The sequence below is a fragment of the Tamandua tetradactyla genome, chromosome 8, assembly GCF_023851605.1.
Source record: "Tamandua tetradactyla isolate mTamTet1 chromosome 8, mTamTet1.pri, whole genome shotgun sequence".
NCBI classification, from domain to species: domain Eukaryota; kingdom Metazoa; phylum Chordata; class Mammalia; order Pilosa; family Myrmecophagidae; genus Tamandua; species Tamandua tetradactyla.
The window spans coordinates 80,727,455-80,793,255 of NC_135334.1; the positions used below are offsets into that span (position 1 = coordinate 80,727,455).

A 65,801-nucleotide genomic window follows, 5' to 3' on the forward strand; every position below is an offset into this window, starting at 1 on the left:
TTAGGGGAATCCATGGTAGCCATTGTACAATCACCATGAATATGGGGGTACAGGAGCCACAAACCTCAAGTCGACTCTGCAGCAGACAGCCTCCTCAGCAAACAGATATTTAGTAGATGACCTAGTTTCTTATTGCTTTCATTTATGCATTCATGCATCCATGCATCCATTTAAAACCATTCATTGACTTTTTATTTCATCTTATCCAACTCTGGGTGTACTGTATATACCCAGAGCAATGAGTGACATATAATGTGTTTTAATATACATGTTTGAATTTGTTACTATCCTTTCAAAGTTACTGGAACTGCACCACAACAGACAAACTCTAATGTGGTATATGATGATCATTCAAGCAATATGTGCTAATTGAGGTGAGTTAAGGTAAGGACAGAAAATTATTAGCTGAATTTGGTGACATGGATGCCAGTGATGGCCTAGATGTGATATATTTCAGTGGACTGAGATTAAAGAAAGGGTAGAAAATTTAGCGGTTTGGGGGTATTGGCAAAGGAATTATTAAAATGATGAATCATGAAATATAAGATTGGTAGGGGAAGATGCTTCATTGGATTGTATGGAGGTAAGGAAACTAAGATAATGTAAATAGCAAATGTGAACACTAAGTTGGAGAAATTTCACTATGAGGGAGAAGGAAGAAATAGGGTATAGTCAGGAAAATGGGGTTGTGAGTTTTTAAATTTTTATTTTATTTTAGATTCCTAGGTTACTCACCCCTTTTTCTTGAAACCTTTACTTCCTGGTTCATTGTCACTCTCCAATACACCACTCCTGTTATAATTATTGGTGATTTCAGTTTTCACATAGAATCAAATATTCAGATATTTTGGATTCTCAGAATTCCTTATTCTCATTCATCTAACGATCTCAGCCATTCACTTGCATGGTTATATCCTAAATATTTCCATTACCAATAATGGCCATCTCTACTGTGTCCTATCCAAATTCCTAATCAAAGGATGGCGAGCAAAATAAAATGACTGCTGTTTTAAGCCACGAAGTTTTGGGTGGTTTGTTAGGCAGTAATGGATAAATGAAACACTGAGACAATCAATCAAAATTTTCTTCTCACAACACAGTGTACATGCCTCTATTCAAACACGAATCATATAACTATGTATCAATACAACTGAGACTCTATCCTTTGTGACTGGCACTTCTCTTCCCTCTGTGCTTTCACACTGCCAGATCTCTTCTAACCTCTCAGGCTGATCCTTCTGTCTCTTCTGTAGTCCCATCTTCTTCAGCCTAACCAATACAATAATGTTGGTGGCCCCGGGGCTTCAATCGCAGCCTTTTTTCCTTTTACTCTTTTCTCTATTTTTTTTCTCTTTTCTAGCCATCCCATCTACACTCATTAGTTACTACCTATCCAAAACTGACATAAATTTCATATCACTAGCTCTAGACATCTCTAAGCTCCAGAGACCTACTTCCAATGACCTCTTGACTATGCCTCTTGCATTTCACAGGCAAAACTCTGAACAGGTTAAAACTGATCTCTTGATCTGCATGACCCTTTACTTCGATGCAAAAATGAATGAATGAATCACTAAATCAACAAAAACCATGTACTATACCAGACCATATTTGGTCAAAATTAGTCATTGTTTTTTTATTCCAGGCAAATGGGAAGCAAGGAGGGTTTGGGCCACTTTCCACCGACCGGATGAGACGGAGGAAGTGAGGGAAGTTTGACCCGCACCTCTCCTAACCCACCAGAAGCGCAGAGTGAAACCATTGGTGGCTTCAGAGATCGCGTCAAAGTCTAGGGAGTGGGCGGGGTCTGGGGAAGGGGGCGGGATTGGTCTCGGCGAGGACTGGGAAAGGTCCCTCAACCACCTTACCGGGGCCGCGGGGTCTACTGGGTGCTCCTGCCCGCTGGTGCGCGTTCACGAGAGCTGGTCAAGGGCGCGATTTACGCCGGAGGCTTTTGTGAGAACCTCAACCTGCTGCGACATTTGAGAGCCGGTTGTGGCCAGGGGTTCTTAATCCCTGCACCCTTTACCCGCCACGCCTGCTCCCTTTATCCGCCAGGACGGCGACTTTTGCAAGTTCTCTTCGAGCGTGCGCTCGGATGTGACTGAAAGGAGCCTTGGATGGGAACTGTGCTCGCAGGTATCACCCGGGTCAACGCGCGGTGAGGCAGGAGATGGCGTGAGATTGGGAACCACGCTTGCTTGCAGGCGTTTACGCGGAAGTTGTCCTCGGCTGTTCACAGTTTTCCCGGATTCCAGCACCAGGGTCCGCAGCTCTCTGTCGGAGAACCTGGAGGAGGGCGCGAGCTGGTGGAGAGGGAAGAAGGCAAGGACTGCAGGAAGGAGAGTTTGAGGCGCGGAAGTTAGAAGTGGGTGCTAGAGCAGAGAAAAAGAGGGTTAGGAGTGAGAAAATCAGGAAGGTTATGTCCGAGATCGAGTTCTGCTCAACTAGGAATTTAACTTCACTGCGGTTCCTTCTTCCATTCTGTCAAGGGGCGAGCTCCAGACGCTTAGTTTTGTAAATATATCTTCGTCAGCCGGTTTCGGAATGACTTACACTGATGCCTCTTGGAAGTACAGGTGTGACTGGTTCAATCAAGCGGAAAAGAAAATGGAGAAAAATTCATTCCGCTTTACTTTTTTATAGTATTGCCTGTCCATCCATTGAAACATAAAAACTTCCAGGCTTCTTTCTTATTTCAGACACCTATTTGTAAACTGCGTTCTGCTCCTTTTTCTGAGCTAATCTCTCAAGGCTCTCCTCTACTTCATGTTACTGCCCTACCTATATGACCTGTTAGTTGAAAAAAAAAAAGAAAAAAACCTTCCTCACAGACAGCCACTAATAATTAGCAACGATTCAAATTACTTGAGACTTTAGAGTGCTTCGAACGGTGTAACCTAGTTACATTAATCTAACTTTTCGAATTGTGTCACCTAGTCACATTAATCTAACCTTCCTGATTCCTGCCACCTGCTGCACCTGTCTCTCCCTTATAGTAGCACTGACTCACTACTGTATGTTAACTCTTCATCCTGAGTCCCACCGTCATCCTCAGAGGTATCCATTTAGTACTTTAGAGTTTACATTTCTAGCCTTTGGCTTTGTTTATTCTAGTGTTTTTGGTTTACAGACCACGTAAGCTACAAGTAGTCAGAGTCATAGTTTGGACAGTCTGTCATCAAAACTCTTCCACTTCTGAAACCATAAATGCAATCATTCCATTCTTACCTCTTCTCTCTATAATTATTTACACAGAATAATTCATTGATTTATGTTTTTAACGTACATATTCCTACATACACTCACCAGGCATATTTTGTTGCTTTTTCTCACTTCCTGAGCTGAATGCTCAATTAATTTCATTTTTGTCTAATTATATGTGTAAGGGTTTTCTATTGCCTAACAGTAGCGCCTGAGCTGTACTCTATAGATTTTGATGTATGATATTTTTATTGTTTTTAATTTTGAGGTGTTTTGCAATTATACTTTTGACTTTTTTTTTTTAATTTAAGAGTTTGGAAGCAAAATGTAAATTCTAAGGTAGTTGAGATTGTTTTTTTTCTGTGTTTGGTGTTAATTTCTAGTTTTGCATTCTGTCAATAAATGTGGTCTCTTGCTCATATTTACTTTTTATGTATTGAAAATTTTTGGTAGCTTGATAAATAGCAGTTTTTGTGAGCATTCCCATAGATACTTAAATAAAAAGTACATTCTATATGGTTGTATATATCTTACGCTAACCATACTAACATCCACCATGCTATTATTTAAGTTTAATTTTTATCTGTTAAGGACTGAAAATGTCTCCTTAGTCTCCCATTTCTATTGTATTATTATTAATTTCATTTCGCTGAAGTTTCTGCCGTAAATGTGTTTCAGTTATGTTATTCGGTACGTTTAATGATAATGTTAATTATTTAATTATGAGTTGTATCTTTAATCACTTAAAGTTTGCCTCTTTTTTCTCATTTAATGCATTTTGTGCTTTTAATTCATATATATATATATATATATATATATATATATAAAACTTTCCATACTTTATTATTGTTTACATCTGCCTGTAATATTTTTTTTTTTACTGGCCTGTTACTTTTAATTTTGGAGTTCCTTAAGTTTTGATTTCTCTTGAGATTTCATATAGTTGAGTTTAAATTTGTTTATGCAGTACCCTTACTGTTACAATGGATATCCTTGTTCTACCTTTTCTTTTTCATTTTTATATTTCCTTGTTTTTTGTTTTCTTTTTGACATGTGGTTTATCCCCCGCCCCTTCTCCCTATATGTTAATTTTAAAAGTATCTGGGACCATAGTTTGTTTTATTGCTAAACTCAGTGATACTTCTTCAGGATTTGGGGAGCTTTTTTTTTTTTTTTAAATGAACCTGTACTTTTCTTAAGTTTTAGAGATGATTTATCTTGAATTTCAGCATCTTTCCTCATTTGGTTCACTTGCCTCGTTTCTGGCTAATGAGAAGATGAAGTAAAATCTGAATAAAAATTCTAAAAGTTGAATTTTTAAAAGATGGAAAGTGGAGAGAAGCATGGTTTCTAAAAAGCATAGAAAAAGCCATAACTTAAAATATGCTATGAGGTGACCACAGTGCAGGTAGAAAGAAATAAAGAAATCCATCTGTGTATGTGAATTTTAAGAGTAGCAGTTCCATAAGAGAATGTGGAAGTGAGAGTCAAAATAGCAAATAGGAATTAAATGAAGGTCCACATGTGCAACATCTGTTCTAGTCATCTTCCTACTCTTCCTTTTCCCACTTAGAGAAGCCATTTAGCTCTAACGCCTCTTATGACCAAAAAAAAGAAGAGAGAGAGAAAAAGAAAAAAGAAAGAAAGAAAGTTCTTCCTTCTAACAAATTGAATAAAAACCATGAGGAGAACTAAGGCTTGTAGTGGAGGTGTTGACGTTCCAAAGAAACCTTTGCCCTCTGCAATAGGAGCAGGGGGAGGGGCAGGTCAGCCTAAACACAATTTCCCCTCTCAACCTAAATCAAAGCCATCTAGGCTGTGCGTCTCACGTGCATATGGATTTTACTCAGATCTCCATTCAGAGGAGATACCATCAGGAAACTAAACTACTGGTAAAGGAGTAGAAACTCCTATGGTTTCCATCCCTGTTGGCTTCTTTGCCTGATGCACACAGAAGCCAGCGCAGTGACAACATAATCTTCAGAAGAGAAAGGTTAGCATAGTCAACCAGCAAGGAGACAGAGGCAAGCCTCAGACCATTCTCCGGAGCAGAATGGGAGCTGGGGTTTTATACCGTCTGGGGAAGGCGGGCTTAAAGGAATTGCTAAGGATGTGGTGAAATGACTGGGTTAGGCTGGAGGCTAAAGTGGAGCATGCTCAGTTCCAAATCGTGCTACTTCATGCGTCCCATGTTCAAAACTGGCAGCTTGGCATGGTTGGTGGGAGTGATTTTTACTATTATAATTAGGTAAAGGTAACTTTTGGTCTGGGATTCTCCTAACTGTACAAGCTATGGTGGCCTGAACTGGCCTTAGCAGGTGCTGCAAAGGAAAAGGAAATAGTAACTTTTCTGTCAGGGAAGGAAACTTCTTCTGAATAAACAGGAGGGGGTGGGAGCTCAAAGAAAAGCAATGAAAAGTTTTTTAAAACCAGTAAGGTAGGGGCTACCTCAGTGGAAAGGGGGTTGGTAAATGATGATTTCATTATGAATATCTATAACATCAGCCTAACACTTGAAAATGAGCAGAGAACAAAGGAATACCAGATATTCAGAAGCCAAGATACACAGAAACCCTGATCACAGGTAAAAAGGAATTTAAGAAACAGAAAACTCTAATTAAAATCCTCTGAGAAATTTGAAATCATACTACAACAAGCGAACAAGCCTAATGCTAAGAATCTATGAAAGAGTAAAAACTCTAACATTTAAAATATGGTGGAAATTTAAAGTTCTGGGCTGGGCAGAGGTCAGAGATGTGAAGCACGCGGATACCGGCAGCAGGGGAGGAAAGGTTTATTAGCAGAGGGATAGCATGGAGCATTGATTCAAGAAGTCAACTCCCGCCACCTTGATTTGGGTTGGAGTTTTAAAGGGAGTTGGAGGTAGGGATTAGGTGGGTTTTCATTGGTGAATTCTTGGAAGCTGGCAGCTTAAATGCTGCCTTTGTTATGCAAGGTTGTAATGAGTTTATCCCAATATTGTAGTTGTGAAGGTTGAATAGGGGAGTTTTACCACAAGGAGGCAGCTGCTGGAGGGTGAGAAATGTTAGTGTGGAAAGTTCCCAGAAGAGTGCGGAAAAGTCCGTCCTTGCTTGATCTGTCTCAGCTCTCACAGAAATGCCTTTACACATATATATATCAAAGAAAAGCTAGAAGTACAGATGAAGGAAATCTGTCATAAGTGAAAGAAAAAAAGAACTAAAACATTAAAAAAAAATTCTCGTGGAGTAAATTTGAACATAGAAAATGGGGAAGGTTAGGAGACTTGATTTGCTTCATAAAAGTTATGTGCCATTCCTTTTTTGTTTTGTTTTGTTTTGCTTTTTGCCTTTATCTTTTGCCATAAGCATGTTCCACTTTGGGAAAAAAATTCCATGGCTTTAATTTGTTTTTCATTGTAAAGTTTTATTTCCTTTTACTTCTGTATTTTGAGGAAGATTTTTAGGTTTTTCCACCCATCAGTGATTCAATGAAGTGTCCCTTATTTATGCTTTTTACTTTGTCTAGTGAAGATTTATCCCATTTTTTGGTTTCCTTGCATTCATTTCTTAACTTAGCCAACTCTTAATATTTACCTTCATCTGATCCTGTTTTACCAAATGGCAACCTTATTCTGTTTCATAAAATTACCATGTATCCTTTTTTAAAATATAAAGACATCAAGCATGTGTCTTCTTTTAATAATAATTTTATTTCTGAACAAATAAAATTATTTTAGATATGCAGAAATTTTCAAAGATGGTACAGAGAGTTCTCATATTCCCCATACTTAGTATCATCTATTATTTTTTTTAACATTTTTCATTGTGAAATATAGTATACTTGCAGAACAGTGATAAATTTCAAAGTATATATGGGTTACAGGTGTACTATTTCAGGTATTTCCTTCTATCTGTCTTAATACACTAGAAACTAAGAAGAAGTACCTATATAATGATTCAGTAGTCATAATTATTTGTTAAATCCTTTCTTATTTGTTACAACTCTCACTCATTTGATCATTCTCTCAGTCTTCAGGAATATTTGAGCAATGACCATTCTAACTTCTTTATGTAGAAATGGGGTGTCAACATTATGGGGTAAGGAGATGCAACTGGTTGGTGTTCTTGGCTAGCCTGGTACCTCTGGGCTTCAGAACTTATATGACATAGGAATAGCCTGGAGGATTTAAGTTTCTGAAAAATAAACTTAGTCAGTGAAATTTTATAGGGTCTCAGATGGAGTCTTGGGTATTCTTTAGGGTTTTCTGGAGTACTGTTGGTTGGGACTTGGCATACCGTGGCAATTTGCAATAGCTAGCTGATGCTTTCATAAGAGTAACCTCCAAAATAGCCTCTCAATTCTATTTAAAACCTCTTAGCCACTGATACCTTATTTTGTTACGTTTCTTTTCCCCCTTTTGGCTAAGAAGGCGTTGTCAGTCCCACAATGTGTTTATGTATAGTTTCTTTTGCCGTTAGTCTTACAGATTCCCCTCGTTTATAACTATCTTTTAAGAAAGTCATATTCTAAAATGTTCTTGTGCCCTGACTTTGAGCATTGTGCTTTTTTCCTTCTACTATGCTGTCTTTTCATAGGTTCCCATGTAGGATTCCCCTATTCTGTTTACTAATCCTTACTTGGATGTTGAATAACCTATCCATAGAGATATTACTGATAGATGGAGTTGTGAAATACTTTTGTGCCCAAACTTTTGGCCAATCTGTGAGATTTACTGGCATGCAGACACTCATGTATGTATATTATAATTTATTAAGTGCTTACTTTGTGCCAAGAAGTGAAATGAGGGCTTTTTTAGTCCATATAATTCTATCAGATAGATATTGTTACTCAGTTTTACCATTGAGACAACTGAAACTTGGGTTAATTAAGTTGGTCAAAACCATACATGTAGTAACTAGTACATCAAGTATTTAAACACATGTTAATATAGTTCCAAATCATTGTTCTTAGCTACTACATTGCCTAGAAGAAGTTTCTAAACCACTGCAATACTGACATTTTTGGCCCAATAATTATTTGTTGTAAGGGACTATTCTTTGTATTGCTGAATATGTAGCAACATTTCTGGCCAGTTGTGACAACCAAAACTGTCTCCAAACTTTGCTAAATGTTCCCTCTGGGCAAAGTCACCTGCTGCTGAGAACTACTGGCCTAGAGGAGTCTGAGATATTATTTTGTATTATTGAAAAATGTTTCTCTCTCTCTTGCTTTTTTTAACTAATAGGCTCCTTAGTTGACTTTTTTTTTAAAAAAAGATCTCATTAAGCTACAAAATCAAATGCTGTTGGTGGTTTTGAAATACTGTATTGTTCAACAGAAGTTGATGGTGCAATTCTTCCCAATTCCTCCTGCTTTTATCATCAGTCTTTTTATATGCAAGTAAATATCATAGGATGCTACTACATGCCTGTAGCTATCCTCTTACTACCTGCCAGATTGAGTGAAATACCTCACATGGTCAAATTAGCTCTGGGGACATTGTGTATGTTCGTGTAAGTGAAATTCTAGTTAAGAAAACTCGTAATTTTTAGTTCAGCTGGTGTCTTGTTACAACCTAAGTAGGCTCATCTGCCCGTTGTGCACAGAAGTCAATGCCATGACAACAGGATTTCAAGAAAAGAAAGATTTTATTGCATATTCAAATAGCAAGAAGACTGAAAGAAAAGCCTCAGATCAATCTCTCTGAAGAAAATGGAGTCTGGGGTTTTATACCATATGAGGAAGGTGGGCTCAAAGGAGTGGCTAAGAATGGGGTGAAATGAAGTAGGCTAATCCATTTGGGGAAGATAGGCTAAGGAGTTGAGTTTAGTGGGGCATGCTTTGTTGCAAATCATGCTTGGTCATAAGGTGGAGGCTCGGCATGCTCAGTGGACAGAACTGGTCAGAGCTGGCCTTAGCAGGTACAACAAAGGGAAAAGAAACTGTAATTTTCCCTACAGTGAAGCATGCTTCTTCTGAATAAACATGAGAAGGTAGGAGCTCAAACTAAAGAAATGGGAACTTTTTTTAAACCAGTAGGTGAGGGGCTGCTTCAGTAGAAAAGGGGATTGGTAAGTGGGAGTTTCAGTATTGCTACATGTTTATGTGTAAAGGTAATCCCTGGGGTCCTAAATTAGGTATAGAAAATGAAAGATGATTCAAAATGTCTGTCTTGTTTAATGCTCTGTTTCCTGGCTGTAGTTCTGAGATTGGAGCTTTTGTATTTGGGGGTTTAAGGTATTGTAATGTAGTGGTTAAAAGGAAGTTGTTTGAGCCAAATATGGGTTCAAATAACAACTCTGTTACTTAAAAACTTTTTGACCTTGGGTAAAGTTACCTTGCCTCTCTAAGCATCATTTATCTCATATAAAATGGAGATATTAATACTCATTAATACTTCATAAAGTTGTAAAGATTAAATATAATATATGTAAAGCACTTAGCACAGTTTGTGGGTAAAGTACTAACAAAACCTTTTTCTTTTTTGCATGAAAATTTGATCTTCCCTCAACTCTAGTTCTTTTCTTATTCCTGAAAACTGGTAAAGTGTAGAAAAGTCAACTAAGTTACTAGGCAATAGTGCTGATAATAAAAATGACCCCTGAATGGCAAGTTACAACTGGACTGAGAGAACAAGAAATCAAATAGGATGCTGTATCTAGACTTCCCTAAATGCAGTTACTCTTATAACTGGGCAAGCCCTTTGGAGGAATCCTGAAAGTTGTGGTTATGGAATTGTGTTGTGCATTTGCATTTCAAGATTGTAGAGTTGGGGGGAAAAGTAACACAAACTATTGACAGGTTTGCAGTAGGCAGGACAGGCCCCGTGCAGCAGGAAGCCTTCCAGAGAGGCCAGGGTGAGGTAACCACCACAGGGGAAGCAAGGCAAGAGGAAAACTCCCAAACTCCTAGGGGAGAGGAGAAAAGAAAGAGAGGTGCTTACACGTCTAGGTGATGGTGCAGAATCAACAAAACAAGGATGCTCAGCAGAAAGCTCCACAGGGCTGAAGCAGTTTGTGATTTTATAAGTGCAGGGTCTTCAATTGAAAGTAGATATTGGGCTGTTTTCATGGGATATATAAGGCAGGTTAACTCTGAAGGTCTAAAAGTTGCTTATTTGGGCTGTTTTTTTAAAAAACGCACATGTGTTTTTCTAATGGACTCAGGTTTTTGTTAAGAAGTAAACAGCACATTTATATAACATGTTTTTACAAGAGTTGTTAGCTTCTTTAGGGATGCTTTCAGTCAGGGTGCCTTCTGTACCCACCTGTGTGGGTCTCATTTCCTACTGGAGCGATACTCCTCAAGGACTCCCACTGAAGTAAAATGCTTCTTGTGCCCCTACTGACAAGCTGTATCTTTTGGTCTGATAGCCTTCCAAGTAAATTGATACTGAATATGACCTGTGGTAGCCTTATGAATCTAAGTGTTTAGTTGAGTCCCTTGTGGCCATTGCAGACTAGCCCATAGTAAGTCCTTAACAAATGAAAATTCCTAAGTTATTATAGTCAAGAAATGCATTTCAAAATTTATCTCTAACAATGAAACAGCTCATGAATATTCATCCTAGTATTTTTAAAAAAATAATTGTCTCTTACCTTAGTTTTTAATGCTATTGTCAGTTTTACACATTTTATATAACTTTATTAATATTTTAGTGAGAAGTGGGGAAGAGTTTTCTCAGACATATCTAGTCTGAAGTCTTACTAACCTGAATAACCTATCTGAAGATTTATTTTGCTTGGTTTTAAGGCAAAAGTGAGTTCTCTGGTACAAAGAAAAAATCTCATTGCAATTAAATTGTGAGGTGTGTTGGTTTGGTTTTTAATCTATGGTCTATTTTTTTATCACTTGTTTTTGGGGTAGTCTATTTATCTATGTTTATTTCTCTTTTTGTGGGTATCTAGGGGAAAGAGAAAACATATTTTTCTGTTCTAACGAAGGGGCACAAGAATTGAAGGAGAGTCCATAAGCCCGTTTTTCTTAGGTCACTTTAAGAATATCATTTGGACTCTTTTATATTTGTTCATTATCTATGGGTCATATTTGTGTCTTTTTTAGTCTCTCAGGTTCCCGAATATTGACTTCGTGTCTGAAGCTCCTGGAACTTTTCTCCTTACTGAGAGGCATATAACTTGACAGAACTCATACTACATCTAGTATATTGATGCTTAGCTCAAGCCTGAGAATTATTGGAATCCTTTGGTAAGACAAATTCAAACTACAGTGAGAGTTATGTCTGAGAATATGCAGCCTCTGAACAAGTTCGTAGCCTTCTCAAAGCCTCAAAACCTGGCCCTACAAAATGAGGTTCTAAAAGAAGAAGAGTCTTGGCAGCAGGGAACCATCCCAGTAATGGAGACACATGACTCTGAGGTCTATCGCCAAAATTTCAGACAATTCCAGTATTTGGAAGTGGCTGGACCTCGTGAAGCCTTGAGCCAACTCTGGGACCTCTGCCTTCAGTGGCTGAGACCAGAGATTCATACAAAGAAGCAGATCCTACAGCTGTTGGTACTAGAACAATTCCTGGCAATCCTCCCTGAAGACATCAGAACTTGGGTGAATTTACAACATCCAAAGAACAGCAAAGAGGTGGTGACCCTCATAGAGGATGTGATTGAAATGCTTAAAGATGAAGGTGAGAATATAGAAAATTCAGTGGATTTAGAGATTAAAAGAAACCTAAAATATGTATAAAACAGTCTTGTGAATGTGTGGACCATTTAAGATATGAAGTAATTGGATATTTGACAAGGGAACTATTGATTAGAGACAGTGATGATATTGGTATTGTGGTTGTGTTTAGTCCTTATATAAAAATGTAAAATAAAGGATGGAGCAAAGGAAGAGAAGCCAGATAAACAGGCTAGAGTGGAGTAATCTAGGAAGTCAAGCAACCAGGAAAGATTGGTGTTTTATGCTAAGAAAAAGTAAGTCAAGAAGGAAGTGTTCAAATGGTGCCACAAAAAAATCTCCCATTAAGATGAGTATTGAAAATAATTTATTGGGATTGTTGATTATGAATTCATTGTTAAGCTTTAATTAGAGCAGTTTCAGAGAAAAAATTGAGGAGGGCACTTATCTGTAGTGGGTTTATTACTTTTCTATCCCCACTGTAAAAAATTACCACTAACTTTATGGCTTAAAATAAAGTCCCCTTTACTTTTTTAGATGACCTCTTTATAGGTTCCAAGGATTGCAGTGTGAACATATTTGGGGATCACTGTTCTGCCTACCACACAGGTCAAAGAAAATATGAGTAATGAGTAAGAATGAGATAGTGATTATAGATTATTCTTGAGGAATTTGTTAGGGAAAAGAATGAGAGATTTTGGTATGATACGGGACTAAGGGAAGGGTTTTTCTTGGTTGGTGGTTCTGTAGAGGACCAGCTCAAAGGATTACCTGTATTTTGCCTAAATGGGAACTCTCCCAGGATTAACATGGCTACCTCTGGGGCATTGATCAAAAACATTTAAAGTAGAGAGTAAAAGTTGGGCAAACAATAGACTGACTGAAAAGCGTGAGAGGAAAGGCTAAGGAATGACATACTTTGGGGAATACAGGCTTTAAAAGCTCCTACATATTCCTAGGAATCTAGAAGACTGGGCACATGCTCAGAAAAGACCTGAGAAGGCACTCACTTTCACCTCTCTCTGAACTTCAGGCTTAGAATAAGCAGAAAGTAATGGAAAATTTTAAAAAGAGCTAAGTAAAAATTCTGGAATTAAAAATATAATACTGAAATTAAAAAAAAATTCACTAGAGTGGTTCAACAACAGATTTGAGCAGGTAGAACAAAGAGTCAACATATTTGAATGTATGTCGATTGTGATAATCTATCTTCAGGAATAGAAAGAGAAAAGAATGAAGAAAAATGAACAGAGTCTAAGAGATCTGGGAAATAATCAAGTTTAATAGTGTGTACTCTAAAGGACTCCCAGAAAGAAAGGAGAGAGAAAAATCAGAAAGGATACTTGAAGAAATAATTGCTCATAGCTTTACAAACTTGATGAAAGGCATGAATATATACATCCAGGAAGCTCAGTGAATTCCAGGTAGGATTTATTCAAAGAGATGTACACTGATAATCAAACTGTGAATAGCCAAAGACAAAAAGAAAATCCTGAAACTAATGAAAGAAACACTTCATCATGTACAAGGTTCTCAGTAAGATGGACAGCTGAGTTCTCATCAGAAACCAGAGGTCTGAAGGGAGTGGAATGACAAATTCAAATTACTGAAAGAAAAAAAAAGTCAACCAATTATTCTATGTCCAGCAAAATATCCTTTGAAAATAAAAGATAAATTAAAACATTTATAGATAAACAAAAGCTGAGAGTGTTCATCACTAGTTGGCATGCCATACACAAAATGCTAAAGGAAGTCCCTCAGGCTAAAATGAAAGGTAAAAGCAGTAGCTAGAATCCACATGAAAAACAAAAACAAAACAGTACACACTCACATCAGTAAAACTAACTACATTGGTTAATACAAAAGTTACTATTAATATTTTTTCTTTTGTAATGCTTCTTTTTTTCCCTATATGATTTAGAAGAGGACTATCTAAAGCAATTATCATAAATATAAGTTGATGGTCACACAATATATAAAGATATAATTTGTGACAATGACACCCTAAAGGGATTTTGGTGTTTTTTGGTATTAATTTGAACTAGATTCTTATAAATTCAGATGTTAATTGTAATCCCCAGGGCAACCACTAATGAAATAACTTTAATATATATAGGTATACAAAGAGAATTAAAATCTGAATTAGAAAATATCCATCTGAAACAGGAGTCTTAAATGGAACAAAATGAAGTAAGACATAAATAAAACAAATAGGAAAATGGCAGAAATAAGTCCTCCCTTCCAAGTAATTACATTAAATGTAGATGGATTAAACTGTTATTAAAATAAAGTGATTTGCAGAATGGATAATATCTATCCAACTATATGCTGTCTAAAAGATAATCATTTTTTTAACTTTTTTTATTAATTAAAAAAAATTAACAAACAAAACATTTAGATATCATTCCATTCTACATATACAATCAGTAATTCTTAATATCATCACATAGTTGCATATTCATCATTTCTTAGTACATTTGCATCGATTTAGAAAAAGAAATAAAAAGACAACAGAAAAAGAAATAAAATGATAATAGAGAAAAAAAACTATACATACCATACCCCTTACCCCTCGCTTTCATTTACCACTATTTCAAACTGAATTTATTTTAAAATTTGTTCCCCCTTTTATTTATTTTTATTCCATATGTTCCACTCTTCTGTTGATATAGTAGCTAAAAGGAGCATCAGACATAAGGTTTTCACATTCACAGAGTCTCATTGTGAAAGCTATATCATTGTTCAATCATCCTCAAGAAACATGGCTACTGGAACACAGCACTACATTTTCAGGCAATTCCCTCCAGCCTCTCCACTACATCTTGAACAACAAGGTGATATCTACTTAATGCGTAAGAATAACCTCCAGGATAACCTCTCGACTCTGTTCGGAATCTCTCAGCCATTGACACTGTCTCATTTTACTCTTCCTCCTTTTGGTCGAGAAGTTTCTCTCAATCCCTTGATGTTAATTCTCAGCTCATTCTAGGGTTTTTCTCAGTCCTTTGATGCTGAGTCTCAGCTCATTCCAGGATTTTTGTCCCATGTTGCCAGGAAGGTCCACACCCCTGGGAGTCATGTCCCATGCAGAGAGGGGGAGGGTGGTGAGACTGCTCATCATATTGGCTGGAGAGAGAGGCCACATCTGAGCAACAAATGAGGCTCTCTTGGGGGTGGCTTTTAGGCCTAAATTTTAAGTAGACTTGACTTATCCTTTGTGGGGTTAAGTTTCATGTGAACAAACCCTAAGACTGGGGGCTCAGCCTATAGCTTTGGTTGTCCACACTGCTTGTGAGAATATCAAGAATTCAACTTTTTGGGAAGTTGAATTTCTCCCCACTCTCACCATTCCCCAAAGGGGGCTTGCAAATACTTTTCTAGTCACTGATCAAATCATTCTGGGATTCATCGGGGGATCACTCTGGACAAACCAACAAAATCTCATGTGCTACCTGAGATTCCAAGTACTTATGACATTCAATCAAACTATCTACATCAGTTATATTAGGAAATGCTCTAGTCAAAATCTAAATTTTGTAACAAATAAACATTTTTTGCTTTAGTCTCACACATAAGGTGACATTTTAAAGTATTAATTATCATCTATTTTCAGCACCCTGCAATAATGACATTCCTTTGTTCTTCCTCATACCAAAACATTTTTAAAATTTGTACATTGTACATTTCACTGTTATACACTCTAGGCATTCCTAGATTATACCATCTCGATCTTTAACATCTATCTTTCTTTCTGATTTCATTTATGTCCCCAGCCCTCCTCCCTCTATCATTCTCACATGCAGCTTCATTCAGTGTTTTAACATAATTACATTACAGTTAGGTAGTATTGTGCAGTCCATTTCTGAGTTTTTGTATCCAGTCCTGTTGCACAGTCTGTATCCCTTCAGCTCCAATTACCCACTATCTTACCCTATTTCTATCTCCTGATGGTCTCTGTTACCAACGACATATTCCAAGTTTATTCACTAATGTCGGTTCATATCAGTGAGACCATACAGTATTTGTCCTTTAGTTTTTGGCTAGTCTCACTCAGCATAATGTTCTCTAGGTCCATCCATATTGTTACATACTTCATAAGTTTATTCTGTCTTAAAGCTGCATAATATTCCACTGTATGTATATACCACAGTTTGTTTACCCACTCGTCTGTGGATGGACATTTTGGCTGTTTCCATCTCCTTGCAATTGTAAATAATGCTGCTATAAACATTGGTGTGCAAATGTCCGTTTGTGTCTTTGCCCTTAAGTCCTCTGAGTAGATACCTAACAATGGTATTGCTGGGTCATATGGCAATTCTATATTCAGCTTTTTGAGGAACCGCCAAACTGCCGTCCACAGTGGTTGCACCATTTGACATTCCCACCAACAGTGAATAAGTGTGCCTCTTTCTCCACATCCTCTCCAGCACTTGTCATTTTCTGTTTTGTTGATAATGGCCATTCTGGTGGGTGTGAGATGATATCTCATTGTGGTTTTGATTTGCATTTCTCTAATGGCCGGGGACATTGAGCATCTCTTCATGTGCCTTTTGGCCATTTGTATTTCCTCTTCTGAGAAGTGTCTGTTCAAGTCTTTTTCCCATTTTGTAATTGGATTGGCTCTCTTTTTGTTGTTGAGTTGAACAATCTCTTTGTAAATTCTGGATACTAGACCTTTATCTGATATGTCGTTTCCAAATATTGTCTCCCATTGTGTAGGTTGTCTTTTTACTTTCTTGATGAAGTTCTTTGATGCACAAAAGTGTTTAATTTTGAGGTGCTCCCATTTATTTATTTATTACTTCAGTGCTCTTGCTTTAGGTGTAAGGTCCATAAAACCGCCTCCAATTATAAGATTCATAAGATATCTCCCTACATTTTCCTCTAACTGTTTTATGGTCTTAGACCTAATGTTTAGATCTTTGATCCATTTTGAGTTAAATTTTGTATAGGGTGTGAGATATGGGTCCTCTTTCATTCTTTTGCATATAGATATCCAGTTCTCTAGGCACCATTTGTTGAAGAGACTGTTCTGTCCCAAATGAGTTGGCTTGACTGCCTTATCAAAGATCAAATGTCCATAGATGAGAGGGTCTATATCTGAGCACTCTATTCGATTCCATTGGTCAATGTATCTATCTTTATGCCAGTACCATGCTGTTTTGACCACTGTGGCTTCATAATATACCTTAAAGTCAGGCAGCGTGAGACCTCCAGCTTCGTTTTTTTTCCTCAAGATACTTTTAGCAATTCGGGGCACTCTGCCATTCCAGATAAATTTGCTTATTGGTTTTTCTATTTCTGAAAAATAAGTTGTTGGGATTTTGATTGGTATTGCATTGAATCTGTAAATCAATTTAGGTAGGATTGACATCTTAACTATATTTAGTCTTCCAATCCATGAACATGGTATGCCCTTCCATCTATTTAGGTCTTCTGTGATTTCTTTTAACAGTTTCTTGTAGTTTTCTTTGTATAGGTCTTTTGTCTCTTTAGTTAAATTTATTCCTAAGTATTTTATTCTTTTAGTTGCAATTGTAAATGGGATTCGTTTCTTGATTTCCTCCTCAGCTTGTTCATTGTTAGTGTATAGAAACACTACAGATTTTTGAATGTTGATCTTGTAACCTGCCACTTTGCTGTACTCGTTTATTAGCTCTAGTAGTTTTGCTGTGGAATTTTCAGGGTTTTCAATGTATAGTATCATATCATCTGCAAACAGTGATAGTTTTACTTCTTCCTTTCCAATTTTGATGCCTTGTATTTCTTTTTCTTGCCTAATTGCTCTGGCTAGAACTTCCAACATGATGTTGAATAACAGTGGTGATAGTGGACATCCTTGTCTTGTTCCTGATCTTAGGGGGAAAGTTTTCAATTTTTCCCCATTGAGGATGATATTAGCTGTGGGTTTTTCATACATTCCCTTTATCATTTTAAGGAAGTTCCCTTGTATTCCTATCCTTTGAAGTGTTTTCAACAGGAAAGGATGTTGAATCTTGTCAAATGCCTTCTCTGCATCAATTGAGATGATCATGTGATTTTTCTGCTTTGATTTGTTGATATGGTGTATTACATTAATTGATTTTCTTATGTTGAACCATACCTGCATACCTGGGATGAATCCTACTTGGTCATGATGTATAATTCTTTTAATGTGTTGCTGGATTCGATTTGCTAGAATTTTGTTGAGGATTTTTGCATCTATATTCATTAGAGAGATTGGTCTGTAGTTTTCTTTTGTTGTAATATGTTTGCCTGGTTTTGGTATGAGGATGATGTTGGCTTCATAGAATGAATTAGGTAGCTTTCCCTCCACTTCAATTTTTTGAAGAATTTGGGCAGGGTTTGTACTAATTCTTTCTAGAATGTTTGGTAGAATTCACATGTGAAGCCATTTGGTCCTGGACTTTTCTTTTTGGGAAGCTTTTGAATGACTGATTCAATTTCTTTACTTGTGATTGGTTTGTTGAGGTCATCTATTTCTTCTTGAGTCAAAGTTAGTTGTTCATGCCTTTCTAGGAACTTGTCCATTTCATCTACATTGTTGTATTTATTAGCATAAAGTTGTTCATAGTATCCTGTTATTACCTCCTTTATTTCTGTGAGGTCAGTGGTTATGTCTCCTCTTCCATTTCTGATCTTATTTATTTGCATCCTCTCTCTTCTTCTTTTTGTCAATCTTGCTAAGGGCCCATCAATCTTATTGAATTTCTCATAGAACCAACTTCTGGTCTTATTGATTTTCTCTATTGTTTTCATGTTCTCAGTTTCATTTATTTCTGCTCTAATCTTTGTTATTTCTTTCCTTTTGCTTGCTTTGGGGTTAGTTTGCTGTTCTTTCTCCAGTTCTTCCAAGTGGACAGTTAATTCCTGAATTTTTGCCCTTTCTTCTTTTTTGATATAGACATTTAGGGCAATAAATTTCCCTCTTAGCACTGCCTTTGCTGCATCCCATAAGTTTTGATATGTCGTGTTTTCATTTTCATTCGCCTCGAGATATTTACTGATTTCTCTTGTAATTTCTTCCTTGACCCACTGGTTGTTTAAGAGTGTGTTGTTGAGCCTCCACGTATTTGTGAATTTTCTGGCACTCTGCCTATTATTGATTTCCAACTTCATTCCTTTATGATCTGAGAAAGTGTTTTGTTTGATTTCAATCTTTTTAAATTTGTTGAGACTTGCTTTGTGACCCAGCATATGGTCTATCTTTGAGAATGATCCATGAGCACTTGAGAAAATGCTGTATCCTGCTGTTGTGGGGTGTAATGTCCTATAAATGTCTGTTAAGTCTAGCTCATTTATTGTAATATTCAAATTCTCTCTTTCTTTATTGATCCTCTGTCTAGATGTTCTGTCCATTGATGAGAGTGGGGAATTGAAGTCTCCAACTATTATGGTAGATGTGTCTATTTCTCTTTTCAGTATTTGCAGTGTATCCCTCACATATTTGGGGGCATTCTGGTTTGGTGCATAAATATGTATGATTGTTATGTCTTCTTGTTGAATTGTTCCTTTTATTAGTAGATAGTGTCCTTCTTTGTCTCTTTTAACTGTTTTACATTTGAAGTCTAATTTGTTGGATATTAGTATAGCTACTCCTGCTCTTTTCTGGTTGTTATTTGCATGAAATATCTTTTCCCAATCTTTCACTTTCAACCTATGTTTATCTTTGGGTCTAAGATGTGTTTCCTGTAGACAGCCTATAGAAGGATCCTGTTTTTTAATCCATTCTGCCAGTCTATGTCTTTTGATTGGGGAGTTCGGTCCATTAACATTTAGTGTTATTACTGTTTGGGTAGTACTTTTCTCTACCATTTTGCCTTTTGTATTTTATATATCATATCTAATTTTCCTTCTTTCTACACTCTTCTCCACACCTCTCTCTTCTGTCTTTTCATATCTGACTCTAGTGCTCCCTTTAGTATTTCTTGCAGAGCTGGTCTCTTGGTCACAAATTCTCTCAGTGACATTTTGTCTGAAAATGTTTTAATTTCTTCCTCATGTTTGAAGGACAATTTTGCTGGATATAGAATTCTTGGTTGGCAGTTTTTCTCTTTTAGTAATTTAAATGTATCATCCCACTGTCTTCTTGCCTCCATGGTTTCTGCTGAGAAATCTACATATAGTCTTATTGTGTTTCCCTTGTATGTGATGGATTGCTTTTCTCTTGCTGTTTTCAAGATCCTCTCTTTCTCTTTGACCTCTGACATTCTGACTAGTAAGTGTCTTGGAGAACGTCTATTTGGATCTATTCTCTTTGGGGTGCGTTGCACTTCTTGGATCTGTAATTTTAGGTCTTTCATAAGAGTTGGGAAATTTTCAGTGATAATTTCTTCCATTAGTTTTTCTCCTCCTTTTCCCTTCTCTTCTCCTTCCAGGACACCCACAACACGTATATTTGTGCGCTTCATATTATCATTCAATTCCCTGAGCCCCTGCTCAAATTTTTCCATTCTTTTCCCTATAGTTTCTGTTTGTTTTTGGATTTCAGATGTTCCATCCTCCAGTTCACTAATTCTAACCTTTGTCTCTTGAAATCTACCATTGTAGGTTTCCATTGTTTTTTTAATCCCATCTACTGTATCTTTCATTCCCATAAGTTCTGTGATTTGTTTTGTTCAGACTTTCCATTTCTTCTTTTTGTTCATTCCTTACCTTCTTCATGTCCTCCCTCAATTCATTGATTTGATTTTTGATGAGGTTTTCCATTTCTGTTCGTATATTCAGAATTAGTTGTTTCAGCTCCTGTATCTCATTTGAACTATTGGTTTGTTCCTTTGACTGGGTCATATCTTCAATTTTCCTGGTGTGATTTCTTATTTTTTGCTGGTGTCTGGACATTTAATTACTTTAATTAGTTTATTCTGGAGATTGCTTTCACTTATCTTACCTAGGGTTTTCTTGCTAGATGAGTTTGTTGTCTATCTGTTGACCTTCAGTTCAGCTTTTTCTGGGCCTCTAGCTTAAGTTTTGTTTAACAGAGGGTAATTTTTCCTTTCTTGTTTTCTTGTTTCTTCTCCTGCTTGTAAGGTGCCTTTTCCCTCCCCACCCTTAGGAGGGTCTGCATAGGTATTACAGACTCCAACCGGGTTTTTCTGGACTAAACTGGCCTCCTTTCGGGGGGAAGGAGTCACCTGCATCAGTTTTCCCTGAAGGGTGAGACCCAGCAAGTTGAAAGACTTTCCTGTGAAGTCTCTGGGCTCTGTTTTTCTTATCCTGCCCAGTATGTGGCGCTTGTCTGTCTGCGGGTCCCACCAGTAAAAGATGTTGTGGCTCCTTTAACTTTGGAAATCTCTCCCTGTTGGGGGTGTGGTTGAGACAGAGGAAAGGTTGTAGGCTGGTTTTAATGGCTTCAAATTGCGAAGCCCTGGGGTCTGAATTCCTTGAGAGAGGGAGACCACCTGAGTTGCGTTTCACCCCTCCCCTGGGGAAGGCTCAGGTGGGAGACAACCCTGTAAGCATCCTGTTTCTGCATATGCCTGGGGCAGTTGCAGCCTGTGTAATCCTGCCACTGAATCCAGAGGCAGCCAAGCCTCCATAGAAACAGCCACAAAAGCCTCCGTTTCATCCCCTTTCCTCTTTTTCGGTTAGCCCAATAGGCGACCTCCGCCTTGACCAGTTTCGCCTGAGCTGGGGGCCTATTTTTAGTAGTCAGAATTCGTTTATTAATGCCACAATTGGTGTTTGTTTGGACTCAGTCCCTGCTACTGTTAGAGTCTATTTCCTTTCCCTCCAGGAAGCCGCCTGTGGGGGGAAGGCTGCCGCGGCTTGGGGAACTGCCACGGCTTGGGGAACTCAGTGTTCCAGAGACTCGCAGCCAGTCCAGCTGGTCCAGACTGGGGTACACTGTGTGTCCGGTCACTATCGTGGCTCCGGGAGCTGTTCTGTACTGTTTCTGGTTATTTAGTAGTTGCTCTGGAGGACGAACTAAAACGTGCACATTACTAAGCCGCCATCTTGGCCCCTCAACCAGATAATCATTTTAGAGCCAAAGAAAGAAATAGGTTGAATGTGAATGGATGGAAAAGCTTTTCCATGGAAACAATAAGGAAAAGAAAACTAGAAATCAAGAAGGGGACAGCTAGATGGCATAAATCTCTAAGAAGAATTTTTGCATGAGAGAAGAAAAATAATTCTGGATGGGTGGGAATGGGGAGGTACAAATATATTAAAACCGCATCCAAGGCTATGATACTTGGAGAGTTGGAAGAGGTGAGTTGATGAGAACCAGGTTCCATTTAAGGTAATGAAGGAGAAAGAATATACTATAAAGAGCCTGCAAATGTATCTGGACTTTTCTTTATAATGGAATGTGGGTATCAGAGAATGTAATTGTAAAGGTTTAAGGAAGAGGACAGCAGAGAAGAAGAATTAAGGAAAGAAAACAGTATTCAGAGACAGCAGTAAATAAGGGGAAATTTGACTGGAGGTTTTTGTACCTTTCCAAGGTATCTCACATATTTCCAAGAATGACAAGAATAAGGAACAATGTTATATTGACTGTCCTGGGGAGTATGGGATTGTGCAGAGGTTCTATAAGACGTAGGAGTCTGAACAAAGTTAATAGATTAGTCTTTTGCAGCATTCTGTTGGTATATTGCTGAGAAATTCTGATGTATTTTAAGTCCTCCTAGTTGTTTGAATCCAAAGATGCTTATCATGTAACCCTGTGGTTCTCAGATTCTGGGGCTTCAAAGATCATTAAAAGTAAAAATGGGGATGGGAATGATACTGGTTTGCCAGTTTCTTATCTTTTTCAAGTAAGAACATTTTAAAAATTAACAGTAATTACACAAATGAAAATAGACATGTTAATGTAAAAAAGTTTTTTCAATGGAATAAAGTTTTAACAATATTACAAATTTGCTACATTTGTTTCTATTTTTCTATTTTCACCTTGTATTAAGGAAAACTTCATCATAGACCAGTTTGGTCCATGGTTTGGCATTTGAGGATCACTGGTGTAACTGATGAATTTTGAAGAAACTTTAAGAAAGTGACCTTTGAGTAGACTTCTTATCAAAGGGCTAGAAAAGATACTTTGTTGCCTCTTAGATACTTACATCCTGAAAGAGGCAACAGTTAAAGGTGGTGAAACTGCCAAAGTTTGTGTATAATATACACAGTACAACTTAGAGGATAACAACCCTCAAATATAATTTTTCCCAATGTGTTTGAGGAAGGAGTTGACTGAAATATTCTGGGCTCCCAGAATCAATTATAGGTCATATCACAACCTATGGTATTTAAGCCTTAGGCTTTAGTTATGATGTAATTAGTACTTGGGGGAATCTGCTATAACCACAGATGAGGCCTCAATATATTATTTTGACCCTCTTCTCTCTGATCAAGTAGTTCTCAACCTCTGGCAGAGTATCAGACTCACTTTTAGATCTTATTTATAAGTACAGGATCTGGGCCCCAGGTCTGGAGATTCTGATTGTTACTAAGATCTGACACCACTATTTTTTCAAAGTTCTAAAGATGGTTTCTTAGCCACGGGTTCCAAGATGGCAGCTTAGTGAGGTGTGAAATTTAGTTCATCCTCCAGAGCAGCTAGTAAAGAGCCAGGAATAATACAGAACAACTGCTGGGGCCACACCACTGACCGGACACACAGCATACAGCAGTCTGGACAAGCTGAACCAGCTGCAATCCCCCAAGCCATGGAGACTAGCACCCCTCCCCCACAGGCATGGCAGCCTGGGTCCTCGAGTGGAAAGGAAAGAGACTTTACTAGCAGCAGGAGCTTAGCTCAACCAAGCTTAACTCATGGAATTAATTAACAAATGCTGACTAGTGAAAACAGGCTCCCAGCTCAGATAAACTTCAAATAAAAGCTAAAAGTACTAGGAGTTTTTGTCCCAGCACAAAGAGGGCAGAGCTGATGGGGGGGAAAAAAGAGGTTTTTTGGATTGGACATCACAAAATAATTGAAAAGGGCTGGACCCCCCAAAAAAGGGGAGGTTGGGCACATAGAACTTGGAGATACATAGAACAATGTCCCAACTTAAGTTCTTGATTAACAAACCCAAGGGACTGGGGTCCTGCTCCAAAAAAGATTTTATTTTTTGCTTTGTTTCTACCATTTAACTGTTCATTAGATGGAAGTGCAAGGCTTCTCAGGCTCCAATTGCCCCAGGCATGGGTGGAATTAAGCTTGTTTGAGAGACAAAGAGGCTAGTCAGGTGAAAGGAATTAATTCCCTGGAGGCTATACCTTCCCAAGGAGAGGGCTTGGGCTCAGGTGGAATCCCTCCCTCAAGGAATTCAGAGCCCAGGGACTGGAAAACTAAAGCAATTATAGCAAGCCTACAACCTCTCCTCTGTCTCAACTATGCCCCCAGCTAGGAGAGTCTACTGAAGTTAAAGGTACCACACCACTTTATACTGGTGGGAAACTGCAGACAGACAAGTACCACATACTGGGCTGAATAGGAAAAGCACAATGTCTAGAGGCTTCACAGGAAAGTTTGCCAACCTGCTGGGTCTCACCCTCAGGGAAAACTGATGCAGGTGATTCTTTCCTCCTGGTCTGAGAAAATCTGACAGGGGTCTATAATATCTAAGTAGACCCTCCCAGGGGGAAAAACGGCTCCATATAGGCAGGGCAAGAAACAACAAAACAAGAACTGAAAAATTCTGATCAGTTAAACGAAACCTATGCTAGAGATCTAGAATAAACTGAACTGAATGTCAAAGAACAGATAGAGAACAAAATCATCCAGCAAGAAAATCCTAGGTAAAAGAGTGAAAATCATCTCCAGTAAAAAACTAATTAAGAAAATTAAATGCCTAGATGCCAGCAAAAAATAATGAGTCCTTAAGAAAATTGAAGAAATGGCCCAGTCAAAGAAACAAACCAACAATTAAAATGAGATACAGGAGTTGAAACAACTAATTCAGGATCTTCAGACGTGGAAAATCTCATCAAAAATCAAAGCAATGAGTTAAGGGAGGATATAAAGAAGGCAATGGGTGAACCAAAAGAAGAACCCAAAAGTCTGAAAAAACAAATCACAGAGCTTATGGGAATGAAAGGTACAGTAGAAGAGATGAAAAAAACAATGGGAACCTACAACATTAGATTTGAAGAGGCAGAAGAAAGGATTAGTGAATTGGATAATGGGGCATCTGAAATCCAACAAGCAAAAGAAAAAATAGGGAAAAGAATGGGGAAATATGAGTAGGGACTCAGGGAATTGAATGACAACATGAAGCTCATGAATATACGTGTTGTGGGTGTCTCAGAAGGAGATGAGAAGGGAAAAGGAGAAGAAAGACTAATGGAGGAAATTGTCACTGAAAATTTTCCATCTCCTATGAAACATAAAATTACAGCATACCCAAAACAGAATAGAGCCAAATAGACATACTCCAAGACACTTACTAATCAGAATGTCAGATGTCAAAGAGAAAGAATTTTGAAAGCAGCAAGAGAAAAGCAATCCATCACATACAAGGGAAGACCAAAGAGACTGTAGATTTTTTCTCTTTTAGAATCTTAAATATATCATACCACTGTCTTCTCAAAATGGAGATGAGAAGGCAGTGGTATGATATATTTAAGATTCAAAAAGAGAAAAACTGCCAACCAAGAATTCTATATCCAGCGAAATTGTCCTTCAAAAATGAGGGGGAAATTAAACTTTTTCAGACAAAAACCAATTAGAGAATTTGTGACCAAGAGACCAGCTCTGCAAGAAATACTAAAGGGAGCACTAGAGGCAGATAGGAAAATACAAGAGAGAGAGATGTGGAGAAGAGAGGAGAAATCAAGACTATCAGTAAAGGTAAAAAGAGAAAAAAAATAGATATGACATATAAAATCCAAAAGGCAAAATGGTAGAAGAAAGTACTACCCTTACAGTAATACTAAATGTTAATGGATAAACTCTTCACTCAAAACACATAGATGGGCAGAAAGGATTAAAAAACAAGACCCATCTTTATTCTGCCTACAGGAGACAAATTTTAGACACAAGGACAAACAAGTTGAATGTGAAAGGTTAGGAAAAGATATTTCACACAAACAACAATCAGAAAAGAGCAGGAATAGCTATATTAATACCCAACAAATTAGACTCCAAATGTAAAGCAATTAAAAGAGACAAAGAAGGACACTATGTAGTAATAAAAGGAACAACTCAACAAGAAGGTATAACAATCATAAATATTTATGCACCGACCAAGAATGTTCCAAAATACAAGGAGGACACACTGAAAAAAGAAATAGACACATCTACCATAATAGTTGGAGACATCAATTCCCCACTCTCATCAATGGATAGAACATCTAGCCAGAGGATCAATAAAGAAACACAGAATTTGAATAATGCAATAAACAAACTAGACTTAACAGACATTTATAAAACATTACACCCCACAACAGCAGGATACACCTTTTCCTCAAGTGGTCATGGACCATTCACAAGGATAGACCATATGCTTAGTCGCAAAGCAAGTCTCAATAAATTTAAAAAGACTGAAATCATACAAAACACTTTCTCAGATTGTAATGGAATGAAGTGGGAAATCAATAATAGGCAGAGGGCCAAAAAATTCACAAATATATGGAGGCTCAGCAACGCACTATTAAACAACCATTGGGTCTAGGAAGAAATTACAAGAGAAATCAGTAAATATCTTGAGGCAAGTGAAAATGAAATTATAACATCAAAAATGTATGGGATGCAGCAAAAGCAGTGCTAAGAGGGAAATTTATTGCCTTAAATGTCTATATCAAAAAAGAAAGAGCAAAAAATCAAGGAATTAACTGTTCGCTTGGAAGAACTAGAGAAAGAACAGCAGGCTAACTCCAAAGCAAATGAAAGGAAAGAAATAATGAAGATTAGAACAGAAATAAATGAAATTGAGAACATGAAAACAATTGAGAAAATCAACAAATTCAGAAGTTGGTACTTTGAGAAAATCGGCAAAATTGATGGACCCTTAGCAAGGTTCACAAAAAGAAAAAGAGAAAGGATGCAAATAAATTAAATCAGAAATAGAAGAGGAGGCATAACCACTGACCCCACAGAAATAAAGGGAGTAATGAGAGGATACTATGAGCAACTATATGCTAATAAACTAGACAATGTAGATGAAATGGGTAACTTCCATTTCAGTCATCAAGAGGCTCCCAAAAAAGAAAAGTCCCCAGGACCAGGTGGCTTCACATGTGAATTCTACAGAGTATTCAAGAAAGAATGAGTACCAATCCTGCTCAAACTCATCAAAAAAATTGAAGAGGAGGGAAGGCTAACTCATTCTATGAAGCCTACATCACCCTCATACCAAAGCCAGATGAAGATACTACAAGGAAAGAAAATTACAGACCAATCTCTTTAATGAATCTAGAGGCAAAAATCCTCAACAAAATTTCTGCAAATAGAATCCAGCAGCACCTTAAAAGAATTATATACCATGACCAAGTGGGACTTATTCCAGGTATGCAAGGATGGTTCAACATAAAATCAATTAATGTAATACACCACATCAACAAATCAAAGCAGAAAAACCACATGGTCATCTTGATTGATGCAGAAAAGGCGTCTGACAAAATTCAACATCCTTCTTTGATGAAAACAGTTCAAAGGGTAGGAATAGAAGGGAACTTCCTCAACATGATGAAGGGAATATATGAAAAACCCACAACTAACATCATCCTCAATGGGGAAAGACTGAAAGCTTTCCCCCTAAGATCAGGAGCAAGACAGGGATGTCCACTGTCACCATTGTTATTGAACACTGTGTTTGAAGTTCTAGCCAGAGTGATTAGACAAGAAAAAGAAATACAAGGCATCAAAATTGGAAAGGTAGAAATAAAACTCTCATTGTTTGCAGATTATACCATACTATATGTTGAAAACCCCCAAAAATCCACAGCAAAACTATTACAGCTAATAAATGAATACAGCAAAGTGGCAGGATACAAGTCAACATTCAAAAAATCTGTAGTGTTTCTTTACACTAGTAATGAGCAATCTGAGGGGGAAATCAAGAAAAAATTCCACTTACAATTGCAACCAAAAGAATAAAATATTTAGGAATAAATTTAACTTAGGATACAAAAGACCTATACAAAGAAAACTACAAAAAAATTGATAAAAGAAGACCTAAATAAATGGAAGGGCATACCATGTTCATGGATTGGAAGACTAAATACAGTTAAGATGTCAGTTCTGCCTAAGTTGATTTATAGATTCAGTGCAATACCAATTAAAATCCCAAAAACTTACTCTGCATAAATAGAAGAAAACCAATAACCAAATTTATTTGGAAGGGCAGGGTGCCCCAAATAGCTAAAAATATCTTGAGAAAGAAAAATGAGGTCTGACACTACCTGACTTTAAGGCATATTATGAAGCTACACTGGCCAAAACAGCATGGTACTGGCATAAAGATAGATTTACTGACCAGTGGAGTCAAATAGAGTGTTCAGATACAGACCCATTCATCTATGGACAATTGATCTTTGATAAGGCAGTCAAGTCAACTCACCTGGGACAGAACAGTCTCTTCAATAGATGATGCTTGGAGAACTGGATATTCATAGGCAAAAGAGTGAAAGAGGATCCATATCTCACACCTTATACAAAAATTAATTCAAAATGGATCTAAGACCTAAACATTAGAACTAAGACCATAAAACTTCTGGAAGAAAATGTAGGAAAATATCTTATATAACTTGTAATAAAAGGTGGTTTCCTAGATCGTACACCCAAAGCATGAGCATTGAAGAAAGAAACATAGGGAACTCCTCAAAATTAAACACTTTTGTGCATCTCAGAACTCTGTCAAGAAAGTAAAAATGCAGCCTGCACAATAGGAGACAATATTTGGAAACCATATATCAGATAAGTGTCTAATATCCAGAATATATAAAGGGATTCTTAAACTCAACAACAAAAAGACAAACAACCCAATTAACAAATGGGCAAAAGACATGAACAGACAATTCTCAGAAGAGGAAATACAAATGCTAAAAGGCACATGAAAAGATGCTCAACTTCCCTGTCTATTAGGAAAATGCAGATCAAAACCACAATGAAATATCACCTCTCACCCACCAGAATGGCCATTATTGATAAAACAGAAAACGGCAAATGCTGGAGAGAATGTGGAGAAAAAAGCACACTTATCCACTGTTGGTGGGAATATGAAATAGTACAACTGCTAAGGAAGGCAGTTTAGCAGTTCCTCAGGAAGCTAAATATAGAATTGCCATATGACTCAGCAATACCATTGCTAGGTATCTATTCAGAGGACATGAGAACAAGGACACAAATGGACATTTGCACACCAATGTTTATAACAACATTATTTACAATTGCCAAGAGATAGAAAAAGCCCAAATGTCCAACAACAGACGAATGGCTAAACATGCTGTGGTATATACATATGATGGGCTATTACACAGCTGTAAGACAGAATAAAGTCATGAAGCATGCAACAATGTGGCTGGACCTTGAAGACATTATGCTGAGTGAAATGAGCCAGAAACAAAAGGACAAATACTGTACAGTCTCACTGATATGAACTAACATTAATGAGTGAACATGGAGAATTTATTCTTATGCATTATATAGATATACCCTTTTTAATTTATGGTGTATTAGAGTGGTTAGAGGGAAGTACCTGAAGCTGTAGAGCTGTGTTCCAGTAGCCATGTTTCTTGAAGATGATTGTATAATGATATAGCTTTCTCAATGGGACTGTGTGATTGTGAAAACTTTGTGTCTAATGCTCCTTTTATCTACAGTATGTACAGATGAGTAAAACATATGGATAAGAAATAAACAAATAACAGGGGGAACAGAGGTCAAAATAAATTGAGTAGATTGAAGTACTAGTGGTATGACATGTATGAGTTTTTTCTTTTTTCTTTCTTTTGCTAGAGAGATGCAAATGTTCAAAAAGATCATGGTGATGAATACACAACTATTTGATGATATTGTGAGCCCTTGATTGTAACCATGACAAGAATGTTTGTATGTCAAGAATGCCTGTATGTTTGTTCATTGTATATAATAAAAACTTAAAAAAAAATTTAAAAAACCCATGGTAAACAAACAAACACTACTCTAATTATTTATAGTAGTTCCATGGCAAAACTTGACTCCCTTATGTTTTCCTTCATCTTTCTCAGATCTATCCTATAAGAATTCTGTCCTTTTCCAGAAGGGGAACATCAAGAAGGAAGAAATGGAAGCTGACTCACTAACAGGCAAATCCCAGGTGAATATGAATCCATTCTTTACTGAAAATGTATGCTCTTTTTAAATATGACCTGGCTTTACGTTTTTTGGTCCTTCAACTTTTGCCAATCTTAATTCTATACAAGGACATGTGATTCATTCTCCTATTCTTCATTTGACCATTCTAGTTGGTGATACACTCCTTGGAACATATTTTCTCTTAACCTTGTATATTCCCTGAACATCTCTTCTCTCAAGAATATAAAAGATAATTGAATAAAATAATGGTAAAAAATTATTACATCAATGCAACTTGTTTATAATACAAGAAACTATGTGTAAGGAGTAATGTGGGAACTCTGTATTTTCTGTCGTTTTCTGTAAATCTAAAACATTTTAAAAAATAAAGTGTATTAATTTTTTTTAAAAGCATATATGTAAGTAATAATCAATGGCTGCTAGTATCACATTCACACCCACAAAAAACCCACCATATATTATGGGGGGCAGAATACAATGCCACCCATGAAGTAATCTTGCAAAAATAAAAACAAACACAACATAAAACCTGAATCTCATCAAGCCTTTCACACTAACTTCGAATTGGCAGGAAATACATGTGTACTGTATCAGACCCCCCACCATATGGGGTCTGATAGGCAACTGCAGTCGGTAAAGTCCAAAGAGTTGGAGACTCTACAGAACAAACCGCACAATTTCTTCAACCAATAATTTATAAATAAAATTAAAGAGAGAGAGATTGAAAGGTATCCCATTGATAAAAGGAGACTTAGTAGGCCTTTCAAGCAATTGCAATATATGAACCTTATTTAGATCCTGAATCAAATAAACTGTAAGGGGAAAAACATTGTAATAATTAACATTTATGAGACAGTTGGAAAAGTTGAACACTAACTGGATATTGATATTAAGAAATTGTTAATATTTTAGAACTGATAATGATATTGTAATTTCATGTTTAAAATTAAAGTCCTATTTTAGAAATCAATACTGAAATATGAATATGGATGAAGTAAGGAAAAGAAAAAAGATCACTGAAGCCTTAGGAATTAATTGGAGCTATAGGAATAGCGCCCACCCAGATAATGTCCCAATTAAAAGTGAAGGGGGTCTCCTGTAACTACTTGTTGAAGAATGCTTTGAAAACTATTGTTTTTATCTTTCTTTTCTTTGTATGTATGTTATATTATACAATAAAAAAAGTTTAAAAAAAAGAGTGAAGGGGATTGTTGTAGTTTGCTAGCTGCTGGAATGCAATATACCAGAAATGAAATGGCTTTTTAAAAGGTGAATTTACTAAGTTACAAGTTTACAGTTCTAAGGCCGTGAAAATCTCCAAATTAAAGCATCTATAAAAATGTCCAAACCAAGGCACCATCAAAAGGTTAACTTCAGTCAAGAAAGGCCGATGGGACTTCCTGGAAGATGGCGGCTTAGTAAGACGCGCGGATCTTAGTTTCTTCTCCAGGACACCTACTAGGGGAGTAGAAACGATACAGAAAGCGCCCAAAGCCACAACAGAGATAAAAAAAGACAGCGTACCCCATCCTGGAACGGCTGGCTGGCTGAGAGAAGCAGCTCGGGTGAGATCGCCGAGGCGCGCGGGCCTTACCGGGCGGGGTGGCAAGCGGCCAGAGTTACTCCCTTCCCCCTTCCCGGGCCGGCTGGGAGAATTGGAGAGGCGGTCCCGTGAAAAAAAGACGGCTGGCGCCCACACCACGCGCAGCCCCCGGACCAACTGAGAGAATTGGATCGGAAACCCCCAGGCCGCGGAGAACGGTGACGGGTGGGGGAGGCCCCTTCCAAACCCGTGACTCCCGGGGAACGTGCACTCTCTCGGGCGGGCCGCTGCCGCTGGCGCCCTCCCGCCACGCTTGTTGCCCAGGGCCGACTAGGAAATTCGGACGGGCTCTTTCCCTGGCTGCGGCGACCAGCAACCCTCCCTGCGTTCGGACCCTGGGCCGGCTCAAGCCGTTTTGGCTAGCGAACCCCCCGGACGGCGAGAGTTTTCCAAAGTTTAAGGTCCCACAGCACCTTTTACTGGTGGGACCCGCAGACAAACGTGTGCCACGAGCGCCACCTACTGGGCAGGATAAGAAAAACAGAACCCAGAGATTTCACAGAAAAATATTATAACCTTGCTGGGTCCAACACCAAGAGAAATCTGAATAAATGCCCAGACGCCAGCAGCAGAAGATAACTGTCCACGCTCAAAAGATTGAGAATATGGCCCAGTCAAAGGAACAAACCAATAGCTCAAATGAGACACAAGAGCTGAGACAACTAATCCTGAATATACGAACAGAAATGGAAAACCTCTTCAAAAATGAAATCGATAAATTGAGGGAGGACATGAAGAGGACATGGGCTGAACATAAAGAAGAAATAGAAAAACTGAAAAAACAAATCGCAGAACTTATGGAAGTGAAGGATAAAGTAGCAAACATAGAAAAAATAATGGATAGCTACAATGATAGATTTAAAGAGACAGAAGATAGAATTAGTGATTTGGAGGATGGAACATCTGAATCCCAAAAAGAAACAGAAACTATCGGGAAAAGAATGGAAAAATTTGAACAGGGTATCAGGGAACTCAAGGACAATATGAACCGCACAAATATACGTGTTGTGGGTGTCCCAGAAGGAGAAGAGAAGGGAAAAGGAGGAGAAAAACTAATGGAAGAAATTTTCACTGAAAATTTCCCAACTCTTATGAAAGACCTAAAATTACAGATCCAAGAAGTGCAGCGCACCCCAAAGAGATTAGACCCAAATAGGCGTTCTCCAAGACACTTACTAGTTAGAATGTCAGAGGTCAAAGAGAAAGAGAAGATCTTGAAAGCAGCAAGAGAAAAACAATCCATCACATACAAGGGAAACCCAATAAGACTTTGTGTAGATTTCTCAGCAGAAACCATGGAAGCTAGAAGACAGTGGGATGATATATTTAAAATACTAAAAGAGAAAAACTGCCAACCAAGACTCCTATATCCAGCAAAATTATCCTTCAAAAATGAGGGAGAAATTAAAACATTCTCAGACAAAAAGTCACTGAAAGAATTTGTGACCAAGAGACCAGCTCTGCAAGAAATACTAAAGGGAGCACTAGAGTCAGATACAAAAAGACAGAAGAGAGAGATATGGAAAAGAGTGTAGAAAGAAGGAAAATCAGATATGATATATATAATACAAAAGGCAAAATGTTAGAGGAAAATATTATCCAAACAGTAATAACACTAAATGTCAATGGACTGAATTCCCCAATCAAAAGACATAGATTGGCAGAATGGATTAAAAAACAGGATCCTTCTATATGCTGTCTACAGGAAACACATCTTAGACCCAAAGATAAACATAGGTTGAAAGTGAACGGTTGGGAAAAGATATTTCATGCAAATAACAACCAGAAAAGAGCAGGAGTGGCTATACTAATATCCAACAAATTAGACTTCAAATGTAAAGCAGTTAAAAGAGACAAAGAAGGACACTATATACTAATAAAAGGAACAATTAAACAAGAAGACATAGCAATCATAAATATTTACGCACCGAATCAGAATGCCCCAAAATACGTGAGGAATATACTGCAAACACTGAAAAGGGAAATAGACTCATATACCATAATAGTTGGAGACTTCAACTCACCACTCTCATCAAGGGACAGAACATCTAGACAGAGGATCAACAAAGAAATAGAGAATCTGAATATTACTATAAATGAACTAGACTTAATAGACATTTATAGGACATTACATCCCACAACAGCAGGATACACCTTTTTCTCAAGTGCTCATGGATCATTCTCAAAGATAGACCATATGCTGGGTCACAAAGCAAGTCTCAACAAATTTAAAAAGATTGAAATCTTACACAACACTTTCTCGGACCATAAAGGAATGATGTTGGAAATCAATAATAGGCAGAGTGCCAGAAAATTCACAAATACGTGGAGGCTCAACAACACACTCCTAAACAACGACTGGGTCAAAGAAGAAATTGCAAGAGAAATTAGCAAATACCTCGAGGCAAATGAAAATGAAAACACAACATATCAAAACTTATGGGACGCAGCAAAGGCAGTGCTAAGAGGGAAATTTATTGCTCTAAATGCCTATATCAGAAAAGAAGAAAAGGCAAAAATTCAGGAATTAACTATCCATTTGGAAGAACTGGAGAAAGAACAGCAAGCTAACCCCAAAGCAAGCAAAAGGAAAGAAATAACAAAGATTAGAGCACAAATAAATGAAATTGAAAACATGAAAACAATAGAGAAAATCAATAAGGCCAGAAGTTGGTTCTATGAGAAAATCAATAAGATTGATGGGCCCTTAGCAAGACTGACAAAAAGAAGAAGAGAGAGGATGCAAATAAATAAGATCAGAAATGGAAGAGGAGACATAACTACTGACCTCACAGAAATAAAGGAGGTAATAACAGGATACTATGAACAACTTTACGCTAATAAATACAACAATTTAGAGGAAATGGACGGGTTCCTGGAAAGACATGAACAACCAACTTTGACTCAAGAAGACATAGATGACCTCAACAAACCAATCACAAGTAAAGAAATTGAATTAGTCATTCAAAAGCTTCCTAAAAAGAAAAGTCCAGGACCAGATGGCTTCACATGTGAATTCTACCAAACGTTCCAGAAAGAATTAGTACCAATTCTCTTCAAACTCTTCAAAAAAATCGAAGTGGAGGGAAAACTACCTAATTCATTCTATGAAGCCAACATCACCCTCATACCAAAACCAGGCAAAGATATTACAAAAAAAGAAAACTACAGACCAATCTCTCTAATGAATACAGATGCAAAAATCCTCAATAAAATTCTAGCAAATCGTATCCAACAACACATTAAAAGAATTATACATCATGACCAAGTAGGATTCATCCCAGGTATGCAAGGATGGTTCAACATAAGAAAATCAATTAATGTAATACACCATATCAACAAATCAAAGCAGAAAAATCACATGATCATCTCAATTGATGCAGAGAAGGCATTCGACAAGATTCAACATCCTTTCCTGTTGAAAACACTTCAAAAGATAGGAATACAAGGGAACTTCCTTAAAATGATAGAGGGAATATATGAAAAACCCACAGCTAATATCATCCTCAATGGGGAAAAATTGAAAACTTTCCCCCTAAGATCAGGAACAAGACAAGGATGTCCACTATCACCACTATTATTCAACATTGTGTTGGAGGTTCTAGCCAGAGCAATTAGACAAGAAAAAGAAATACAAGGCATCAAAATTGGAAAGGAAGAAGTAAAACTATCACTGTTTGCAGACGATATGATACTATACGTCGAAAACCCGGAAAAATCCACAACTAAACTACTAGAGCTAATAAATGAGTACAGCAAAGTAGCAGGTTACAAGATCAACATTCAAAAATCTGTAGCATTTCTATACACTAGTAATGAACAAGCTGAGGGGGAAATCAAGAAACGAATCCCATTTACAATTGCAACTAAAAGAATAAAATACCTAGGAATAAATTTAACTAAAGAGACAAAAAACCTATATAAAGAAAACTACAAAAAACTGCTAAAAGAAATCACAGAAGACCTAAATAGATGGAAGGGCATACCGTGTTCATGGATTGGAAGACTAAATATAGTTAAGATGTCAATCCTACCTAAATTGATTTACAGATTCAATGCAATACCAATCAAAATCCCAACAACTTATTTTTCAGAAATAGAAAAACCAATAAGCAAATTTATCTGGAAGGGCAGGGTGCCCCGAATTGCTAAAAACATCTTGAGGAAAAAAAACGAAGCTGGAGGTCTTGCGCTGCCTGACTTTAAGGCATATTATGAAGCCACAGTGGTCAAAACAGCATGGTATTGGCATAAAGATAGATATATCGACCAATGGAATCGAATAGAGTGCTCAGATATAGACCCTCTCATCTATGGACATTTGATCTTTGATAAGGCAGTCAAGCCAACTCACCTGGGACAGAGCAGTCTCTTCAATAAATGGTGCCTAGAGAACTGGATATCCATATGCAAAAGAATGAAAGAAGACCCATCTCTCACACCCTATACAAAAGTTAACTCAAAATGGATCAAAGATCTAAACATTAGGTCTAAGACCATAAAACAGTTAGAGGAAAATGTTGGGAGATATCTTATGGATCTTACAATTGGAGGCGGTTTTATGGACCTTAAACCTAAAGCAAGAGCACTGAAGAAGGAAATAAATAAATGGGAACTCCTCAAAATTAAACACTTTTGTGCATCAAAGAACTTCATCAAGAAAGTAGAAAGACAGCCTTCACAATGGGAGACAATATTTGGAAATGATATATCAGATAAAGGTCTAGTATCCAGAATTTATAAAGAGATTGTTCATCTCAACAACAAAAAGACAGCCAACCCAATTACAAGATGGGAAAAAGACTTGAACAGACACCTCTCAGAAGAGGAAATACGGATGGCCAAGAGGCACATGAAGAGATGCTCAATGTCCCTGGCCATTAGAGAAATGCAAATCAAAACCACAATGAGATATCATCTCACACCCACCAGAATGGCCATTATCAACAAAACAGAAAATGACAAGTGCTGGAGAGGATGCGGAGAAAGAGGCACACTTATCCACTGTTGGTGGGAATGTCAAAGGGTGCAACCACTGTGGAAGGCAGTTTGGCGGTTCCTCAAAAAGCTGAATATAGAATTGCCATACGACCCAGCAATACCATTGCTAGGTATCTACTCAAAGGACTTAAGGGCAAAGACACAAACGGACATTTGCACACCAATGTTTATAGCAGCGTTATTTACAATTGCAAAGAGATGGAAACAGCCAAAATCTCCATCAACAGAAGAGTGGCTAAACAAACTGTGGTATATACATACAATGGAATATTATGCAGCTTTAAGACAAGATAAACTTATGAACCATGTAATAACATGGATGGACCTAGAGAATATTATGCTGAGTGAATCCAGCCAAAAACTAAAGGACAAATACTGTATGGTCCCACTGATGTGAACGGACATTCGAGAATAAACTTGAAATATGTCATTGGTAACAGAGTTCAGCAGGAGTTAGAAACAGGGTAAGACAATGGGTAATTGAAGCTGAAGGGATACAGACTGTGCAACAGGACTAGATACAAAAACTCAAAAATGGACAGCACAATAATACCTAATTGTAAAGTAATCATGTTAAAACACTGAATGAAGCTGCATCTGAGCTATAGGTTTTTGTTTTGTTTTGTTTTGTTTTGTTTTGATTTTACTATTATTACTTTTATTTTTTTCTCTATATTAACATTCTATATCTTTTTCGGTTATGTTGCTAGTTCTTCTAAACCAATGCAAATGTACTAAGAAATGATGATCATGCATCTATGTGATGATGTTAAGAATTAATGATTGCATGTGTAGAATGGTATGATCTCTAAATGTTGGGTTAATTTCTTTTTTTCCGTTAATTAAAAAAAAAAAAAAAAGAGAAGGGATAATTGGAGATGAAGGGATACAGACTGTACAACGGGACTGGATATAAAAACTCAGAAATGGACAGCACAATACTACCCAATTGTAATGCAATTATGTTAAAACACTGAATGAAGCTGCATGTGAGGTATAGGTTTTTTGTTTTTGTTTTTTTTGTTTTTTTTTCTTTCTATTATTGTTTTAATTCTTATTCTGTTGTCTTTTTATTTCTTTTTCTAAATCGATGCAAATGTACTAAGAAATGATGAATATGCAACTATGTGATGTTATTAAGAATTACTGATTGTACATGTAGATTGGAATGATTTCTAATTGTTTTGTTAATTCTTTTTTTAATTAATAAAAAAAAAAAAAAAAAAAAAAGAAAGGCCGATGGGGTCAGCGTTTCAAGTGGGAAGGCACGTGGTGAACATGGCGAGAGTCTGCTAGCTTTCTCTCCCGGCTTCCTGCTTCATGAAGTTCCCACTGGGGCATTCTCCTTCTTCATCTCCAAAGATTTCTGGCTGGTGGACTCTTGGTTCTCTCAGCCTCATGGCTCCACTCGGCCATGCTGTCTGTAGCTTTCTCATGGGTCTGTCATCATTCTCTGCTCCCTCAGAATCTCCTCTCTTATAAGATTCCATTAAACTAATTAAGACCAATGTAGAATGGATCAAGACATGTCTCCATCTAATCAAGTTTAATACCCACAATTGACTGAGTCACATATCTGTGGGGATAATCTAATCAAATTTCCTACCTATAGCACTGAATAAAGATTAGAAGAAACTGTGGTTCCCACAAGATTGATTAGGATTAAAACATGGCTTTTCTAGCGTACACAAATCATTTCAAACCGGCCCAGAGGTCAAGGATAGAATCCTGAGTGATGTTATCTAATGGGCAGGATTAAGCATACCATGGGAATAGAAACAAGGTTGCAGTGGATTGAGAGAGGAAAAGGTGAGGAAAGAGACCAAACTAATGTAGACAACTTATTCACGAAGACTAAAGGAAGAAAGGAAAGAGATTTTGAATATGTTAGTGTATTGTAAGGGGCTAAAACTGCTGATTACAGCAGTTTTACTTGTAATTGCAGTTGCTATGTTAGCTTATTTCCATTCCCTCATATGATGTTGTAGTTGTTATTATTATAAATTTAGCTTATTTACACTCCTTTACCTGCAATTGTAATAATTACTTTAGCTTATTTCCTTTTCTTCACCTGTAAAATTGTGGTTACTATTTTACACTTGCTGCATAGCAATTCTACTTCCACTTTAATGAATCACATAGAAACCCTGTGCTGGTTTGAAACTGTTACATACCCAGAAAAGTCATGTTCTTCTAATTCAATCTTGTGGTGACAAACCAAGTGTGGGTGGGAACTTTTGACTAGGTTGTTTTCATGGAGATGTGTCCCTCCTCATTCAAGGTGGGTCTTAATCTGCTTACTGGAGTCCTTTAAGAGGGAAACATTTTGGAGAGAGCTCAGATGCAGACATTTGGAGATACAGAAGGAAAATGCCCAAGAAGACACCAGAAGCTGAGAGTGCCATTTGAAACCAGAAGTTGGGAAGGTAAGACAGAAGTTACTATGTGCCTTCCCAAGTGACAGAGGAACCCGGATGCCAGCTGCCTTTCCTCCAAGAAGGTATCCTCTTGTTGGTGCTTTGATTTGGATATTTTCACTGCCTTAGAATTGTAACTTATAACTTAATAAATGTTCTTTATAAAAGTCAATCCATTTCTGGTATATTGCATTCCGGCAGTTTTAGCAAACTGAAACATACCCCAAACTCTTTCAGTACTAATCAGCATTGAATTAAAGCTCTTTTTTTCTCGAAATCCTGGTGTCACACATTGACTTCTTTGTGCATTGGGCAGTGAACCCTTGCCCAGTAAAAGGGCCAATAAAGACAAGGTAGAAGATACTAGAGACAGAAGTGGAATAATTGATGGTGTAAAGGCCTATTTAAAACAGGAGGGAATTTATTCATTAGCAAATATTTATGCAGTGCTTAATTTGCGAGGCATTTTTTTAATGGCTGGGAATATGATGATAAACAAGATAAAATTCCTGCCTTTGTGGCTAATACAAACACAAGCAAATAAGATAATTTCAAATTGATGCAAATGTGTGGGAAATGATCATGATGATGAATATGCAACTATGTGATGATATTGTGAATTGCTGAGTGTATGTGTTGGGAATGTTTGTGCTTCTTGTAATTTTTTTTAATTAATAAAAAAATTTTTTAAAAAAGATAATTTCAGATAGTAATAATTATAAAAAGAAAAAGAAGTAAAGATAATGCAGTAGACACTAATTAAGAGGGAGGCTACTTTGTTCAGGTGATCAGTGAAGGCCTCTCCAACAAGGTGACATTGGGCTTTGAGACCTGAATGATAAGGAGCCAGCAAGCTAGCATTTCTCTCCTCAAAAACATGACCTACCTGTTCACCTAGTAGAACCTACATCTTTATGAAAAATTTTCTTCAATTCTACCTTAAACTCTGCCTGTTCTGAAATCTCTTTTGTGTAAAATCTTCATACTCTACTACAATCTTTTGTTACACAATTATTTCAACCAGAGTGTAGCCTAATTTATAATAAGAACTGCACTTCATTTTCTTTTTGTAACCCTCACAGAGTATATTTATTACCAAACTGGCTAAGTTGTAATAGATTGACTCCTAATACAACTTGATGTTCATCATTTAGAAACCCCAAAATTCTCCTATTAATATCTTATGTATCTGGACCACCTACCCTATTCTTCCCAAATTCATTCCTCCTGTAACATTTTTTTGGGAGTGATCTTTCATTCAAACAGAATTTAATGTTTTAGGAACCAGTGACATTCAGAGATGTGGTTGTGGAATTCAGCGAGGAAGAGTGGGGCCAACTGGATCCTACTATAAAGAAACTGTACGGGGATGTGATGCTGGAGAACTTAAGGAACCTGAATTCATTGCATAAAGGTGGTGTCTACATATTTATCTAATCTGCCCATTGGTAGCCTCTTCATCTGTTGCTAAAAGCTATAGGACTGCTGAAGTGGTTAAGTGCATTTGGGTTGTGGTTCAGTTTTTCTAATTCCCTTGTGGCTTAATAGCAGATTTCCCCATTCTATCTGGTTGAAAGGACTTTCTGCTGCAGAGCCAGAAACACACAGGTCTATGGTGTTCTTCACCAGTGGGTTGGGATGGGATTCTTTTCTCTGTAAAATTGCCCAAAGTACCATGTTTTGTTTATCCCTCCATGAATAGGGCATCTACTTACCAAACCAGTCGAGATCACCAAATTGGAGAGCAAGAAAAAAACATGGATAATGGAGGGAGAAATCTCAACAACGACCATTGTTGGTAAGAACCAAGCAAATATGAAGCATTTTAAGAAACTTCCATTTATGCACACACAAACAGTGTGCAACTCAACCAGTTAATGATAACTTTTGAGGTTTTAGTTGGAGAGGTAAGAAGAAAACCACCTAAACCCTGAAGAAGAAAAGTTATCATTGCCATTTGTTCACAGGTGATTTTTCTTATGTGGACAGGGAAAACAGTGTCATGAATTTGGAGCACAGATACCTAAAACTGTGTGACCTAGAGAAATCTTTCTGCCAGCTTCCTCATCTGTAACATGGAGTTACAAGTACCTACTTGACAGGGTTACTGTGAGGATAAAATGAGTTGGTATGTGTAAAGCAATTAGAGTAGGGCCTGGTGTATGGTTATGTGCTTTATGAACAAATATTAGACAATGTAACCTTGAATTACAGTCTTTATTTTAAAAAAAATGAAAAACTCTGCTTTATTCTAGAGTTATTTCTAGGAATCTTCTGTTTTTCCTTCTTTAATTGTAGAACTTCTTAAACTGTGCCTTAATCTCCTACCCTCATCACAATCTATTTATTCCCATTAACGTTTTGTGAAAGATTGTAAAATTATTGTATGCTTAATATACATTTTAGTAAGTACAGAGAGGTAGGAAGGAAAATATAATCACCCATCATCTTACTACCCAGAGCTAGATAGTATTAATATTTTGGCTTGTTTTCTTAAGCCATTTTCTTGATTTGTGAGCATTTTTTTCTTCAAAATTGGAGTCATCAAGAATATGTGGTTTTAGATTCTGTTCTGTTCACCGATATGGTATCATGATCAATTACCAACTTCACCAAATAGTCTGTGAAAATGTGGTTTTAATACTCATGTAACATTCTGTCATATACATGTACCATAATATATATAAGCATTACCTTTCCTCATTGTTGGATATTTAGGTTATTTTTTTCAGGCATGTCTGATTACTTTCATAGGCCACCTTACTAGAAGAGAAACACCAGGATCGAAGGGTATAAATATATTTGACTGTCTTATGGTAAATTTTCCACAGAAATATTATACAATTCATATTCTTGCTAATAATGTATGTGTAGCCCACTTCACCCCATCCTAGCAAACACTGGACATTATATACCTAAGACCTTTATTAATTTGATAAGCAAATTATTATATTCTATTCTAAGGGAAATCCCACTGCATTATTCTTTAGACCCCATTTCTCCCTGACTCTTTCCCTTATATTTTCACCATTTCTGCTTCATCCTCCCTGTCATTTTAACATTGCAGGTTATTGTTACTTTTCAGAGTCTCTTTTTTATCAATCCTACATCCTCCTCTAGCTTCCATTTTATTTCTTACTTCTTCTTCACAGCCAAACTTCTCAAGAGTTTTTATACTTGCTTTTCTCATTTCCTCACTTCCTGTTGCTCAACCCATTCCAGTTTACCTCTTACCCCCAATGGTTTTGCTAAGTTCACTAATTGTTTTATTGTAGCTATTTCCAATGGACATTTTTTATTCCTTATCTCACTTGACTTCTCAAAAGCAAGTGACACTGTTACCTGTTCCCCCATTTTTAAAACTTTCTTAGGTTCTTTTAATTCTTCTTATTTTCCTTATTCTTTTTTCAGGTTATATCACCTCTGTATTGCACACTTATCTTTCTCTAGATATCCAACAAATATCAGAGTTTCTCAACATCTGGTCTCATTTTGTCTTTTCTCCTTACTCTGTATTTTACTCCCTGGGTTCCACAACTTCAATTTCCATACATACATAAGTGACTAATAAATTTGTATCTCCAGCCCAGACGTTTTCTCTGAGCTGAAGGTTTGTGTATGCTGTGATATTTCTCTTGGATATCTTAAGGTAAGTTCCATAAAACTAAGGTCATGACTTTACCTTTTGAATCTTTTTCCTTTGTTCCCTATCTGATTGAGGGCAGTGCCATCTATCCAGTTATACAAGATACAGTTTAGGTATTATCCCTGACATAAAATTCTTTTCCTTCATTTCTCTAATCTTTGCTTGTTTTAATTTCCTAAATATCTCCTGAATGTCTGTACTTCTCTCCATCTTCATTGCCATTAGACTAGTTCATGTACCATCATCTCTTACCTGAACCCTTGCCATGGTCTCTTAATTGGTCTTAATAGCAAATCTTGGAACACCTCTTTGCTCTTTCTTTTTTTTTAATCCCCCTCCAATGTTTGAGCCACAGTGAGTCCAAAGAGATCAAATTTTGTAATCTGCTTGCTTTAAAGCACTACAGTGATTGCAGTTTTTCTTATTTCACAACATGGTAGTCCCTGCCCACTTCTCACCTCATACCATATCCTCCCCTCACTCTGCACTTGAGTCATACTGATCCAAGTCAGCATCAAATATGAATTAAGCATCTACTATGTCCTAAGCACTCTCGCAGCTATTAGGGATACAGCAAGGAAAAGACAATCCCAGAGAACTTCTGGGGAAGATGGAACAGTGAATTCCCAAACTCATTCTTCCAAAAACAGCTAGTGGACTGGCAAGAACTGTCTGAATCAGCTGTTCAGTGGCTTCAGAGGCCAGGGGAGCACTGTTTAGCATCCAGAGAATAGCAAGATCTAAGAGGCTGAGAAACTTTAGTTAAGAAATGTGAGTGACTTGCTCCACAGTGGCTGCTGGCGCTCATCTCCTTCTCTCAAGACAGGCTGTCATGGGGCCTGGCCGCTGGCTGGCTGTTGTGGACAGAGAGTGTCACGGAAATCCATTTTCCCAAGAACATGGGTGGGCTTCACTGAGCATTGGTGATGGCTTCTGATTTATGAATTTGGATTGATGGGTCCCAACTCCAAGTTGCCATTGTAGCTGGTCCCAGACTAAAACAGCTGTGGCCTTTATTTCAACCCTGCCCCTGAAAGGAGTGGAGCAGGTAGAACAGAGCTGCAGGGAGCTGTCTGTTGAAGGGTGCCATCTCCTGGGCAAGCCAAACTTTGGGGAGCTGCCAGAAAGGCTCTCTATTGTCTTTCCTGACCCTCTCCCCAGGGCTCTTTAGAGCTGGTTCTGTGCTCCCTTTGTGCATCCCTGGTCCTGAAGGGAAAATTCTAGGAAAGTCCCAGGTGACCCTCCTCCCAGAATTTTCCCTCAGACAAAAGCAGCTAGAGGAATGAAAACAGCGGGGGGGGGGGGGGGGGAAACTATAGAGGCAAAACAAAAACAACAGATCCTGATTCCCAGAGAAGGAACAGAGGAAATGGAAGCTTTTATTTCCCTGGGGGTGAAATAATTGCACAAACAGTGCAGTCTTAAAATTGTACTTATATCGGGCGGGCCAGGGTGGCTCAGCAGACAAGAATGCTTGCATGCCATGGCAGAGGACCTGGGTTTGATTCCCAGTGCCTGCCCATGTAAAAAAAAAAAAAAATTCAACAAATGGTGCTACAATAGCAGGATACTCACACGGAAAATAGTGAAATGTGACCCCACCATACAGCATACAAAAAAAAAAAAAAAAAGTGCTTATATCAAGGGTTAGAATCAAATGAAGAAGAGCTGAAAACAATGTAATTGGTTTAACATGGGCAATTCTGAAGCTCTAGAATAAGTTGAACCAAGTGTCAAAGAAGAGCCTTAACACAAAGCCAATAAAAAAATAAAACCCTAGGCAAGAGAGATAAACTGACCTTTAAAGTACAGTCATCAAGATAATCAAATGGGGCGGGCCACGGTGGCTCAGCAGGCAAGAATGCTTGCCTCCCATGCCAGAGGGCCTGGGTTCGATTCCCGGTGCCTGCCCATGTAAAGAAAAGAAAAAAGAAAAGAAGAAAAAAAAAAGATAATCAAATGCCTAGATGTCAGCAAAAATTACAAGCCATAGTAAGAAACAGGAAGATATGGCCCAGCCAAAGGAATAAATTAAAACTTCAAAGGAAACAGAGAATCTAGAACAACTAAACAAAGATGTTCAAACAAATCTCCTAAATAAATTTAAGGAGATGAAGGAAAATATGGCTAAAGAGATAAAGGATATTAAGAAGATGCTAACTGAGCTTAAGAAGGAATTGATAGTATAGGAAAAAAACCTAGAAATTATGGGAATGAAAATCACAATAGAAGTGATTTAAAATACACTATAGGCATACAATAGCAAATTTTAGCAGACAGAAGAGAATTAGTGAACTAGAAGATAGGAGAACTAAAATTGTACAAATAGAAGAACAGAGAGAGAAAAGAAGGAAAAAAAATTAGCAGTGTCTCCGATTTCAATGACAGCATGAAGCACACAGGCATACATTTCATGGCTATCCTAGAACAAGAAGAGAAAAGAAAGGGGTCAGAAGGAATATTTGAGGATTTAATGGCCAAAAGTATCCCACTTTACTGAAAGACATAAATATACATTTCCAAGAAGTGCAACATACTCCAAACATAATAAAAGATACATACTAATCAGAACATCAAATGCTATAGATAAAGAGAGAGTCCTGAAAGCAGCAAGAGAAAAGCAGTGTGTCACATTTGAAGGAACCATAACAATATTAAGTGCAGATTTCTTATAGATACCATGGAGGTCAGAAGGCAATGATAATGATATATTTAAGTTACTGAAAGATAAAAACTGCCAGCCACTAATTCTTTATCCAGCAAAGCTGCCCTTTAAAGATGAGGCAGAGTTTAAAATACTCACAAATAGGTAGAAACAGTGAGAGTCGACCAATAAGAAACCTGCCCAACAAGAAATACTAAAGGGAGTTCTGCAGACCAAAAGGAAGATAAGAGAGGCTTGGAGGAGAATGTAGAAATTAAGATTATCAATAAGAATAATTAAATAGGTAAAAAGACAAAAATAAGATGTATAAAAAGGAGAAAATGGTTGAAGTAAGTACTGCCTTTAGTGTAATAACCTTGAATGTTAATATATTAAACTCCCCAATCAAAATATGCAGATTGAGGGAATGGATAAAAAAATATGACTCATCTATATGCTGTCTAGAACAGACTCAAAGAAACAGATCTGCTGGAAATGAAAGGTTATAAAAGGATATTCCAAGCAAAGAGTAAACAAAAAGGTGAGATAGATATACTAGTATCAGACAAAATGGATTTTGAATGTAAAACTGTTTAGAGACTAAGGACACTATATGTTTATAAAAAGCGTAATCCATTAAGAAGAAATAACAATCATAAATATCATACATATAGCGATAGTGCCTTAAAATATGAGACAAACACTGGCAAAACTAAAGGGAGAAATAGATGTCTCTACAATAATAGTTGAAGACTTCAATACAACGTTCATCAATGGATAGCACATCTAGATAGAGGATCAATAAGGAGGCAGAGAACTTGAATAATAAGATAAATCAACTAGACCTAACAGACATCTTCAGAACATTACAGCCCAGAACAGGTGGATATACATTCGTATCAAGTGCTTATGGATCATTCTCCATGATACACTGCATGTTGAGTCTGAAAACAAGTCTCAATGAATTTAAACAGATAGAAATTATACAAAGCACTTTCTCCAACCATAATGGAATGAAGCTGGAAATCACTAACAAGCAGAGAACTGGAAAACTCACAAATATATGGAATTTAAACAACATAATCCTAAACAATCAGTGGGCCAAAGAAGAAATTGCAAGAGAAATTAGTAAATATCTTGAGATGAATGAAAATAACATGTCATAGCAAATGCTTATGGGATGCAATGTAGACAGTGCTGTGAGGGAAACTGATAACCCTAACCACCTATATTTAAAAAGAAAAAAGAGAAAATTAAAGACCTAACCACTCACCTGGATGAACTAGAAACAGAACAGCAAACTAATCCAAAAGCAAGTGGAAGGAAGGAAACTATAAAGATTAGAATGGAGATAAATGAAATTAAGAATAAAAAACAGTAGAGAATTAGCAAAAAGTTGGTTCTTTGAGAAGATCAGCAAAATTGACAGACCCTGGGCAGTGTGACAGTGGCTCAGCAGGCAGAATTCTTGCCTGCCATGCTGGAAACCTTGGTTCAGTTCCTGATGCCTGGCCATGAAAGAAAAAAATTGACAAACCCTTAGCTAGACTGACAAGTCAGAAAGAGAGAAGATGCAAATAAGTAAAACCAGAAATGAGAGAACATCACTATTGACTGCACAGAAATAAAAAAGATCATAAGTAGATACTAGAACTGTATGCCAACAAATTAGATAAGCTAAGTTAAATAGACGAATTCTAGAAACACACATTCTACTACACTGACTCCAGAAGAAATAGAAGACCTAAACAGAACAATTACAAGATTGTACCAGTCATCAAAAACCTCCCAACAATGAAAATCCCAGGACCAGATGGCTTCAAAGGTGAATTCCACCAGTCATTGCAAGAGGTATTAATACAAATTCTGTTAACAATCTTCCAAGAAATCGAAGAGAGCACCACCAACTTCATTCCATGAGGCCAACATTAGCTTCATACAAAAGGCAGATAGATAGTACAAGAATCGAAAATTACAGACCAATTTCTCTAGTGAATATAGATGTAAAACTCCTTAACAAAACACTTGCAAATTGAACCCAATAGTACATTAAAAGAATTATGCATCATGATCAAGTGGGGTTTATCCCATGTATGCAAGTGTGATTCAACATGAGAAAATCAGTTTATGTGATATACCACATTAAAAAAAAAAAAAAAACCAAAGGGGAAAAAACCCACATCATCATCTCAATCAATGCAGAAAAGTCATTTGACAAAATGCAGCATCCTTTCTGATAAAAATACTTTGAAAGATGAGAATAGAAGGAGACTTCCTCAACATGACACAAGGCATATATAAAAAACCCATCATACTCAATGATGAGAGACTGAAAACTTTTCCTCTGAGATTGGGGACCAGACAAGGATGCCCACTGTCACCAGTGTTCTTCCACATTGTGCTAGAATTTCTAGCTCAAGCAGATAGGCAAGAAAAAGAAATAAAAGGCATCTAAATTGGAAATGAACTTTCACTATTTTCAAATGACATGATTCTATATTTAGAAAGTCCCCAAAAATCTACAACAAAACTACTAGAGCTGATAAGCAAGTTTAGCAAAGTGGCGCAAGATGAACAGACAAAAAATGATTGATGTTTCTATTCACTAATAATGAGCAATCAGAGGAGAAAATCAAGAAAAAATTCCATTTACAATAGCAACTGAAAGAATCAAATATCTAGGAATAAACTTCACCAAGGATGTTAAATGATTTTTACACAGAAAACTATGAAACATTGCTAAAAGAATACAAAGAAGACCTAAATCAATGGAAGTACTTTCTGTGTCCATGGATTGGGAGAATAAATGTCATTAAGATGTCAATTCTACCCAAACTGCAGAGTCACACAATCCCAATCAAACTTCCAACAACATACTTTGCAGAAATGGAAAAGCCAATTATCAAATTTATTTGGGAGGGTAAGAGGCTCTGAATAGCCAAAGTGTCTTGAAAAAGTAGAACAAAAATTGGAGGAGTCACAGTTCCTGACTTTAAGGCCATATTACAGTGGTCAAAAGAGCATGGTACTTTCATAAATATAGATATATTGGCCAAATGGAATTGGATTGAGAATTCAGAAATAGACCTTCACATCTATGGCCAAATGATATTGGACAAGGTTGCCAAGTCCACTCAACTGGAACTGAACAGTCTCTTCAACAAATGGTGTTGGGAGAACTGCATATTCAAAAGAATGAAAAAGAACCATTACCTCACATCTTTTTAAAAAAATTAACTCAAAATGGATCAAAGACCTAAATATAAGAGCCAGGATTATAAAACTCCTAGAAGAAAATGTAAATAACTCTTCAAGATCTTGTGTTAGGCAGTGGTTTCTTGCCTAACCCAAAGTACAAGCAATGAAAGAAAAAATGGAAAAAAAATTAAAATGTATGTGTTTCAAATGACTTCATCAGGAAAATGAAAAGGCAACCTATTCAATGGAAGAAAATATTTGGAAACCACATATCTGATATGGGTTTAATATCCAGAATATATAAAGGAATGCTACAACTCAACAATAAAAAGGCAAATAACCAAATTTAAAAATGAACAGAAGTCTTGCATAGACTTTTTTACAAAGAAGAAATACAAATAACTAAAAAGCACACAAAAAGATGCTCAACATAACTTGCTACTAGGAAATTGCAAATCAAAAGTATGATGAGAAATTATTTCACACCTGCTAGAACAGCCACTATTAAGAAAGCAGAAAACTACAAGTATTGGAGAGAATGTGGAGAAATAGGAACATTCATTCACAGCTGGTGAGAATATAAATGTAGCAGCCACTAACAGTTTAACAGTTCCTCAGGAGGCTAAGTATAGAATTGCCATATGATCTGGCAATATCCCACTGCTACGTATATACCCAGAAGAACTGGAAACAGGGACTTACACAGATGTTCCTACACCAGTGTTCATAGCAGCATAATTCACAATTGCCAAGATGGCAGCAACCTAAGTGTCCATCAAAAGATGAATGGATAAACTATGTATGATGGTACATAAGAAGGAATGCTGTCTAGATGCATGGACAACATGGATGAACCTTGATGACATTATGTTGAATGAAATAAGCCAGACACTACAGGACAAATATGTATGATCTTGCTGATATGAACTAGTCACAATAAGCAAACTCATGGAGTTAGAATCTAGAATATAGTTTGCCAGAAGATAGAATAAGGGTAGAGAATTGGGAGCTGATACTTATTTTGTGCAGAATTTCTATTTAAGTTGATTGTAAATGTTTGGAAATCGATAGTGGTGATGGTAGCACATTATTGTGAATGTTATTAACAGTACTGAATTATGTTTGTGAATGTGATTGAAAGGGGAAGTTTAGGACTGTGTATTTTACTAGACTCAAAGTTAGAAAAAAAATTTGGAAAGCAGTAGTGGTGATGGTAGCACATTATTGTGAATGTAATTAACAGTACTGAATTATGTTTGTGAATGTGATTGAAAGGGGAAGTTCAGAGCTGTGTATTTTACTAGACTCAAAGTTAGAAAATAAAATATGGGACTGTATAAATGTGTTGTAAATGATGGCTGTAGTGAATAGTCATATATAAGAATATTCTTCCATGAATTACAATAAATATATCATCACTATTACAAGGGGTTAGTAATAGGGTGGTGGTATATGGGAAAATATACCTAATATAAACTATGGACTATAGTTAACAGTAATAATTTTAATATTCTTTCATCAATTATAACAAAGGCACCACACCAATATAAAATACCAACAATATGGAGATATATGGCATCATATTTTTTACATGGGTTTTATGGAAACCTACAAATTCTCTAATTATAAAATAGTAATAATTAATGAAAAACATTATGCTGGGTGAAAGAAACCATAAACGTAGTATTGCATTTGTATGATTCCATCTATATAAAATGTAAACATAAATTATAGAGACAGGGTTAGATTGCTGGTTATGTAGGCCTGGGGAAGGATAGAGAAATTGAGAGCTGTTTGCTACAGGGTATGGGGTTTTTCTTTTTGGAGTAATAAAAATGTTCTAAAATTGATTGTGGTAATGAATGCACAGCTCTTTGATTATACTGTAAGACACTGATTGTCCACTTTTATGGTATGTGAATATATCTCAATAAAACTTTAAAAAAAACACAATTCCATAGGGAACATATTCAGTTGTCCCTTGAGTGTGACTTGCTTTCCCCCATTGAGGACCTCTATACTTGCTGTTTCTTTACATTATTGCTGTTTCCCCTCTTTTTTACCTAGGTGACTTCTATTCTTCCTTCAGATCTCAAATAGAGCCACATTTCCTCAGGGAAGCCTTTCTTGAATACGTAATTCTTTTCGTTCTATATTCTTCACTTTTATCATTAACCACAAGTATATTTTATGTATATCTGCGTCTTTGTATCCCATACTATGCTGTGTGTTACCTAAGGGTAGGGACCTTTTCTCTTTTTGCCCAACCATTATATCTCCAGCCTTTAACTGGATAGGATAGATATTTGATTATGAAAAAGGTGAAAATTATTTCAGTTGTTTTAATTATATGTGATTAGGTAAATTGTTTTTTATGTCTTTTTTGTATTAAAACTTTATGGGTGCTTACTTGATACATTAAAATCTAATATAAATTCTAACTATTAATCACAGTTGTAGAAAATAAGATATTTAAGTTTTTTTTTATTTTATTCATGGGTATTCTGCTGAACATATTTTTTTACTTATTGTCATGAGATATCGTCTTTTATTTTTATCTATTAATTTTATATATATAAGAACTTTTCCATCCCAAGACCACTTTTTTTTCTACTTCTCTTTCTTGGAAGTCAGCAACCATGTACGCAATTCAGCTACTCTGATATTATCATGAGTTGTGTGAACTCCAGCTTAGCTACATGGAATGATAGAGGCCAAGTGGAACAGCACCAAGGTGCTAGACTGGAACATTCTTGGATCTTGCAGACAGCCATCAGCTGAATCCAGACAGGTGATCCCAGCCAACAGCAAATTCAGAGACCTCAGACATGTGAACCCAGTCATGCTAATCCAGCTACCCCACAGCTGTTCAGGCAATCCAAGATGGGACCCCATGGAGCAGAGACACGCCAGCTCCACTGTGCCCTGTTCTGAATTCCTGACCAATGGAATTATAAGCAAAAGAAAATGGTTGTAGTTTAAGGTATTAAGTTTTGGGGTGGTTTCTTATGTATCAATAGGTAACTGAAACAGAGATTATTACCTGGAAGCAGGGCATTTCCATAATAAAACCCTGAAATATGTAGGGATTTGCTTTGGGATCAGGCACAAGGTGGAAGCTGGAAGAGCCTCAAGGAAACTTTTAGAGAAGGCTCGAAGATAGAAGGGAAATTGTTATTGAAGCCTGAGGAAAAGAAAAAGGTGACTTGGATTATGTAATGGTGGAAACTATGGCCACACGTCACCTGCAGTAATGTGGGAATTAGAAGATATACCTAATGAATGTGTAGATTACAGCTAAGGAAATTTCCAGGCAGAATGTTGAAAGTGCCAATTGGTTTCTTGTAGCTGCACATGATCAGGATGAAATAGAAGTGGATGAACTAAATAAATTGTTAGTATTCAAGAAGAAGCTATAGGAAATATTTTGGAGCCACAACTGGTTGAATTTGAAAAGAAAACTTTCTCATCAATAACCTGTTACAGCATAAAGTACTTAAAGGGAGTACTGATGTCAAGGCAAAGAATAAATCCAATGTGCTATCAGTAAAATGTCTCAGGGTCAAGATTTCAAGTTGCAGTTCTAAGACCCTTTGTTTAGACCTCAGGAAGATTTAAGGAGATCATTAAAGAACTTCTCAGCTGTAGAAAATGGCTTCTGTGAATCTTAAGTACATGCTTCTTAGAGCCTACCTGTTAGACTAGAGTGTTTCTAAGAATATTAAATGCCCTGTCCCAAAGAATCATGACTCTCCACCCATGGTAGAAAGGAGATTTGTGGGAATGGCTTTTAATAGAGTGGATTACAATTTGACAATAGGAATCCCAGATAGTTTTTAAAGGAATTATAACAGCTTGAACTGAACAAGAGCCTCAAATAGGAAGAGGCTTTGAAGCCCCAAACTTTATACAAGCTGGAAGCAGGCTGAAAAACCTCAGCTGGTCATTTGTCATGCAAAAGATAGGGCAACTTAGAGGACATTTATAACAATGCAAAATGTAGCACATTAATACAGAGAATCAATCCCAAGGAGCATATCTGGGGCCACTCAAAAAACTGGTGGCATGATGTCCCACTAGATGTCAAAACCGCTATGAAACCATTGCTGCTATTTGCCTTCCATTTTCCCTGTTTCAAAATGAAATTATTGTCGTTCTTCTTCTCTGCCTCACTGGTGTATGCGGGTTGTGTGGGGCAGGTAACTTTTCTCTTTGATTAGCAGGTCTTCAGAGAGATTGGAACTGTGTCTAAGAGCCTCTCCTAAACTAGAACCTAATTCAGAGATCCCAATCTTCAAGTTTGTTGCTAAATGGGATGAGACTTTTGGGGTTTTAGGAGAGTCCAAATGTATTTTACGAAGGAAAAGCATATAATTTGTGGTCAGAGAACAGACCATGTTCAATCAAAAATGTCAATTCTTTTGACACTCTCCCCATGTTGAAGTGAAATTTATTTTTCCTCTCCTTGAATCTGAGCTTATTCTGTAACTGCTTAACCAAAAGAATATGGTAGAAGTGATAGTATGCCATTCCTGGGCCTATACTTGCAGAGACTGACAGGTTCCAGTTCCTCTCAGGATGTTGCCTCTCAGAACCAGTCAACATGCTGCGAGAAGCCCAAACCATATGGTGAGGCCATGTAGACATGCTCTAGTCTACAGAACCAACTGAGTTCTAAGAAACAGCCAGCATCAACTTCCAGTCATGTGAGTGACTTTCCATCCCATTTAAGTACCTGGATGATTCCAATCTCATCCAGTATTACATGGAACAGAAGAACTCTTCAATTCATAGAATTGTGCTTATTAATAAAATTATTACAGTTTTAAGTCACTAGTTTTTGGAGTATTTTGTTAGAAGTAAGTTAATCAAAACAGTAATTATTCCAGCAGTACTTATTGAATAGCAGAAATCTTCATTGTTAGTTCCTTAAGTAAATCTTTTTGCTTCTCATATTTGTGCAACTCAAATTTCCTTACTCTTAATTTAAAAATCACTTCCATATATTTTGCTATTTTGCATTTACTCAGTTCTAATATTAGGTAATCAACTCATATTTTTATTTTATATCTGGATACCTTACAAAACTCTCAATAGATATAATAATTTTGATGCTTAGTCTCTTGGATTTCTTTTCAATGGAAAATTATCATTTACAAATAATAGCATTTTTCTCTTTTCTAATAATTAAATTTCTTATTTTTGTTTCATGTATTTTTCTTTCATTAATTAAGTGTTTCAGGTCAATAGTAAATATTTGTGGTAATAGTCATTCTTTTCTGCTGATTTTAGTGATAGTAATTTTTTTTTATCTTTACACATGATAACTAAGTTATGGTTTGTTCTCCTTTTGCTCTCAAATCATTGGCCTCTACTGACCACTAATTCTAAACTGACAAATTTTGCTTCATCTTACTAGTTCTAAAACATTTTTTCTGCCTCTAACATAAAAAAGTAATGAATACTTTAAACCTTAGATTACAACCCCAATCCTAGTTCTCTGTTTGCTTTTTTCCTAGAGACTATTCCATACCAAACCATCTCTGCCTTTCTTTAGCCTATCTGACAATTTTCCCCAACATCAAATCATTCCAAGCTTATCTGTGCTTATAGATTAAAATTTATACATTTCTACTAGTTAGTCAAAGCTCCCCAAAATTTGGCTTTGTATTTTTTGTCCAAATTTACTTTCTTAAATTCAGTCATGTATCTGAATCATTTTAATGAGCCTTTAAAGTGTGTATGTGTTTATATTACATATACACATATAAATTAATGTATAGGTATATAGTATATATGCATGTATGTATGTATGTACTGTATATGCCTATTTTATATACACACACACACACACACACATATATATATTCCTTGGTTCCACTTTCTACTAGGAGATTCTGATTTAGCAGTTTATCTTCCAGTTCCAACTTTATTATATAGACAAATGATAAAATCTGCTAGAAATTAGATAAACCAGGCTGAATTGTTATGTACTTAATAAGGTTGGAGGTATCATTAGTGCTGCTTTGAGGTAAAAGTCATTTTAATAAAATAAAATAATAGTAGCTAAGCACAGATTAGATATGAAAGATGAAGGATGATGGTTATTCAAGATCTCTCCATGGACTGTAGTATAAATATTAGAATTGGGATTGATTTTGAGCCCAGAACAAGAATGATTTCTCTGCTACCTTATTTTTTTTTAACTTTTTTTATTGCATAGTATAACATATATCCAAAGCAAAGAAATAAAAAACAATAGTTTTCTTCAACAAATAGTTAGAGGACAGATCCCAGAGTTTGTCATGGGCTACCATACGATCCTCTCATATTTTTCCTTCTATATAGAGGAATATAGGAGGCTAGAAGCCTTAAATACTTTTTTATCATCACAATCTACATTTTTCCTTCTTTTTTTGGTGAAAAATAACATATACACAAAACTATACATTTCAAAGCACAACACCACAGTTAGTTGTAGAACATATTTCAGAGGTTGACATGGGTTACAGTTTCACAATTTTAGGTTTTTATTAGCTGCTCTAAAATGCTGGAGACTAAAAGAAACATCAATTTAATGATTCAGAATTCATATTCATTGTTAAATCCTATCTTCTATGTATAACTCCACCATCACCTTTGATCTTTCCATCCCTCTCTTTAGGGGTGTTTGGGCAATGAAGATTTTAAATTTTTGATATTGGAAGGGTCTGTCACTAATATGAGGTAGGGAGATGGAACTATCTGATGTTCTGGAGAGGCTGGGCTAGGTTTCAGGACTTATCTGGACCAGGGACCCACCTGGAGGCGGTAGGTTTCTGGAACGTTACTCTAGTGCATGGAACCCTTGTGGAATCTTATACATTGCCCTAGGTGTTCTTTAGGATTAGCTGGAATGTTTCTGGTTGGGGTTGACAGGTTATAATAGGTAGCAGAGTCTACCTGAAGCTTGCGTAAGAGCAACCTCCAGAGTAGCCTCTCAAATCTATTTGAACTCTCTCTGCCACTGATACTTAATTAATTACACTTGTTTTCCCCCTTTTGGTCAGGATGGAATTGTTCATCGCACGGTGCCAGGTCTGGATTCATCCCTGGGAGTCATCTCCCATGTCGCCAGGGAGACTTTCACCCCTGGATGTCATATCCCACGTAGGGGTGAGGGCAATTATTTTACTTGCAGAGTTAGGCTTAGAGAGAGTGAGGCCACATCTGATTTACTGCCTTATTTTACAGTTCTTTCTGCCTTCATTATATACTGGGAGTAATTATAGCTATATGGAAAATAGGGGCACCATGATTGTGAGTTTGCTTTTATTTGGTAAGGTGTGGTGCCTCTGAAGATAGACCTGTTTCTAAAGATATTATTAAGTGATTAAATTGGAGCACTTCTTTATTACTGGTGAACAGTGTGGGTTAAAAGAGATAAGATGCTGGAGACAGGAAAATTGGGTAGAATCTTCCCAGACTAATCATGGATCAGTGATAGCTTGAACTATATGTCACTACCTCATCCCAATTTACATGCTGATATTTTGCCCAAGTCCTGTATGCTGTCCTCATATTTCTATCTGTATTTGACACCTGTAAAATCTGCATATATCCTTATATGGCCTAACTTCCCTTTCCTAATTAAGTAATGTTCCCTCTCCTAATTCATGGATTTTTTTTTTTTTTTTTTTTTTAGATAGGGAGACTGTTTCAGGAAGCCAAGATTCTGTTCCAATGCTGAGAAAAGAATCATCTCATGGAGAGGTTATGGCAAGACTTTCCAAACATGGACTGTTTTTCTTAGATGCCAGTGAAAGTGATGATTGGTTATATGGGGACAAGAAAAGCTGGGGCATTTGTTTGCCACAACAAGCTTTCACTCATAAGGTAATCCAAACTGAGGAGGGAGACTTTAAATATACTGTATGTGAGAAAAATTTTGATATTAAGTCACTTAATTCAATTTGTGATATACAACAGGAGAACCCTATGAGAAAAAGGTCCCCAAAGTGTGACAGATTAAAAACCAACTTCAAATTTAATTTAGACTCAGTAGGTAAGCAACATTCAGAATATAATGAATGTGGGAATGCCTTAAGCCAGAAAACAGATATTATTCAACACCCAAAAACTCCTGCTACAATGAATTCCTATGAATGTTATCAGTGTAGGAAAGCCTTCACTCGGAGTTCTTCTCTTATTCGGCATCAGATAATTCACACAGGAGAGAAACCCTATAAATGCAGTGAATGTGGGAAATTCTTCAACCGACGTACAAATCTTACTAAGCATCAAAAAATTCATACTAAAGCAAAGGCCTGTGAAGCAAATAAATGTGGAAAGGCGTTCAGTAATAGTGAAGATATCAATAAAAACCCAAGACCCCGTTCTGGAGATAATCCCTTTGAATGTGTTAACTGTAGAAAATCCTTCAACCGGAGCTCCTCCCTTATTCGACATCAATTTATTCATACAGGAGAGAAGCCATTCAAATGTAAGGAATGTGAAAAAACATTCAACAGGAATTCAAACCTTATTAAACACCAAAAACTTCATACTCGAGAGAAGACCTGTAAAAGGAGGAAATGCAGTATTACCTTTGGTCAGAGTGCAAATCTCATTCAATATCCATGAATTCGTGCTGGAGGGAATCCTGAGAATGTAGTCATTATAAGATGACCTTTGCCAGAGATTATTCTTTAATTGATAAGACAAAATTAATAACAAACAGAAATAGGTTTCAATGAGTCTTTCCAGGCTCCCAAATTAAGTTACAAGAGTTTGGAGTTAAAATATTAAATCACTGCCAGAGACCCGGTTCGCTTCCTGGTGCCTGCCCATGCAAAAAAAATACCTATAAAATCACCATACATTTATTTGTGAAATCCATTTTTATGATATCCATTACACTCTCCTTTTTGATATATTCTCCTAATTGATATAGGGAATCTATATCATATTTATATTCATCTGATCTCTTAATGAAGTAGACATTAGGTAAGAGCTAAGGAGTACTCTTAAAGTTGATATTTAATAAAACTCAAACTTTCAGTCCTTATAAAAAGGTCACAAGAAACCAAGAACTCACAAGAATAAGGAGAACACTTGTAAGGGCTGAAATCTCTGAATGGCAAAGACCATAGTGACAGCCAGTTACTCTACCCCTGGCTGTCCTGGTGCAGGGTGGGAAATTATCATTGGGATAGGGTTATCAACTGCAATGTGTTGTTAATGGTATTGTTAACCTATGGATGTGGTGGTTGGGTTAATGTATATGTATTCTTCAAAATGTGTATTTTTAAAAAGTACTCTTTTGGGATTTAGGCTAGAGAGATACCCATTGCTCTAGGTCCATGTTTATTCCATATATTATAAAGTATCCTATTACCAATGTGCAACTATAACTACCTCTTCTAGGAGCTACTTCAGGATCTCTTGGCTTGGGTTCTGGAACCAAGAAGCTTGTCTTAATTTACCCAAAAAGATTCATACTGGAGACATTTCCAGTGGTTGATTAAAGTCATTAAGAATGATTTTCAGAGTTTCAGTCTTCTACTTTCAGTCAATCAGAGGGTCTTACCTTATTCAAAAGCAGAAAAGGTATACTGGAGTGAAGCCTACGTAGAGTCAATAAAAGTATAAATATATAAATCATAGGTTGATATTAATATATTAAAATGAAAATAGAAAAAGGTAAACTTACTATGGAAAACTGTTCTGCAAACATTAATTGCCAGTTCTTGAAATAAGAAATAAAAATGACCAATAAACTATGGGAAAGAATGTTCTAGTTTCACTAATAAAAATATGAGTAAATAAAACAGATAACATTTTGAACTGATAGATAAACCATAAATGGAATTATGATACCCAATTTTGGTGGGACTGTCAAGAAATGGTAACTCATACAATACCAGTGGGAATGTAAATAATTACTACCTTTTTTGGAGGGCCATTGTGACAATGTGTACTAAGAACCTTTAAAAACTCAATACATGGGTAGGAACAGAGCAGGGATTAGGAGTTCAAAAGCCTCAACAAGGGTGGGCCACGGGGCTCAGCAGGCAAGAATGCTTGCCTGCCATGCCAGAGGACCCGGGTTCGATTCCTGGTGCCTGCCCATGTTAAAAAAAAAAGCCTCAACAATACATGAGCCTACCAAGAGGTGGTACAGAAGGCACAGGGCAGAGAAAGTGTGCCAGTTTGAAAGGATGTATGTATCCTAGGAAAGCCATATTTTAATCCTAATCCCATTTTGTAAAGGCAGCCGTTTCTTCTAATCCCTATTTAGTACTGTATGTTGGAAACTGTAATTAGATTATCTCCATGGAGATGTGACTCCATCAAGAGTGGTTATTAAACTGGATTAGGTGGAGAAGTGTCTCAGCCCATTCCAGATGGGTCTTGATTGGCTTTACTGGAATCCTTTTAAAAAAAGCACTTTGGAAAAAGCTAGAGAACAAGAGAGATAGCCAGGAGATTCAGATAGAGCAGAGAAGAATGACAGAGCCACAAGATAGCCACAACAGAATGCGACAGAACCACGAAGCAGAGTGTCCAGCAACTTTTGGAGATGAAGAAGGAAAATGCCTCCTGGGGAGCTGGAGAGGAACTAGCAGATGATGCCATGTTCTCCATGTGCCTTTCCACTTGAGAGAGAAACCCTGAACTTTATTGGCCTTCTTGAATCAAGGAATCTTTCCTGGATGCCTTAGAGTAAACACTTCTATAGACTTGCTTTAATTGGGACATTTTCTCAGCCTTAGAACTGTAAACTAGAAACTTATTAAATTCCCCTTTTTAAAAGCCATTCTGTTTGTGGTATATTGCATTCTGGCACCTAGCAAACTAGAATAGAAGGGAAGAGCAAAGGTTGAAGAAAGGACCAGGCATCTCTTCTGCAAAGGAAAGAGGAAGTAACTGCAGAACTCAACCCAACCTGGCACAAAGAACCACCAGGCTTACACTGAGAAGCAACAGTAATAATAACAACAATCACAGGGACTGCCAGAGACATGGAGCAAGGGATATGAAAAGCACATCATCCAGGGTCTCTCACTTTTGTTTAAATCAGTTAGCACCTTAATATGTTGTCCATCTATTTTATTTTTAGGGACCTGTGATCAAGAAGTCATCACCACAGATTGCTCTGGATCAAAACACTGATTAATTCCCCACTCCTGGTACTTGTCTCTAACATTTAAACATTACAACTTGTTTTCTGTCTCTCTGGAATTATATGATTCCCATTCAAATCAGTGAACCCATTTCCATTGTAACAACTTACACCATTATCTCCTATCTTACAGAAGATAAAAACTGCAGATCTTTTCAATGGTGCTATTGTCCTTCTTTCCAAAAAGTCTCAAATCTTTGGTGAAGGGAATATCCCTCAAGCCATCCGAGATGGTATGATTTAGGAGGTGTTGAAGAAGGGCACCCACAGCCCATTCCAATATACCCATCACCATGAACTGCTGGACATCTTCCTCTATGGCATGCTAGAGAAGTAATGTTATTAACTGTGGGCCAAATTTGCTAGAGAAGTAATGTTATTAACTGTGGGCCAAAGAGGGTTCTTCCGGTTCTTAATTGTATATTTACAGTTTTTGATTGCTCTTGTTTCCTGGGCTGATTCTCAAGGATGGGGGAGAATCCAGGTGACTCCCAGTCTTTAAAATCATTATTTTCACCATAGCAACCAAGTGCCACAGCTAATCTCCTAACACCTTGTCCTCTAACTGCACTTATATTCCATTATATTCTATTCCTGATGCCCCCAAATGCCACCTTCCTGCCCCCCCCCCCCCACTGAAGGAGATTATCCCTTTTTCTGCCTCCCTGCTACCCAATCCTGTCCCATCTAAAAGGTCTATTTCCTAGGGCCACTTTGGTCCCAGTAATTATTTTAGTCTGGTTCCCAGTAGGAAACAGTATAAAGTTATACTCAACTTTAGAATAATTTGAAATTGGTTTAATAATATAAGACTATTTTTTAAATTGTGGGCAGAGTTTTAGGGAAACTGTAAGAGATAGGACAGTACCCAAGTGCAAGTAGCAAGGAGGGTATTTTATCCCTATGCCTGAAGAAGCAAGAAGAGAAAATCATTAACTAGAAGGAGAGGGTCATGTAAAGAAGTCACATTCATAAGAGCTGTTACCTTAGATCTAGGACAGCAGCTAATTTAAACCAATCCTCCAGTCTTCCGTCAAGGATTACCATTAGCCAAACTCAACCAAAGCCAGAGAACAAGGTTGCCCATTGATGTAGTCCATTCAGGTCAACCTCCCAGAGAGGAGAACGATGTAGAATAGATTTGGAAGGGCAAATAAAAGATATCTGGGACAGGATCCAAAATTAGAAGGGAATTTTAGTGAACCTCTATCCTCCTAAACATGTCTATAATTCATAGTCTTGAAAGGCAACCCCCACCTCAGACTGGTTGTGTAACTAATTTGGTGCTAAACACAAGAAATGAAATTGCTTTTTAAAGTTTCTATGTTCATGACACTTCTTGGTGATACTTGGTACTTTTTTTTTTCACCCTGTAGTGTAAGCCAGTGCTTCTCAAAGGGTTATCCCCACTTCCAGCATCTTAATAAATCTTGAACTGCATGAGAAATACTAGTTCTTCAACCCCACCCTGAACCTAATCAATCAGAAGTTCTAGGGGAGTCTGTGTGTATTTTCTATAAATTTTTACATTTTGTAATTCAATCTTACAGAAAATTTGCAAAAATAATATAGAGAACTCTTAGATACCTCTACCTAGATAGTCAAACTTACCAATTTTTAACATTTTGCCACTCTTGTTATATCATTAATCTATCTATTTTTAAACATACATTATATTCCTTTACAACCTAATAGTTACATATATATTTCCTAAGAATGAGGGTATTCACTTACATAACCACATTAAACACAATTATCAAGTTCAAGAAAATTAACATTGCTGTAAAGCATACAGTCTAAATTCCAGTTTTTCCAATTGTCCCAATAAAGTCTTTTGGGCATTTTCTCCTCCATTATTATTTTCATTCCTAGATCATGTATTGCATTTAATTATTATCTCTTTAGTCTCTCTTTGGTGGTAACATATATACAACTTAAACTTTTCTGTCTCAGCCACTCCCAAGCACAGAATTCAGTGGTGTTAATCACACAACATTGCACCGCCATCCATTACCAAATTTTTTTCATCACCCCAAAGAGAAACCCTATACTCACTATCTATCGATCAACTCCCCATTCCCTGCCCCCACTACGGTAACCTATGCTCTGCTCTTTGTTACTATGAATGTGCATATGTTCATTATGTCATATAAGTGGAATCACACAATATCAATCATTCTATGTCTGGCTTATTTCACTAAAGCTGGTGTCTTCAAGATTCATCTGTATTGTAACATGTTTTGAAACATCTTTCCTTTTTATGGTTGAGCAATATTCCATTGTAGGTATATACCACATTTTGTTTATCCATCCATCTGTTGATGGACATTGACTTTTGCAAATAATATTATTGTGAACATTGATATACAAATATATGTTTGAATCTCTCCTATTGATTCTTTAGATTATATATGTAAAAGTGGGATTGCTGGGTCATTGGTTGTTCTATGTTCAACAGGTTAAAGAACTACCAAGCTAATTTCTACTTTCTTTGACCCATTAGCTATTTAACAGTATACTGTTTAATTTCCACGTTTGTGAATTTTCTTGTTCTCTCCCTATTATTGATTTCCAGCTTCATTCCATTGTGGTCAGAGGAAATACATTGTATGATTTCAATCTTTCTAAATTTACTGAGACTTATTTTGACCTAACTTATGGTCTATCCTAGAGAATGGTCTATGTGCACTTGATACACAAATGCATACCCTGGTGGTGTTATTCTACAACTCTCTGTTCTATTAAGTATAGTTGGTTTATAGTATTCTTCATGTTCTTTATTTCCTTATTGATCTTCTCTGTAGATCTTATACCCATTATTGAAAGTGGTGTATTGAATATCATACTGTTTATGTAGAACTATTTCTCCTTTCATATCTGTCAATGTTTGCTGCTGCTATTTTGGTGCTCTGTTGTTAGGTGCATATATATTTATAATTTTTAAAATTTTGGGATGAATTGACTTCATAATTATCAATATATCAATTACATCAACTATATTAATATATAGTGTTCTGTTTGTTGCTTTAAAAGTTTTTTTTTACTTAATTTTTACTAACAGTATTTTTTCTGATATTAATATAGCTACCCACTCCCACTTTTGGTAACTGTGTGTAATATATTTTTCTGTCTTTTCATTTTCAACATACTAGTTTCTTTGAATTTGAGGTAAGACTCTTGTAAATAACATAACCTTGGATCATGCTTTTTTATCCGTTTTGCCAATCTCTGAATTTTGATTGGAGAGTTTAACCCATTTACATTTAAAGTAATTGCTGATAATCTTCATCTCTTTTGCTTCTTTACTATTTGGTTTCTGTAAATTTTATACTTTTTTGGCTCTCAATTCTTCTATTATTGCCTTCTTTTGTATTTAGCTGATCTTTTGTAATGAAAATCCCATATGTATATTTTTCAGGTTTTTTTTCATTGTGGTTACCATGGAGCATAAATTTAACATCCAAATCTCTAGCAGTCTCATCTAATTTGATACCAACATAAATCAGTAGCATACACAAACTATGTTCCTGTACCTCTGTCCCCTACCCTTAGGTTGTTCTTGTCAAAAATTACATCTATTTACATTGCAAAAAAAGCTTATATTTATCATTATTTTTTAGGCATTTACATTTTACCACCTTTAGGAAGTAAGAAGTGGAGTTACAAACCAAAGATACAATTTTTTTATTTCAAAATAAAAATCTAAGAGCCGTAAATCACAATCTGCCAGCATGTGCATGTGTATGTATATCTTTCAAAATAAAAATAAACAGAAACAGAATTTTGACTAGAAGAGTTTAAGTAACTACTAATAGCCTATAAACAATTAAGCAGCCAAAAAAAAAAAATAGAGTCAAAGAAGATTTAGAGAATACAGTTAAGGATGCATACATACATACATATATACACACATATATACATACAATACATATACAAACACTTTGAACTTTGTATCTTACAAACAGACATGGAACAGATAAAACATTGGCAAAGGTATCATAAAGAAAGTTTTCATTAATTTTCAAATATAAAACTGAGCAAGTCAAATTGTCTAAACAGATTACAAGAACATTTAAACATTCCTAAAACTTTAAACCACCAGAGTCCTATAAAGTAGTGGTATAAATATAATCCCTGGCCAAGATTGCTTTAACTTCCCTTTAACTTGACCAAGTTTTGAACAGACTTCTCCTGACTCTAGGCCCCTGACCTCCCTCTCACCCCAGTGTTTAAAGTATCCACACATCTGACAGGTATCTAACTAGGGAGTCCATTATCTCTCTCTTCTTTCCTGGCCCCCTTCAAACTCCAAGTGGCCTATCACAGCAAAATAAAGCATTCAGGACAAAATTGTCCTAATTGCAAATTCAGTAATTCACTCACCCATCCCAGTGTTAAACCTACTTCTATACTCCAGGTGATTTTCTACTAGCCCATCTCTAGCCCTTAAAAATCCTGCTGCCCTTTTTCTGGACAGAGTTGAGTTCAGACGTGGTTTCTGTTCTTTCTCCCCTATTATGGTAGCCCTTGAATAAAATCATCCTTACCTATTTAACATTGTGCAGTTTTTTCTTTGACATCCAATAAATTTAGTCCTCTAAAATACAGATGTACAAAATAATAACCAGGTCAAACATAAAACCAAACATGTAAACACAGACTCATATCATATGCGAATAATGAGTTTTAATGTAAATAAAATGAAGATGCTATAGGCCAAAACTTATGGGTCAAGATACAAGATAAACTCACAGGTAAATCTGTAATCCCAGAAGCTTTTACCATTAAACAAAAAAAGTGAAAATGAATTCAATATTCAACTCAAAAATTTAGAAAAAGAATAAAACCCTAGCATCCAGGAAATCAGGAGAAGATAAATAAAAATAAAGTCAAATTGACTGGAAGACAGAAATGTAAATCACATTTAAATGATACAGAAACCAACAAACTGATTCTTGAAAATTGAAGAAGGCAAATATCATTTACCTGAAAGGGAGAACAAAAAAGCTTTTCTCAGGGACTCATGTTTTTGTGAAATTTAATAAAAGTAAATTACTAGAGAAATAAAATGGAAAAAAGCCCATACAAAATAAAAGCTCTCTGATCATATATTTAGGCATTGCAGCAATGCAAAAATGCTATCAAAGTTTTTAAATAAGCACATCATTTGAGAATAATGAGTTTTTCACTTCTTTCCAAATCATTATATCTTTTAATTAATTTATTTTTCCTAACTGCACTGTCTATGACTTGTAATATAGTGTTGAATCTAAATGGTAATAGCAGACATCTTGACTTTGATCTTAATATCAAAGTTAAACATTTACATTAACATTAACATTAATGTTACATTAATACATTAACATTAATGTTTACAAAGTTAAACATTACAAATTTAACATCAAGTGTTAAATTTGCTGTCGATTCTATATTCTAGAATCGACACCTCTAGTGTTCAACATCACAAACCTTCCATCCATCTCTGATTTCAGCAGTCCCTGCCTTGAGAGCTCAGTTTCACCTCAAGCTGATAAAATCTGGCCTCTTGCATGCTCCTTCTGTCTTTCTACTCTTAGGCCCAGGGCCTGCCTTCTCCAACACCAGAGGAGCTCACTCAGCACCATACAAGGACAGCTTAGAATTACAGGGTTAATGGCCCTGAAAGCAACCCTCAAGCAATGAGGCAAAGGATCCAGTAAATAAAAGCACCTGCTTCAGGTATTTTGGCACATACTCCTGGGAGAACAATCTGTACACTCCTCAGGAGGAGTCAATGGAATGGACCCTCCACTGCCCACTGTTGCCAAGTTGACAACATATACTTATAATGGCTTTTCCTCCTTCTGTTCTTTCTCCCTGCTACCTCACTACTGCCTCCTAGGATATTCTCCCAAATTAACTTTATGCCTCTAAAACTTTATTTTAGCTGCTTTTGAGGAATCTAAAGAGGAGAAGTGCTAGAAGGCAGACCATCAGTATAGAATTCTAGAACTGGATCACTTGCCAGTCACATGGCAACAAGGATTCACTTAACTGGTAGTAAGTGGGGGTAGTATAACATCTGGCA

The 65,801-nt window shown here is 36.7% G+C and overlaps 1 protein-coding gene across 4 annotated transcripts; it reads left to right on the forward strand.

The window, feature by feature from the left end:
• The first annotated feature begins 1,840 nt into the window (after positions 1-1,840).
• On the forward strand, positions 1,841-60,414 carry ZNF215 (zinc finger protein 215). Of its 4 annotated transcripts, none has more exons than XM_077113843.1 (6): positions 1,841-2,579; positions 11,248-11,827; positions 29,974-30,062; positions 40,364-40,496; positions 40,785-40,880; positions 56,255-60,414. In XM_077113843.1, the coding sequence occupies exons 2-6, from the start codon at positions 11,422-11,424 to the stop codon at positions 57,190-57,192; spliced, it is 1,662 nt and encodes a 553-aa protein (XP_076969958.1). In that variant the 5' UTR covers positions 1,841-2,579; positions 11,248-11,421; the 3' UTR covers positions 57,193-60,414. The 4 variants fall into 4 exon arrangements, with proteins under 4 accessions (XP_076969958.1, XP_076969957.1, XP_076969959.1 ...); XM_077113842.1 differs by having other exon boundaries at positions 1,841-2,139; XM_077113844.1 differs by lacking the exons at positions 1,841-2,579; positions 11,248-11,827; positions 40,364-40,496 and having other exon boundaries at positions 29,972-30,062.
• Positions 60,415-65,801: the final 5,387 nt, after the last annotated feature.

Coding starts and splice junctions, on each gene's coding strand:
- ZNF215 (XM_077113843.1), top strand. CDS start 11,422: ATGTCTGAGAATATGCAGCCTCTGAACAAGTTCGTAGCCTTCTCAAAG. Junction 30,063..40,363: donor CACTAACAGGCAAATCCCAG/GTGAATATGAAT, acceptor TTAATGTTTTAG/GAACCAGTGACATTCAGAGA. Junction 40,881..56,254: donor CTCAACAACGACCATTGTTG/GTAAGAACCAAG, acceptor TTTTTTTTTTAG/ATAGGGAGACTGTTTCAGGA.